General features: G+C 46.0%; 1 protein-coding gene across 1 annotated transcript; it reads right to left on the reverse strand.

The window, feature by feature from the left end:
• Positions 1–820: 820 nt before the first annotated feature.
• Positions 821–27,980, reverse strand: GDF10 (growth differentiation factor 10). The gene is made up of 3 exons (XM_034777502.1): positions 27,406–27,980; positions 14,836–15,743; positions 821–1,552 (listed from the first exon to the last, which is right to left on the reverse strand). The coding sequence occupies exons 1-3, from the start codon at positions 27,698–27,700 to the stop codon at positions 1,361–1,363; spliced, it is 1,395 nt and encodes a 464-aa protein (XP_034633393.1). The 5' UTR covers positions 27,701–27,980; the 3' UTR covers positions 821–1,360.
• Between the last annotated feature and the right edge of the window lie 44,109 nt (positions 27,981–72,089).

Here is a 72,089-nt window from a genome sequence, read left to right on the forward strand (position 1 = left end):
TACTCTGAAACCTGTACCTACATGGAAGAAACTTCTAATAATAGACATCTTATATCTAGGAGAAAAAGGCATAAGAGCCAGTGATTTGAAGCTGGACAAATTCAGACTAGAAATGAGGCACAGTTTTAACGGGGGGGAGGAGGGGGGAAATAACAATTGGAACAATTTACCTAGGGAGAGGATAGATTCTTCATCATTTGAAGGCTTTAAATCAAGATTAGATATCTTTCAAAGACCCGCTCTAGCTCCAAACAGAAGTTATGGGTTTGATGCAGAAATTACTGGGTCAGGTTCTCTGGCCTGCATTATGAAGGAGGCCAGAAGAGATTATCATAACAGTCCCTTCTAGTTTAAGCTAATAAAAATTATTATGACAAGCATAACTAGGCTTTTCCAAGTAAGATAACTTTGATTTCCTTCCAATTAGCACAATGCAATAATCTATATTTAGAGATATGAAACCTGCATGAGATTTAGAGAACCATTTTAACTAGTTTAGATACTACTGTACCTTTAATTTATTTAGCTTTTGTTAAAAGCATTTAACAATCGATCTAGAGGATATAAAGTATAACTTACAAAAATATAAATCTTGGTTATTTTTAGTATTTAAACATATTACTATATAGTTTGTGTTATTCAGAGAATATATATGTTTAACAATCTGAAATTAACCAGCAAACAAGTGACTGTGGGAAGGAGTTACATACGTCTTTTGTAAAATATATATTAGGGAAAGGTAACCAAAAGTGGTTATATTAACATACTGTATATATAAAAGCTTATACAGTACACTACATTTGAATCCCAAAGAAAAATGTACATATTAAGCCTTTTATTACAGCATTCTTTTTCAGTATAAATATGTGGATTAAAAGGTATAAGTGAGTGTTTAGGCAAAAAAAAATTACAATTTTTGTACAAAAAATATGATTCTAGAGTAAGCCTGCCTTTGCAGAGTCCATTTTTCACCTTCTTGGTTAGCTGAAGAGATAAAACAGTCAGGAAAATAGCACATACAAATGTAGCTTAGTCCTCAGTTTATGGCAAACTGTTTAAGTAGAAGTGATTACACTAAATATCAGATTTCTTAGCAGGCCAGGTTTTGTTTGTTTGTTTTTTAAAGTGGGCGATTTCTGGCTGATGAATCCCTGTTAATTTGCAAGACACACGGTGACATTAAGGGAGATCTTTTGAGGGGAGCTTGTGTATTACTTTAGAGTCTCTTCATTCTTTCTGTGGATGGAGTTGTAGACCTGCATTCATTCATAAACACAGGCCAATTGATTTCCCATTCACAACTTTCCCAGTATAGCTGGGCAGAGGGCGCTGGTCTCCTTAAAGGAGCATTGGCATAGACTTATCGGCAGGCACAGGTCTCCACAGACATATTGGGGTACACCTTTAAAACAACATTTTTGTTCTCGTCTAAGAACAGGACGCTGAGGGAGTTCATCTTGTCAGGAACACAGCATGGTTCGGGAATGCCTGGAATGATTCCCACGGCTTTTACAATGCTCTGGATTGTGGCATGATTCGATGGCCGGACAATCTGGAACAGAGAAGGAAATAAATTACCCCTTCATTTATGGGAAGTCACTTTCCCATGGGCTTGGAAAAGAACAGCAGTTTTTTTTTCTTTTTTGAATAAATGAAAATATGAGTCCAGACCATGGCTTCTCCCAGGCCATTGAGTCAGAGGGGTGCAAAGCACAGAGACACCCCCTGCCCGCTTACCTGGACTGGATTCTTACCCAAGAGGCAGCTATTAGTCATACTGCAGTGCTCATACTCCCTTAGCTTATGCATATAGGAGAGCACTGGCAGTACAGCTAGCACTCCATGCCCTAGGATAAGGGGCATGGCTAGGCTACTACAACTTGCAGCTGGAGTGAGGCATTTCCCTTTCCCCGCTATGTAGACAGGTCTCACTGCCTCCAGCCCCTGCCTGCTCACAATAGGTTTTCCCTTTTCCTCCACCTCAGCAGGCCTCTGGCACCCAGAGGCCTAACATGATGTTTGGAGGAAACCATTGGAACAAAAGGAAAAGTGGTCTGAAGTCAACTGGTGCAATAGTGGTGCCTTAAACAATACATAGCTTGTGTTACTTTTACTACTGATTTTCTAATAGCAACAGACCAACGATGTTCAACAATAGGGAGACTTTAAAAAGGTATGACCGAATGGAAATAGTTTAATACAGGATAATAAAATAAGCCAGGAATAAGTTCTCAGTATTTGGATCCAGGTACTGAAAGCACACTTCATCCAGTCCTCGGCAATCCAAAAAACGCAGCGCAGCTCCGGCTTGTTGCTCAGTTACTTTATTAGGCATGTTACAGTTCTTCACCCATGCTGGCCAAGCCCAGCTGCAGGAGGTTTAGGTACAGGGTGGTACCACAATTCCAACTCATGTCATACACTACCCAATTTACATACAACTATCTTGGCTACTAACATCTGTACTTCTTGCATGTAAGGACCAATTGCTTCGCAGATTTAAGGCAAGCTCATCCTCTCAGGGTATTCCTTCCTACTTTGCTTACTATAAACATACCCACAATAGTTAGTTTAGTTAGTTTCTGCCTCCCTTGTTTACTAACAATAGTTAATTGTTTCAGCAATTACTTGTTCAGGCTTGTCTTAACTTGGGGATGCTTATATCTTAGTTAGCACTAAATGTGATAGTCAAACCATGATCTGGCCATATGGGGAAACATTTGCCATGAACAATTGTGTACCAAATCTGTGCACACAGTTTCCGCAAACAGATGCCTGCAGATCTGAAAATCCAGGGTTGCATATGAAGTCCCTTCACCCACTATTGAAATGCAGCAACCTCTAGGATGGAGCATGGCAGCTGTTGAACAGCACACAGAGCACTACACAGCTATTTAGGATAGAAACAATACCTCATGCAGTTGAAACTGTAGGATGATTTAAGAAGGCAGAGATAGATTTTCCCTGCGATAACAAGAACATTGCTGCTTTCACTGAAATGAAATACGTGGCATGCACTTGATTTTTTTTATATACAGGGGAGGGTTTTACGAGAAATAGGTTTGATCCTCCTACTTTCACAATCAGAACATAATATCCTTGCTGCTTTCTAACTACAGCAGCACATCAATACAAACTCAGCCGGCTAAAATTTTCAAATGCTCTCAAACTAAACCAAGGAACTTGGAGCCACTATGAGGATATGCTATGTGCTGGTCCTTCAGAGTCCCTACAACAAGTCTTGTCTAGCGCCTTATCCTTATTCAGGTCAGGCTCAGAATTCTGCCAGTCTTGTAGGAAGCCCGGCCCAAGTTTTGAGCAACCATGGGCTAGCTTTTGCTTTATCTTTGTGCCAATGCATGCTCTTAAGAGAAAGCTTGCAAGACTTGGAGCTGAAGGCACATCAGGGATGGTGCTGAGGCAGTGGTATAGTCATGGTCTACATGTTACATGGTAGTGAGTTTAAGCTACACACAGCAGGCCAAATTCTGTCCTCATTTACTCCTTATCCGGTCCCACTGTAGGAGCAATTTGGTCCTAAGAGTACAGAAGGGTGGGGCTGAAGCAGGAAAAAATACAACCACGAGGTATAAGATAAAGTAGCCACCCCACACCTTTTATCTTACACCTTCAGACCCACCTTTCCTCTTCTACAATCCCACCACATGAGAAGTTATACCTACTTATGCCAATTTCCTGACTCACACCACCCTAAGAATTGGGTGTTATCTCATGGTTTTGACTTCTCCCTCCCCTGGAAAAAAGAAAAACCAGGTTGGGGTTGCAAAACTGTATGGAGGGCCAGGCCACCGCCTGGCCACCGCCTCCTATCCATCCCCTCCCACTTCCTACCCCCTGACTGCCCCCCTCAGAACCCTGACCCATCCAACCCCCCCGCTCCTTGTCCCCTAACCACCCCCTCCCAGGACCTCCCCACCCCAAGCCACCCCCTGAGACCCCACCCCCATCCAACTGCCCCAATCCCTGTCCCGACTGCCCCCCTGACCCATATCCACACACCTGCCCCCTGACAGGCCCCCTGGGATCCCACGCCTATCCAACCCCCCTGTTCCCCATTCCCTCTGCCCACACCCCCAGCCCCTGATAGCCCTCCCCCCCGGGACCCTCACGTTTCTCCAACCCCCACCCTGTTCCCCATCCTCTGACTGCCCCCCCCAAACCTCCGCCCCTTATCCAACCCCCCGGCCCCAGCCCCCTTACCATGCCGCTCAGAGCTGCATGTCTGGCAGCCATGCCACCCGGCCAGAGCCAGACACGCTGCCGCGCTGCTCTGCAGTAGGGTTACCATATGTCCGGATTTCCCCGGACATGTCCGGCTTTTTGGCGCCCAAATCCCCGTCCGGGGGGAATTTCCAAAGAGCCGGACATGTCCGGGGAAATAGGGAGGCATAAGCCAGGGTCCGCCCAGCACGATCCACAGCGCAGCCCAGCTGCCCCAGCTACAATGCTCAGCTGGGGAACGGGGGGGGGCTCGGGCTTCCCTCGCGGGTGGGGACTCCCCCGGCCACTGGGGGACCTTACCTGTGGCCCCGTTGCCCCGCGCAGCTCGGAACCCGGCGCTGTGGGAGCTGTTTCCAGCGGGGACAGACAGGCCAGGGAACGTGCTTGGCGGCAGGAAGGAAGCTGCGGCTGGGGCTGCAGGGACCCGCGCTGCTGAGTGTCTGAAGCCCCCACCAGGCAGAGGCTGCCGGGGGAGCGGGGGAGCTAGGCAGGCGGGGGCATAGAGGCTGCAGGGGCGGGGGGTGCAGGGGCTGCAGGGCGAGTGGGGAGCAGGGGTCTCAGAGGCTGCAGGGGCCGGGGGGTGCAGGGCGAGTGAGGAGCAGGGGTTACAGAGGCTGCAGGGGTAGGGGGGTGCAGGGGCAGGGCAGGCGGGGGCATAGAGGCTTCAGGGGCGGGGGGTGCAGGGGCTGCAGGGCGAGTCCACAGCAGGGGTCACAGAGGCTGCAGGGCGAGTGGGGAGCAGGGAAGCACTTAGCAACCCCCAACCAAGATCAGAGCGGGAGGGAGGAGGGGGAATGCAGGGTGCTCAGAGGAGGGGGCAGAGTTGGGGCAGGGGCTTTGGGGAAGGGGCGGGGTTGGGGCAGGGCCGAGGGTGGGGAAGGGGCGGAGTTGGAGCAGGGCCAGGCCCCCGTGGAGTGTCCTCTTTTTTCAGTGTTGAAATATGGTCACAGAAGCAGCCTGAAGAGAAGACCTGTCCTGGGAGCAGAGCTGTAGCAACCAGAGCCAGAGGGGCCAGAGAAGCAGCCCAGGGAGCTGGAGGCAGAGCAGCAGCAGCAGCCGTGCTGAGGCAGTGTGGAGCTGGAGCTGGGGCTGGGGCTGGGGCTGGGGCTGGGGCTGGGGCTGGAGCAGTCCGGAGCTGAGTGCGGTGAGCAGCTGGGGAGAGTGAGGGGGATCCTGGGCAGTGGGCCCTGCACAGGGAGACGCCTCAGCCAAGAGGCCCTGCAGGCCAGACTTGAGAGGGATCGTAACCCTGACAGGGCAAGGGCGATGCTGGGAAGAAGGGTCCTGCCGCCTAGAGCCTGAGAGCGTGTGGCCACCACCACAAGTGTCCAACCCGCAGCGTCTCTGCAGCACAGCCAGGGCCTGAGAAGGAGCCTGGGACCTACAAGGAACAGACTGTGAACTGCCCTGACATTCCAGAGACACTGTTTGTAATGTTCCCTGCCACAGAGCAGGGTGATGTGTTTTCCTTTAACCTTTCCCATTTTTCCTTATTCTTTTTTTTTAAATTAATTGTTAATTAAACAACTCGTATTTGCTTTAATTTGTATGAAATGATCAGTGGGTCAGGAAGGTGTCCAGTGCAGAGAGAGTACCCCGGAGTGGGGACACCCTAACCCCTGTCTTGGGTGACCACAGCAGGGTTGGGGGTCGAGCCCCCCAGGAATCCTGGGCCCAGCCTTGTCGGGGTTTACGAGGACTCTGCCAGACAGGAGAGTGGAAGGGGAGTCCTCAAGGGCAGGGAGGCCTCTGGATAAAGGAAGTGGGAGCGAGGACTCAGATCCTTTTGCTAGCCCACTTCACCGGGGTAGTGCAGAAGCCAGGAAAGTTCCCCACAATAGCGGGACCATTCCCCCGCTTACATTTGGAAAACTGGAGATGGGACAGAAATTTCTATCTAGAGCCCCAGTTGAGCAGCCACCAATGGAAGAAGAAAAGGCTTTAGAGAAAGATGTCAAAGTCTACATTGATCTAGTTCTGGCAGCAATTTCAGCATCTGCTAGCTGGCTTCAGCAAATTAGAGATGAACAACTAAGGGCTGGTCCACACTTAGTCCGGACTTCGGACTAAGGTACGCAAATTCAGCTACGTTAATAACGTAGCTGAATTCGAAGTACCTTACTCCGGACTTACCGCGGTCCAGACGCGGCCGGAAGTCTCCCCCCGTCGACGCCGCATACTCCTCTCGGCGAGCAGTAACAAAACGTCAGTGTTCAACACATAATAAAAGCACTACCTGAATGGAGACCAGGGAACAAAGTGTGGATCAAAAGCATCCAGACATGTGAAACTTGGCAGAAACTCCTGGATCCTACCTAGAGGAGACTCCAAAAGGACTTCTCCAGAGGTATCGGATTCAACTTCAATATTTCCCAACACAACAAAGAGAGAATCTAGGACCTGCAGGACTCTGATGGAAGTGAGAGCCCTACACAGGGAAACACACACACACACAATTCTCGAGTTGCTGCTTAAAGCACGGCTCTTTGTGTTCATACTCTTGCACTACAGCACTGATTTTTCCACAATGACTCAATGCTAGATAGATGCTCATAGACACAGAGCCAGATCCACAGCTGGTGTAAGTCAGCATAGTTCCACTGAAGTCAATGCTGATGATTTACATCACCAGAAGATCTAGGTAGTTGATATTGACAAGTGTACGGTCCTGGAGATTGTTAGCAATATGTCCTCCCTGACATTAACCATGCCTCTCTGGCGGGAACTGGATGTCTCAGGAGTTGGTAAGTGGCTACAGAGCTGCTCCCCATTAATAAGTGTAGTAGAATCCAGTAGTGACTAAAAGTCATGAGGCTCATTTGTGAAATTCTCACTGATGATGGTGAACACTTATGTGAGTAGTCCTACTGAGAGGTTGCTTGCCAGAATGAGGAAGGGTTCCAGTTGTGTCGGATAAGTCTCATGACTGGAATACTGGTATAGAGGGCTACAGCTGGTGCAGGTGGGATAAAAAAGGAGATATTTGTTGCATTATACTTCAAGAATATATTCACTTGTGCTGAGATCTAAAAGGAGGTGAGAGGAAAATCAGTTGATAGTCTCTGGGTAAAGATAAAAGGGGGGGAAATAGAGGTGATATCATGATAGGGGTCTATGATAGCCCACCAAATCAGGAAGATGAGGTGGATGAGGCTTTTTTAGAACAAATAACAGAAATACTCAAAACACAAGACCTGATAGTAATTGGGGACTTTAACTACCCAGACATCTGTTGGAAAAGTATTATGGCAAAGCACAAAATTTCTAGTAAGTTCTTGGAATGCACTGGGGACAACTTCCTGCCTGCCCTCGCTCCGCACCGCTCCTGGAAGCAGACGGCATGTCCCGGTGGCCCCTGGGGAGGGGGTCGCCACGTGCTGCCCCCGCCTCGAGCGCCATCTCCACAGCTCCCATTGGCTGGGAACTGCGGCCAATGTGAGCTGCGGGGGTGGTGTCTGTGGGCAGCAGAGCACGGAGACCCCCTGGCCCCCCCGCCTAGGACCCGTTGCCAAAGGTGTGTGCCGGTCACTTTTGGTATCCGCCTGAGATAAGCACTGACCCCCTGGCCACCTCCTGCACCCCAACCCCCTGCCCCAGTCTAAAACCCACACCCTCTCCCGCACCCAAACTCTCTCCCAGGGCCCGCATCCCCTCCCACACCCAAACTCCCTCCCAGAGCTCGCACCCCCTCNCCCCCTCCCACACCCAAACTCCCTCCCAGAGCCTTCACTCCATACCCCCCCACACCCAAACTCCCTCCCAGAGCCCAACCCCACATTCTCTCCTGCACCCAAACTCCCTCCCAAAGTCCAACCCCGCACTCCTTCCCACATCCAAACTCCTTCCCAGAGCCCGCACCCCATACCCCCTCCTGCACCCAAACTCCCTCCCAGAGCCTGCACCCCATACCCCCTCCTGCACCCCAACTCCCTGCCCCAGCCTGGTGAAAGACATTAAAGGCACAACTGCAAACTACCCTGATGTGAGGGAAAGATAGGAAGAATAATAAAAAGCAATTATGGCTTCATCAGAAGCTTTTTAATGACCTGAAAATCAAAAAGAAATCCTACAAGAAGTAGAAACATGGACAAATTACCAAGGAGCGCAAAGGAATAGCACAAGAACACAGGGAACAAATCAGAAAGGCTAAGGCAGAAAATGAGTTACACCTAGCAATGGACATAAAAGGCATTAAGGAGAGTTCTTTAAACACATTGGGAGCAAGAGAAAGACAAAAAGTGTAGGTCCTCTGCTTCGGTGGCTCTCAACTTATCCAGACTACTGTACCCCTTTCAGGAGTCTTTGTCTTGCTTACCCCCCAAGTTCCACCTCATTTAAAAACTATTTGCTTACAAAATCAGACATAAAAATACAAGAGTATCACAGAACACTGTTATTGAAAAAGTGCTGACTTTCTCATTTTTACCATATAAATATAAAATCAATCAATTAGAATATAAATATTGTACCTATATTTTAGTGTATAATATTTAGAGCAGTATAAACAAGTCATATGAAATTTTAGATTATACTGACTTTGCTAGTGCTTTTCATTTCACCTGTTGTAAAACTAGGCAAATATCTAGATGAGTTGATGTACCCCCTGGAAGACCTCTGCATCCCCCAGGGATACACATTCCCCTGGCTAAGAACCACTGCTTTCCTTAGTAGGGAAGGAGTGCTCATAACTGATAACATCAAGAAGGCTGAGGTATTTAATGCCTATTTTTCTTCAGTCTTCACTAAAAAGGTCAATGGCGATCAGATACTCAACACAATTAATATTTACCACAAGAGTAAAGGAACACAAGCCAAAACAGGAAAAGAAAAGGTTAAAGACTATTTAGATTAGTTCAATGTATTCAAATTGGAAGGGCCAGATGAAATTCATCCTAGGGTACTTAAGGAACTAGCTGAAGAAATCTCAGAACCATTAGCAATTACCTCCGAGAACTCATGAAGGATGGGGGAGGTCCCAGAGGACAGGAGACGGGTAAACATAGTATCTATCTTTTAAAAGTGGAACAAAAAGAACCCTTGGAATTACTGATCAATCAGCCTAAATTTTTGATACCGGAAAAGATACTGGAACAAATTATTAAGCAATCAAGTTGAAACACCTGGAGGATAATAGGGTTATGAGGAATAGTCTGCATGGATTTGTCAAGAACAAATCATGACAAACCAACCTAATTTCCTTCTTTGACAGGATTACTGGCCTAGTGGATAGGATAGGTGGGAAGCAGTAGCTGTGATATATCTTTGTTTTAGTAAGGCTTTTGACACAGTCCCACATGACATTCTCATAAGCAAACTAGGGAAATGTAGTCTAGATGAATTTATTATAAAGTGAGTGCACAACTGGTTGAAAGACTATACTCAATATAAATTGTTTATTGTCACACTGGGTGGGTATATCTAGTGGGGTCCTTCAGGGTTCAGTCCTGGGTCAGGGTACTATTTAATATTTTCATTAATGACTTGGATAATGGAGTGAAGAGGATGCTTATAAAATTTGCAGATGACACCAAGCTGGGAGTGGCTGCAAGCACTTTGGAGGACAGGATCAGAATTCAAAATGACCTTGACAAATTGGAGAATTAGTCTGAATTGGACACGATGAAATTCAATAAAGATAAATGCAAAGTACTTCACTTAGGAAGGAAAATCAAATGCACAACTAAAAAATGGGGAATAACTGGGTAGGTGGTAGTACTGTTGAAAAGGATCAGGGAGGTTATAGTGGATCATAAATTAAATATGAGTCAACAACGTGATGCCCTTAAGAAAAAGGCTAATATAATTCTGGGGTGTATTAAAAAGAGTGTCATATGTAAGACATGGGAGCTAATTGTCTTGTTCTACTTGGCATCATTGAGGCCTCAGCTGGAGTATTCTGTCCAGTTCTGGTGCACCATATTAGAAAAGATGTGGAGAAAATGGAAAGAGTCCAGAGGACAGTGACAAAAATGATAAAAGCTTTAGGAAACCTGAGCTCTGAGGAAAGATTAAAAAAACTGGGCATGTTTAGTCTTGAGAAAAAAATGAGGGGGGACCTGATAGTCTTCAGATATCTTAAGGGCTGTTACAAAGAGGCTGGTGATCAGTCATTCTCCAGGTCCACTGAAGTTAGGATGAGAAGTAATGGGCTTAATCTGCAGCAAGGGAGATTTAGGTTTGATATTAGGAAAAACCTTCTAACTCTAAGGATAGTCAAACCCTGAAATTGGCTTCCAAGGGAGGTTGTGGAATCCCCGTCACTAGAAATTTTTAAGAACAGGCTGGACAAACATCTCTCTGGGATGATCTAGGTTTACTTTGTTCTGTCTCCACACAGGGGGCTGGACTAGATGGCCTCTCAAGGTCCCTTCCAGACCAACATTTCTCTAAGTGAACTGGTTAGTGGGACTCAATTCCTAGCAGACAGGCGTCCACACTATCAAAACTGGCCACCATCAGAACTGGCACTTGTTTGGCAATCCCAGCAGCCAGGCTAGTGATTGACAGGCCATGGAAATGGGACTTATCCCTTACCTCACAGGTAGCCTCTCTGGGCCAGGGGAGAGGCACTTGGGCAAGGTGTGTCAGCATGCAGTGCTGATACCTGTGTTTTGGACATAGATGGAGGACTTCACTCTCTAGTCAGTTTCTTATTAAAATCCCAGCAGAAAGGAAAACACTTCTCTCCTGATTTGTCAATGCTCAGCATCCCAGATGTATCGCATGGCTCCAGCACTGTATCCCGCAAAGAGAGCACTTTGTTCTTTAGTTACAGCTTATCAATCTCCCATTCCCGTGTTGGCTGGTCTAGGACAAGTTTTCAGAGCATCCTGAACCTGACCTCTAACTTTTATGACATCCAAAATCACACGCCCACATTCTTGACCACTCGTTTTGAGTGACCACATTTTTACATGTCCCAACATTTGTACTTGCCCTTGCAAATAGTATTTCCTCCCCTCACCCACCTCCTAGAGATTAAGTAGTTTGCCTGCTTGGAAGTGGATAGCTGAAGACTGTATCCAATAATTTAGTTTCCCTTCTCTGTGCTCAGATAGTGGGTGCTCAAACTTATCAACGACAGAAAATTTGGCTTTATATCTCAGTATTGTATTTATTTTCTCTGAAATACAAGTTGTGAGCAGCCAGCAAGCAGACTTTCCAGAACAGTGGGACATAACAAGAGACAGGCCCAAACCAAAACCACAGATCTGAACCCACACAGATTTTGGAGCTGCATCTATCAGAATTTCAACTCTGTGGCTCAGATGCATCTACATGCCTAATACTGCTGAAGGCCAAGTAGTGATAGCATGAAAACTGGATTAGTTTTGACACCTGAATACTTAAAGAGACCTACGTCTATAGTTTGCTGTTCCTTACCTTAGAAACAACTTAGCCTATTTATGATATATTTCAGATTTAAGATTTTTTTGTATTCCGACTAAGAATTCTTCACTCACTTTTGGCCCTGTGCAGTGTGGAACAGCAGGTTTAACACAGAAAAACTGACATAATCAATTTGTTCACAAGAACCCAGATTTGTTGGAGCAAAGGGGCTTATGGCTGAAGCACAGGATTGGGAGTCTGATGTGGATTCTATGCCACAGACTTCACAAGTGGCCTTGGGTGACCTCTGTGCCTCAGTTTTCCCATCTGTAAAAAGGGATGACACCTATTTCAGTTTTTGGAGATTCTCTGACATAAAGCATTATCCGTTATTTGTGTGCACGTTGGGTAATTCATAGGCTAAGGCCAGAAGGGTCCACTGTGATCATTTAGTCTGACCCACTGTATAACGCTGGCCATAGGACTTCCCTCAATTAATTCCTATTCGAACTAGAGCAGATCTTTTCAGAAAAATATCTAATCTTGATTTTAAAATTGCCAGTGATGGAGAATTCACCACAACTCTTGGTAATTTTTTTCCCAATGGTTAATTACCCTCCCGGTTAAAATATTGTGCCTTAGTTCTAGTATGAATTTGTCTAGCCTTTGGATCTTGTTTGTTTGCTGGATTGAAGAGCCCTTTATCATCAAATTTTTGTTCCTCATAAAGGTACTTATAGTCTGTGACTAAGTCACCCCTTAACCGTCTCTTTGTAAACTAAGTAGATTGATCTCCTTCAGTCTCTCACTGTAAGGCAGGTTTTCCAATCCTTTAATTATTCTTGTGGCTCTTCTCTGAACCCTCTCAGTGTATCAACATCCTTGTTGAACTGTTGACACCTGAACCAAACACAGTATTGCAGTAGTGGTTGCCAAATACAGAGGTATTACAACCTTCCTATTCAAAAGTCCTCCGTATATGCATTATGCTTTTCTGCTCATCTAAGCAGTTTGCATGTACACATGCATTTTCTATGTAAGAACATAAGAATGGTCATACTGAGTCAGACCAATGGTCCATTTAACCCAGTATCCTGTATTCCCAAGAGTGGCCAATGCCAGGTGCTTCCAGGGGAATGAACAGAAAAGATAATCATTAAGTGATCTAACCCATGTTGACCATTCCCAGCTTCTGGCAAACACAGGCTAAGGACACCATCCCTGTTCATCTTGTCTAATAGCCACTGATGGATCTATCCTCCATGAACTTATCTAGTTCCTTTTTGAACTCTGTTATAGTCTTGGCCTTCACAACATCCTCTGGCAAGGAGTTCCACAGGTTGACTGTATGTTGTGTGAAGAAATACTTCCTTTTGTTTGTTTTAAACCTGCTGCCTATTCATTTCATTTGGTGACCTCTAGTTCTTGTGTTATGAGAAGGAGTAAATAACACTTTCTTATTTACTTTCTCCACACCAGTCATGATTTTTGTTTCCCTTTTCTGTACCTTTTCCAATTCTAATATATCTTTTTGAGATGGGGTGACCAGATCTGCATGCAATATTCAGTATGTTGGCGTACAGTGGATTTATATAGAGGCAATATGATATTTCTTGTCTTATTATCTATCCCTTTCCTAATGATTCTCAACAACATTCTGTTCACTTTTTTGACTGCCGCTGAGTGGATGTTTTCAAAGAACTATCCACAATGACTCCAAGATCTCTTTCTTGAGTGGTAACAGTTAATTTAGACCCCATCATTTTATAAGTATAGCTGGGACTATGTTTTCCAATGTGCATTACTTTGCATTTATCCACATTGAATTTCATCTGCCATTTTGTTGCCCAGTCACCCAGTTTTGTGAGATCCCTTTGTAACTCTTTGCAGTCTTCTTTTGGACTTAACTATCTTGAGTAGTTTTGTATCATCTGCAAATTTTGCCACCTTGCTGTTTACCCCTTTTTCCAGATCACTTATAAATATATTGAATAGGACTGCTCCTAGTACAGAACCCTGGGGGACACCACTATTTACCACTCTCTATTCTGAACACTGGCCATTTATTCCTATCCTTTGTTTCCTATCTTTTAACCAATTACTGATCCAGGAGATGACCTTCCCTCTTATCCCACGACAGCTTACTTTGCTTAAGAGCCTTTGGTGAAGGACCTTGTCAAAGGCATTCTGAAAATCTAAGTACACTATATCCACTGGATCGCCCTTGTCCGCATGCTTGTTGACCCCCTCAAAGAATTCTATTGGATTGGGGAGGCATGATTTCCCTTTACAAAAACCATGTGGACTCTTCCCCCAACAAATGTACATTTGTCAGGTTTCTGAAGTTGTATAAGTTGTGCCCTGCTTTGAAAGTGTGTTGTTTAAAAATCCAAGTCTCTACAAAATTAATTATCTCCATATCTTACAAAAACTCCATAGATTATCCTTTCTAGCATTTTCTGCTATTTCTTATGGTGCCCTGTTGAGGGCACAGATGATATCTACACATTTGAATGTAGAAGGACATCTCCAGTGAGTGTAGAAAACTCATTTGTCTGGTAGTGCTGAATGAGGAGTTAGATATAAGATTGCTTTCACATATGCAGGTTCTAGCAGCGAAGAAAAGCAGGAAATCATAATAACCATAATGTACATCTGGGGTCAAATCTAGAAGGCAAAGCTCCCACAGGACTTCAGCTTGGAACTTTATTAATAAGTTTCATCTAGTTCTATAGAAGGGATTCAAAATACAGCAGTAACACTATTGTATGATGTATTGTTGGGCCCCATTAATGTAGAATCTTCCCTCCCATCCAAAAGCAAGCTGAAGATTTGGTAAGAAAAATTTCTTAATGGCGATATCTGTTAGGCTTCAGAATAGGCTCCGAAATAATTTGGTGGAAACCCTATAGAGGACAGAGCACTGGACTGGAACTCAAAAGACCTGGGTTTGTTTCCTGGCTTCACCACTAGCCAACTGGATGACCTTGGGCAAGTCACATCACCTCTCTGTGCCTTAGTTTCCCCAACTGTAAAATGGATATAGTGATACTGACCTCTTTTTAAAAGGGCTTTGAGATCTGTGGATGAAAAGTACCATTTAAGAGCTAGTTATTTGCATTAAACTAGATTGGACAGAGCCCTTGAGCATTGTGAAGAAGGGAAAAATCCCACAGTAGCAGGAGCAGTTGGATGGACTAAGTAATCTTAAATCAACATATTGCAAATAAAGACAAGTGCATCAGCAGTAGAGACTCATACTACCTTGGGCATTGGAAACTCGCAAGCCCCAGCACAGTAATATGCATCGAATGACTTGGGAGATATGATCCATTCATTCCAGCCAATGTCAGCAAAGTCCACTTTCATGTATCTTCTAGAGCAAATCCTGGGCTCGTTCCATTGTTTTCGTCTGGCTTTCTTCATGGTTTTCTCATCAAAATTTAGCATCTGAGATTTTGAGAGCACCTCTGTGTTTTCTTGACCTTTCCTCCTCCGGTCCTTGCGTGAGGTTTTGGGTTTTAGGGACTTGTAGGCACTTTCCCATATGTCATGTTTGTTGTATTTGTTGTTGTTATATTCCACCTCCGGCAGCTCGTTGTTCTGGATAGAGCTGGAAAGAAATATGTCTCGCCTGACCCGGGTGTCTGTGGAAGCATTGGGGGATAGGCTGGGATCCCCATCACTGGAAGGGAACGGGTCATATCGCTGTAGAGTGACGGCCACACTGTTGGGTTCTGATATGGCCAGGTCATTAGCATAAACCAGTATGTACGGTAAGTGATTGGTTTGCTGTTCGGGGAAGCCCTGGTATTTCTCTCCAGAGTCAAGCTCCACACAGAGGATGAGCTCACCATCCCGTTTAGATTCCTTTATGATGTGGGAGATGTCCTTCATCTGCCAAGCCCCTCGCCTGTGGAGGAACACTGTGACATTGCCTTTCACCAGCCCATAGGCGGAGTTCTGGAGAATGCTTCGGAAAATGAGGCTGAGCCGTGGGATCTGGGGCAAGTGGAGGAGGCGGCAGGACGAGTTCTTGGAGCGTTTGCAGAACACTTCCCGGTGCCGGGGGCGCTTGTCCGAGTAAAAGTGGAATGTGGCAGTGAGGATCAACTCTGAGTCCTGCATGGACGTCAGATTGAAGCAGTACAGGGGCTTCTGGTCCAATAGATCTGCAAGAAAGTGAAGAGAGACCAACAGATCAACACTCAGGGGACAATATATAATTAACCATGAATGCCAAGTGTCACTAAATAGTTGGGCTTACAGACCCAATGCTCTTCTCATGTACCTCACTATAGGCCAAGAGTGACTGGGCTCAATGGAGTTAGATCAGCTTAAAACCAAGCTCAGTGAAAGGAGACTCAAAGCACCTAGAGACCCCAACAAGGTCAGTGCCCCAGTGTGCTAGGCTCTGTGTAAACACACAGGACTCCCTGCTCCCAAAGAGTTTATAGTCTAGGCAGCCAAAAGAAAGATGATCATCCCTGCTATACAGATGGGGAACAGAGGCATAGGGAAATTAAGTGACTTGCCCCAGGTCACACAGGGAGTGTGCGGCAAAGACGAGAACTGAATCCAGACCTTTTGTACTCTGGCCCACTGCCTTAACCAAAAGACCAGCCTTCCTCCCAGTTCCTTCTGCTCCTCCTCATTCCCATTCCTTCCCTACCTCACTCTCTTTCCTACATCCCTCCCACAGGCCCTCTCTCCCATCCTGGGAGATGGAACAGCCTCAACATCCAACAAGCCTAGAGCTCAGGAAGCCAGCACCCAAGGATTTGCTTTCAGCGAACATGCACATATACAGGGGTCGTTCTGCTGCTGTGTCACCATCTTCCCATAGGCTGGGACAAAGCAGCCCCATGACAGTTACCCCTCCCCTTGTGCATTGTGCTGGAGCCAGGCAGGTTCCTCTCAGTCACCAGGGACTCTGATTCTGGCACTGAGAGCAGGGAGACGGTGTTTCCTGTGCTCATGATGCACCCTTTATGAGTGCCCAGCTAGTACGGAGAAGGAGGAACCAACCTGACTGATGGCTGCAAAGTGGCATAGTGCAGAGGTTCTCAAACTGGGGGGCATGTGCCCCCAGCAGGCATGGAATGGATTCTGGAGGTGATGCAAAAAGAATTATGAAAAATATTTACTGTGCACATTCAGAGCTGGGCATCTGGAGAGCAGCGGCTGCTGGCCGGGCACTCAGGTCTGAAGGCAGTGCTGCCGTCAGCAGCAGCAGAGAAGTCAGGGTTCTAATGCCATACCAGAGCTGGGTGCCCAGCTAGCAGCCAAAGCATTCTGCCTTCAAAGCTGGGCGAACAGAGAACGGTGGCTGCGGGCTGGCCAGCCAATGGGGGCATGTAGTGAGGTGATGTGGCTCTCCGCCGCCCTGGAGGGGGAAGAGCCCATCCGGAGGCCGGAGTGGGCAGAGCCAGGGAGCTCTGAGCCCGCCCCTCAGAGGGTCAGGTGGCGACCCAGAAGTATAAAAGCTCGCCCTCACAGCTCAGTCAGTCCCCAGCCGCCAGAGCGACCAGACATCTCCAGCCTAGCTTGTGACTGGGAAGACCCCGCGGCCCAAGGCGGCCGCCAGGACTGGCCGGGCCTGCCCTGCGCCCGCTATCCGCAGGAGCCACCGGGCCTGCCGATCAATCCCTGCCCTGACGAACCCATGGTCCTGGATCCCCCAGAGGCCAACACCAGGACCAAGGTAGGCCCCGAGGAGGCGTGTGGAAGTAGTCCAGGGGCAGCCGACCCCAGTCTGGCTGCATCACTGCCCGAGCCTATGTCAGTGTGTTGCGGCCAGGATCCACTCTGACAGCAGCGGGTCTTCTGCCGCCGCTAGGGCCCTGGGTTGGGACGCAGTGGAGTGGGAGGGCCTGCGTCCCCCCTGCCAGCCAACCCGTGAGTGGCAGTCTCCCCCTCTCCCAGGCCTTTTGAGGCTTGGGGCCTACTAGTGTTGCTCAGCCCTGACTGAGGGCCTGAGCTCTTGACTCAGTGTTTGTTGCACCACCCTGACCTAGGGCCCGGGCTTAATACTTTGTACTCGTTTGTTGCTCAGTCCTGACTGAGGCCTGAGCTCCTGACATAGCATTATTGCCCGCCCTGAGCAGGGCCGGGCTTACTGTGTTCTTACGGTTACAGCAAGAGCTGCCGAGGGAGACCCCATGGCCAGACGAATTTCCCAAGCTCACCGGTGTGTAGTGAGCCGGTGTGGCTCCCCGCCACCCCGGAGAGGGTCGAGCCCCAGCAAACTCTTGTACAGGGCACAAGCTACTACAGACACAAAGAAGAGGGGCATGATCAAATAAGTTTGAGAACCACTGGCATAACCGACAGAGCAGTGGCCTGGGGCTCAGGTGACCTGGGTTCTACTCCTAGCTCTGCCACTGCCCTGCTGGGTGACCATGCACAAGTCACTTTATTTCTCTGTGCCTCAGTTTAACCAGCTGTAAAATGAGGATAAGAATGCTGCTCTGCTTTGCAAAGTGCTTTGAGATCTATGGGTGAAGAGTGCTAAGTAGAGCTCGGTATTAATATAGTGGGGACAGGGCAGACTAACAGGATGGGGCACAAGGAAGGGGAAGTGCAAAGCAGAGACAAGATGGGGTGGCTGCTTCAGGCTCTCCCATCCCTTCCTTTGACCTTCCTCATGCTCTTCTGGTCCCTCCCCAAGTCTGGCCTTGAGGCCCTCTGGTTCCCACTGACTCCCCTCAGCCATCCCTGGCTTTGTCTCCACTGCTTCTGCTAGCTGAGAGGCTCCAGTCTCCTCAGATACTCTTTCCTCTGCTCTGGGCACCCTGAGCAGGGAAGAAGGGACTATTTGTCTCGGGCGAGGAAAGTCCCATGGAGCTGTGAGACTGAGGCAATAGAGAGGCTTCTAACTGGAGATGGGCCAGAATCAGCCCCTGTGAGATTTGGGGATCTTTAGATTGGGAGCCAGTTCCAAGCTTTGGGGCTTGCCCATGGCAACTAGCTGGGTAGTTCATAGGCCATGTGTACCTTAGAGGATCACCAGTTATGTGGCATTAAGGAGAAGCCACCAGAGAGTCAAGCCAACAGGGAGGGAGGCTGGGAAGTGGAGCTAGCCGGGATTTTTGCCCTATGTGAGTTCTAGCAGCTCTGCCTCCCCTTACCAGACAACACATTTGCCTGTCTGCTTCCCCCTCACCCCAATGCCAGTTCCCAACAGGAACCAAATAGAGCCCACCTCAGGAATGTGTGTACAGCTCCGTGGGGGCAGGGCTGTGGCAGCCACAACAGGTGGGGCAGCAGCACAAGGCTACCAGATTCATTGCGGGAGAGGCCTGCCTTCAGCTTCTTTGCAGAGGAGGACCAAGGCAGCGAGAGGGAGTCAGAGGTGAGAGATGCAAGGGGGAAAGAGGCCAATGATAACAGATCGGAGGTGTGTAACCCCAGAACACTCAGTCCTAGGGGTATAAGGATGTGGAGGTTTAACTCCTCCCTCCCTCCCCCCATTCCCATGCTCCCACTTCTGCAGAGAAATTAATCTACTGACCCAGAGCATATGACTGGGAATCAGGAGATATGGGTTCTACTCCGACACAGGATTCAGGCAGGTTTGTACTCAACATGACTAAGCCATGCTTCCCCAGCTACACTATTTATACACATGCTAGCTCTCACTGGGCTACCGCGAGTATGTGTATGTGGGCTGGGGAATCACACTCCTAACTTGTAGTGTAGACGTATCCTAAGTCACTTATTTTCCTTGCCTCAGCTTCCCAATCTCTGTAATAGAGAGTAGTGCTTACCTATTTCCCAGGACTTAATACTTAGCTCTTTGTAGCTCTTCTTATTCACTGATCAGAAGGCACTTTACACAAGTGATTGGTAAAACTACTCCTGTTTGGCAGAGGGGAGAATAGAGGCAGAGAGAAGGGAAGTGAGTTGGTCACAGTCACACAGTAGCTCAAGAGCTGAGACTAGTAGCCAGGTTGTATTCACAGTCCAATTCCATATCTGCTAGACTCTGCTGCAAATGTTTACAAAATGCTTTGCTAGTCATTGGTGCATGCACACACAGAACTTCAGTGCAATATAGTTTCATATCCCTTCTCCCCATCACTCCCTTTCTCCACCCCCCCAACTACTAGGGATATGGACATGAAATCAGGGCTCTGCTAATTCTTCCCCACCAGAAACTAATTCATAATCACACCAATCAAGCACACAACTGATGCTGAAGAGATGTTGGACATCCTTCTGCAGTGGCCAAATAGTAGCAAGACACCCAGGTGAAATGGATTTGGGAGGTAAAGGCCCCTTAACAGCTTTAGCTAGTGTGAAATGAAGCTGCTAGACTTTTAAGCAGGCCATGCTGATCACAGTGCTGGCTGCCAGTTCATTTCCTATTGAAGTTACCTGAGACCCAGTTATTTTCTGAAGCTAACTTTCCCCTTCTGCCCCATCTTAGCAGTTATGGTCCATGGGAAACATCAGCTGCTGATTCCCAAGGGATCTCACCATCAGTGAGTAAGGTGCCATTAGGATAGTGCTTATGTCTGCTTTTCATGTGCAAGGTTCTGGATTTGAGTCCCAGGGGGACCAGCTGATCCAAAGAGCCACCAGTTGCAGTACACAATGGAAGAGACACCTTCATCTAGGCCTTCTTGTAAAAATGCAAATCAACTGGTAATTAATATGACTATTTCCAGGGAATAATCAGATAGGAAATTAAGGAAGATGTGGAATATTGCTGTCTGTTTTGGGAGGGCAATTGACAACAGAAAACACATCTGAGGTTCCCAGGGTACTTTAAATAGGACCTAAGACTAATATTCCTATAAGTCAGGTTAGCATGTTTCCCTATTTTACAAATACATTCTCTCATTTCTATTTCCCTATTTAAGACCAATGTTTTCAAAGTTGGGTGTTTGATTTTCAGAGGTGCTGAGTACCCACAGCTCCTTTTGTCTTCACCTGGGGCAGTGGGAACTCATCATGTCTGTAAATGAGCTTACTTCTACATTTAGGAACCTAAAATCAATGTAAATCCCTAACCTTTGAAGATTTTCACCTATAAAGCTTGTCTGAGGTCACCCAGCAAATCTATGGCACAGTGGGACTTCTAATCCTATACTTTAACCAGTAGACCATGCTTCCTCCCTTTTATGCAGCATTTGGGGGTCTAGTTTAATGCATGGGGGGAAGTCTACTTTGCTTTTGCATATAGGTCCAAGTTCTGGTCCTACTGTAGTCAGTGGCAAGACTCCTATTGCGCAGGATTTGATCCTTAGGATTCAAACCTGACTCTTAAGCTCTAAGCATTTCATTCTGCATGCAAAATGCCCGTGTAATTAGCTCTTGTACAGTGTGCCGTTGTTTCATGAAGCACGTAGCTATTTACACCATCCCCTGAGTTGTCCCATAAGGTACAGATTATTCAAGTTTTAGAGGGCTGTTTAGAAAGAGCTGCATGGATCTGAAAGGTGTAAACACCACAGGGAAAGTCTGTTCTTGGATTCCCATAGCATAGGGTTCCCATTGAAGACAATGGAAACCAAGGACACAGCTGACAACAGAATGTAGCGCGCCAAGGAGGGCAAGAATTAGGATGATCTAGGGCAGTATAAATAAAAGTAGCAGGATGAAAGCAAGCACAGGAAAACTTTGGCTGGTTGTTAATCATTAGATCCGTTAGGCTATGGAATAGCCTCAAGCAATCCAACTTCCACTCTGTCCTCCTGGGAGACATTTAAGAGTGGGCATTACACTGGAGAATGTCTTGTAGGGTATAATGCCATATGTCTTGGGATAGGGTTGATGGAGTAAACTCCCTAATCGGTTTATTTCCATCTAATGTCTCTGGCGCTATGTACAGCAAACTGAATACTTTTACCTGCTAAACCAACTGTTTACTTGCTCCAAGAACACATGGCATCCCCTAAAAATGCCATCATCAGCCTTACAATAGTCTGTGAAGTAGTGGTTCATTGGCACCCTTATCATATTGACATCTACCTTGACATCAGTTGGCCTGGCTGAAAAACAGGCCTTCAACTGATATTGTTGATGTTAGCTAGCCGAAGCATCTCCACTGTTCTTCACACTTCAATATAGGTATCTAATCAGCAGTAGCATCTGGATGCCCAAACCAACATCAGAGCCCCATTGTGGTGGGTGTGGTGCATACACGGTAAGAGACAATCTCTGCCCCAAAGAACTTACAGTTGAAAGAGACCAAGGAAGAATTATTAGCCCTATTGTACAGAAGGGGGGTGGAGACATGGAGAAGCTAAATGACTTGCTTAAGGTTACACAGGAAATCTGTGGCAGAGCCAGGAACCGAACCTGGACCTTCCAAGTTTCAGCCCAGTGCCTTAAAGAAGTCCAAAGACTACAGTGCTTCAAGCAGAGATGACTGGAAAAGGAATTTCCATTTAGCTGGAAATTCCACAATGGTGACACTTCATTTCAAGGCAGAATAAGACACTGACATTTTGGAATTTCCATTGAAATGGGACGATCCAATGACATGGGACAATCCACTTTGGTGTTGGCTTACCAGGTGACATACTTGCAGCCAGCTAGCCTGCCTACCCCGCCCATCTGCCAGGCTGGAAATCAGATTGGCTGTTTTCTCTTGAATCTGTTGACAGAATTGACACATTCCCACAGAACATTTCAATTCCGTCTGTGCCCCTAAGAATCTATCAAAATGCCACCTGGCAAAAGGGTTCACCATTCTGTAACAGTAGCTCCTGACAGGCCTCATGAACTCACTACACCCATCATATTGCTTTTATAGTATTTACACAAAGAAGGTCAAGTGAGGTATCTAGTAAAAGCTTGTGTCCTATTGAGCCTCATAATCGCTGAGAGATGGATGTACTGAGGCTATTTAAGGAGTCATGTATATAGTCTGGAAAGCAGGTTTTAAAGTCTGAGTCAAAGCGGGGTTGACGAACAGGTTTTGACCAGACAAAGGATATATATTCATTCCCCTGCCTTGGTTCACATGTAAAGTAAATAAGCATTGTAAGTCAACACAACAGAAGCCCCTTTGCATACAATGTCAACATGAAGATGTGAAGGCAACATGGAAACAGCTCACCAGGGAATTACCATGGGGTCATCCTGACTCCGGGGACAAAACAATGACTTTGGGGAATGTAAGGGGAAGGCAAAAAGACACCCCCGCATCCTTCGCTGAGGAAGCAAGGACAGTGCTTTCTGCATTTGTGAAAGGGGGACCCCATCCATTTTGGTTGGAGACACTGGGAGATTGCTTTAGGTGAGAGAAACTACTTTAGACAAAGGTTTAGCCCGTTCCAGTTCAGTTTAGACACTAGGGAGTATATTATACTTTTTGTTTGATATGTAACCATTCCTCTTTCCACCACTGTGCTCATTCACTTTCTCTTAAGCCTTAGCTTTTGATAATAAACTTATGATTACCCGTAAATAGAGCTCAGTGCTGTGATGTGATATTGGAGCTGATCCTCAATTGAACCAGACAAGCTGGGGACAGTTTAGCTGGTAATTTCTGAGAGTGTCCAGAAGGGTGGGAGATTTCAGGGGAATGATCCAAGAGGACAAAGCAGTTGGGGTGCACTTACCGTTAATCTGCAAAGCAAAGTAAGGGCTCCCAGAGCCCTGGGGAAATTGTTTGGGTGGCTAACAGACTGATGCTGTCAGGGAGCTGACACCCAGGTGATCATCAGCAAGTCTCTCTCCTAAAGGAGGGGAGGCGGGGGTGTTTACAAGGTGACTCATACTCCTGGGCACCCCAAGAAAGCGTCACACTATTGAATCAGCATTTTGCGACAGAACAGTTTTCCCATTGGAAAATTTTCAGCCAGCTCTAGTCTCAAGGGTTAAGTCTAATCACACAATCACAAGGGGGAGTCTAGTGATGAGCAGCCCTCCAAAGGGTCAGCGTTCAGGTTTGATTTGGGTAGCCCCAGCATATCCAAGCCTCTGGAGACTGGGAAAGTGGGGCTGGACATCTCAACAAGCTTTCCCAGACCACCAACAATGAGCAGAAACAGCCTCTTAGCACTTCCATAATCTGCTGGACACCAGGCGTGGCCACTGCTCCACTCAGGAAAGCGTGGAAAATAAGTATTTCTCCGTGATGACTCAGAGTCCTTGGTTTAGCAATATAGCCGTCCATGGTCCAAATGAAGGAGCCTGGCTGTTCAGCAGACAGTCCACTAGGGGGCTCCAAAGCAGTTGCATGACTTCAGACTAGAGCTAGGCTGCATTTGGGGTAGGATTTCAACATTTCAAAATTTGGTTTTGTTCCAATTCAGAACAAAAAATCAAAATTTTGATGTTTTCCACAAAATGGAATGGGACGCTGGAAGAGCCAGGTGTGCAAAGTGGCAGGAGACCAAGTTGCCTGTGCAGCCTTTATTAGGTTTCAGAGTAACAGCCGTGTTAGTCTGTATCCGCAAAAAGAAGAACAGGAGTACTTGTGGCACCTTAGAGACTAACAAATTTATTAGAGCATAAGCTTTCGTGGACTACAGCCCACTTCTTCGGATGCTCTCTTGTGCATGTGCATTATGATGCAATCTTTAAGTACATGATTGCATTGCTTTCCCCACATCTGCATGACCCCTGTCTCATTAGTGCATAAGATGGAGGTGCTCAGGGAATGAGTCAGGGTTGTGTAGCAAAGGAGGCTGGTGTCTGTTGGAGCACTGCTTTGTTTGTTCACAAAGTTGGGAAGCATGTAGTAATGCAACATGAACAGAAAGGATGGTCTTCCTGGTCCGCCCAGGAGAACTGAATTCTGTCTGCCGCAAAAGTGTAGGTGATTCTCAGCGAGTCACAAGGGGTCATAAATTGTGCGTCTGGCTTTCTGGATGCCCAGTGTGAAACATCTGGGGCCAGATTTGCAGAACTGCTGAGCACTCACGACTGCAACTAGAGCAGATTGGCACTGTGCTTTGAACATATGGAGTTCTGAGTGCTTGGAAACAAAAATCAAGCCTGGGGAGTCTCAGGTTGGGAGCCCGAAGTCAGCGGATACTTTTGCCAATTTGGGCCTTAATATGTTTGCCTCATGTCCCCATTTGTAAAATAGGGTTGGTACCTCCCTATTGTCCGAAACCCCTGTGAGGTAATGCCATTACTCTTTGCAGCACTCTTATTACAGCAAGGAGCACTACGGATGAGCCCACAAGGAAGTTAACTTGGTTTTCAGTGCAAAGTTTAGATGGTGTGTAGCAAATAGGGCACAGGGCTACATTTGAATGAGGAAGATGAGAAATATTGAATCACTACTCAGTCAGTGAGCACCATCCATGTTATGCACTGAATGAGACAGGGATCCTGTGGAGGAAAACATTAGTATGTGATCTTGTCATTAAAGATAGTCTCATAATGCATATGTACCAGGGGACAAATTAAGATTGCATGGGCAACCCTAATTCTGGCATTTCTTAACTTCAGCGTGCTTGATCCAACTGTCTTTTAAATATGTAATATGATATATCCTAATGCAAACAGCCTTATGTTACAGAGGACCATGGGAATCTTAGGAAGGATGTACCCAACTATTTTTTTTTAAACCTAGAGCTATCACTGGAAGAGGGAAACGAACAGATTTTATAGCTGCCACATTGTTTTGCCTATCACAATAAAGGCTTGCCATAGGTATTATCTGTACAGAAATTTCATGTATGTTGCTAAAAGAAAGTGATGCTTCCCTGTCCCCCAAATTCCCCCCTCACCCAAGAACTCTAGGATATCATGAAGGAAAGGAAGGAAAAATCAGATCATTTCTCCCATGCTGGTCTTGGACATTCTTATACAGTAGCTAATCTCAGAAAATGGTGATCCATATTTTGTAAATTACCAAGGACAATAATGAGAAAAGAATGTTATTTCCTTAATAATTTGGCCACAAGGGGCCTGGTGGAGGGGCTTTCCTCTTTCAGGCTGCTGAAGAAAGAAAGGAGATCTAGTAGAGAATACATTGGTTTCAGACCTGGCTTTGCATTTTACGCAGTGTGTGAGTTTGGGCAAGTTACTTCCAATGCTCTGTGCCTCAATTGGACTATCAATAAGATGGATATCAAAATACCCACCTTTGTGAAGTTATGTTGATCTGTGAGACTGTGGGTAAGAAATGCTGCTACTTAAATGCTAAGTACTATTACATTTCAATAAATGGCATGTGTGTATGTTTTAAAATAAACTCAGCCACCCAAGTCTATTCAAGTTACTTTTAAAACAGATTAACCAGAGTATGAGTAAGATTACATCATAGGAAAGAAGGAACTGGTTTACCAGATCAGACCAGTGGTCCAGGACCCTGTCTCAGGCAGTAGCCAGTATTAACTGCTTCACTGGAAAGTGCAAGAAATGCTGTAGTAGTACGATAGGCAATCATCTGCCATTGGGGAAGTTTCTTCCTAGCCCCCGTCATTATTAAGTGGTTGGCTAATGCTCTGATACAGGAGGGTTTGCTCCCTTCCAAATATCTGGGATTTTTAATAAAACTCTAGATGTGCACATTAACCTTACATGCATTCAGCTGAGCATAAACTCCATGCAGAAAATGTTGTTCATTTTAAACTACATTTTACATATACTTACAATACTGAAAAGTAAGTTAACGTGCATTGTTATAGCAATGACTTACTAATAACTGCTTACTATAAAATATTACATACTGTGTTGCACTTCACAGAATGCAAGTGTTTTTAAAAAACCTATGCAATCCTGACACTGATTCAAGTTTTTAATATGCTTATCTAAAACATCCTGAATGCACTAACGAAGTGGGCATTCACCCACGAAAGCTTTTGCTCCAATACATCTGTTAGTCTTAAAGGTGCCACAGAACCCTCTGTTGCTTTTTACAGATCCAGACTAACATGGCTACCCCTCTGATACTAAACTAAAAAGCCTCTTTTGAAGTGAGAAAAACAATACATGTATTGGAATTCCAAAAGGGAGGATTTTTTTTATGTTGCTAATCTTTTCTAATTCGTCTAAACAATATCTTAACCCTGTGCTGAAAAGGGTTTCCCAAAGATGCCATTGGCCCAGGCACTAATGCCAATGCTGTATTTGTTTTTTTGGTTTATTTAACAAAGTGCCAAATAAGCCTCAGTCTAAATATTGAACATCGCTTTTCTTCAGTTAAGTGATGGGCAGTTTCCTAGATTGATTTAACAAACGCATTTCAGAATAAAGTGTTTTGGATGCAGCAGGTCTCCCATTGATGTAAGGCAGCAAAGGAAGACAGATTCCCCCACCCACTCTAGTCTTTTTAAAGCTAATACTAGGTACCACAATACATGGAGAGAGAGAAGTTTTAGAAGGTCCTATAGGTGGCGCTGTTTCTAAGAGGCTTCTGGAATTCTTTGAAAGACTTGGATGCAAAAAAAAATCGATGAAGTTTGCACAGTTGTCATCGTAGTTGGGGACTTTTTAATTATCTTAGGAGCGAGGAGACCCCTCAGAACTAGCCGGAGGCCCTTTGGGAAATCGCTTCTCCTGGCTGATAGTTTTCTGCCACGCCAAGGGCTGCTTTAAAAAAGGCGGACAGTAGTTTTTTGGTAAACAAATGCGTCCTCTGTCGGCTTCTGGGCACGCATGGAGACTGGACGTGGCTCCCAGAGCAAAGGGAACGGGCAGCGGAGGTGTTAGCAGGGAAGCATCCAGCATTGCTCATCTAGGCAAGGAAACCTTCCACCTCCGTCACCGACACTCCGCACAGCTAGGGACAGGTTCGCAGGAGTCCGCCTGCGGCGAGCCTGCACCAGAGGACGGGAGCTGTGCCCACGACCCCGGGGCCCCCCACCCCCGCAGTGCCTCTGACCCCCACCCCCCGCGCGGAGCTCCGCAAGGGCTTACCCAGCCTGGCTTTGAAGCTGCGCACCGTGTTGCCGTCCCCAGGCCGGCTGCCTTCCCGGCTGTACTTCTCGTAGAGTTTAAGCATGTGGACAGCTACCGCGTCCTGAGCGAGGCTGCCCAGCGCCGGGGAAGGCGAAGAGCCCCCCGGGGGGTCCCTGCTGCGGGAGGCGATGGCCAGGGGAGCCGCGGGGGGCCTGGGCTTGTGGCTGGCACTTTCCTCCTCCGCGGGGAGCGTGTGGCAGCCCCCCTGCCCCAGCGCCCAGAGCAGCAGCCAGCACGCCAGGCGGCCGGCCATCGGGGGGATCCTGCTGCACCGAGACCCGCGGGGAGCTGCGGAGCCGCGCGCCGGCTCGGGGATGCTGCAGCCTGGCTAGCGGCGCCCGCTGGCTGGGGCTCCAGGTTCCCCCTGCTGCAGCCGCTCTCCTGGTGCCCCGGGATGCGGGCTGGGGTGGGGAGGTGGGAGCGACCCCTCCGCGCTGCTGATGCCGAGCCCGCTCGGCCAATCCCCTGGCCCGCGAGGTGAGCAGCGCTGGCACCGGGGCTGGGGGAGGTCGGGCTGGGCTGGGGGCACGGGGGGAGGGACACACACACCCGACCATGCGCGGCTCTGAAATTGACTCGCCGGGGGGCGAGGGTTTCCGGGGGCTGGAAAAGTTTGCAGGGAGCGCTACGGTTAGTTCCCTCTGCTTCCAATACAGCGTCTGCATTAATTCGAGCTCAGCCACTGATGGGAGACACATGCCACAGCCGGGGCTGGGGCCCCAACCTGAACAGGGAAGCACCTTGGGTTCCATAAAGCCAGGGGAAGGAAGGAGGAGAGGTTAGGACATGATCATAGGGAGACAGCTAGGAGGAAGTCGCTCTAGTAAGCAAGTAATAGAGAGGGATCAGTAGATAGGAGCAGAAATACTCATAAAGCAAGAGGGATACACTGATAGATGCCGAAAGAAACAGAGGGATTGTTAGATTGGATTAAAGCAAAACCTACCGTGCAATCTCAAAAGGCATTACCCCTCTCTGTTTGCTGCAAGAATGTAGGAGAGGTGAATCAATCAGCTAGCAATTGTTATGTATTCTTGCGAGAGCTAACCTGAGCTGTCCTGCCATGAAACAAGGCTCATTGCTAATTCTGAAGCAGGTATTTAAATTGCAAGGGTTAAAGGGGGAGGAAAGGCTTGGAGTTTGAGCATTGGAAGCATTTCTGAGTGTGATCTGAAGCGGGAAGAGGCAGGAGGGATTTCTGAAGGGTTTACTTGGGCTGGGAATTGAGTTAGGTGTATGTTGCATCATGGCCAAGTCGTCATGTGATGCAGGTTTTTCTGAACTACAGGTCATAGCTGCCCAGTGGATATAAATGTAGTTACAGTGAACAGCAGTTTTCAAGTTGATCTGTGAGGGAGAGGTGTGTATTTGAACTGAATTAGTTCATTCTGCCTCTCTTTTTAAAGTTGTTCCTCCCAAAGCCAAGACAAGTTACTTTTCTTGGAGAGTACACAATGCAATAATTGAAAAAAATGTTGGAAAAAGCTCCTGTTGCTGTGTATAACACAACCTTTTTGTGATTTTCTAACCTTGGAGTGTCAGATTGGAGCAGATACTATTGAAAGCCTCTGAACTACAAGTTTGTCGTTTTTGGACGGGGCAAAGAAAGGTTTGATTCATTTTTAAAATTAGCACCAGGCTACAGTTGCTCTGGTCCTCTTCCATGTCTGAAACGAACAATTTGCAAATACAAATTTGCCCAAAGTAAGTTGCTAAAGTATCAAACCTCCCATTAATTAATCGTTGCTTATAAATAATCCAGACCATCCTTTGATGCTTTTTCTGTTTCTCCATGGTAGCATGCTCATGACCTCCACTGGGGGCATGAGCAAACCTTTTGTTGTTTGTGGTTTTTGTCTGTAGTGTTTCTATACAATCAAGGTCCTGTGAAAAGGAGGAAGAGGCAGCAGGAGGTAGGAACAAGCTGGGCTATTTTGGACCAATGTCCTATTAAAATGTTCTCTCTCCCCTTAACTCACTCCAAACTCCTATTCAAGCCTACACTTTGTATCAGTCTTTAACCTGCACTAAAACCTGTAGGACACTGATACTTTGACATTGTTGGGAAAGAATTAAAGAATCAACCAGGGATGGCTAATATTTCTTGCCTTATTTTATTGCAGAACAGCAGGAATTCAAAGTCTTTACAGCTCTGGTACTTTGACTCTTTTATGCAGCTGAGATGATGAAATAAAAATGTGTTTGGTAAAGGAATTCAAATTAGCACTGGGTCACATAATTCCCCTGTTCTGAATATGGCCAATCAATGGCATCTCTAAGGCATCTACAGGCAAGAGCTATGCAATTTCTGCTCATGCAGAATAATATTCCTAGCGTGGAAATTTCTGCTAATTAAAGCCTTTGCCAAGTAAAGAGCCTTTTTTTAAATAGCTCAAGTCACAGCTTTGTGAGCAAGGACTTGGGGAAATCTCACTATAGTTAGAACACACATTCAAGCTTTTAAATTGCAGATCGCTTCCTGCGACAACCAACATTCTGTAAATAATGTTGCACACCATTTAATAACATTCATATATGAAACAGCAAACAATGTTTCTTATGGAGCCAGAGACACCTGTACAAAGGAACTGTTTTGACCTGGACATGTGCTTTGTCACAGTAATAAATGCAGGAAATATAGGGTGAATCTCCTTTTTTTGGTTCTGAAATAAAGCAGCATATTAAAGTCTTTTTTGTTTTTAAGAGTCTAAAATCTTTTTGAAATGTTCTTTCTTTCTTTCTTTCTTTCTTTCTTTCTTTCTTTCTTTCTTTCTTTCTTTCTTTCTATAATAATGCCAGTAGCCAGGATAATGAAGGTTAAAACTCCAGGGAAGCTGTTAAAACATGAATTATTACCAAGTTTGGACTTTGGCCCAAATTTCTGGTTATGACTTAGCATAGGTCATTCATTTCTCACATGCAAAAATATCATGCTCTGTGTAATGCTGCATTATTATCCAGGATTACCCAAGACCATTCCTTACATCCATAATCATTCAGCACAATCAATGCATGTGTCCTCTCTTAGAGCACTCCCAGGAAACCAGCCATCCTAAAATAATAACCAGATCCCCCTCTGCTAGACAGAATCAATGGGCCTTGTAGCATTCACCCGGCACCTGACTGAGTGAGGTGCCGAGCACCTTCAACTCCCATCAGTTTCAATGGAGAGGAGGGCACTTGGCACCATTCATCTCAGTGTCTTGTAGGACTGGGCTCCAAATATGGCCTCCATCAGCTCAATGTAATGTCAAAAGTATAGCCCAGATCATGGGAGGGGAGGGGGTTCCTCTGAAGGAAATGTCCACCAAGATCTCATTGTAGAGCTTTTCCACATTGTCTCACTGGGGGGCCAGAGTTTGCTCCTCCTCACAAGAAAGGCCAAAGGGTCTGCCTCAAACGTGGATGGCCTGGATCTGTGTGTCTTCACTGTGGTGCTCTCTTTATGCACAGAATTGGTACAGCATAGGCAGTGACTCCCTCATGCCGCCACCACCCACAAGCCTCCATCTTCTTCTGGTGGAACTTATCCATGGGTTTGGTCACCGGCTTCTCAGCTATGCTCTCTAGCAGGGATCCCAATCAGTGCCAGCTGTAGTGGTTATGTGATTGGACAACTCTTTGCTGGGAGCTGGACTGAGATGCAAACTCAGTTCACTTAGGACAACAAATAGCCATAAGATTGCAACAGTCATGTCACCACCAGCTAGAGCCCGTTGAAAACTATTATTGTGCTCTGTGGAAAATTTTGACTTTTTTTTCCCCAGTGGAAATTCAAATACTGAAAAATGTTGGCCAAACGCCAAAATATTGTGCTATGGAAATGCTGCCATAGTCCTCTTGGTGGGAACTGTAGTTTGGGTGCCACCTGGTTCCATTCTCTGCAGGCCATTTCCCTACTGGGAGACAGGAGGTGGTGCATCATAGAAGTCCCTGGCCATGGTGCATGATGGGGGATGTAGTCCAGCTCAGGAGCTCAGTCCATAGAGGAGAATGGGGACATGAGGCAACTGAACTATTGTATTTTTGGCTGAAATATTTTGGTTTTCAGACATTTGGGTATTTTGGTGAAAAATCAACCTGGAAAACACGCATTTTTTTAAAAAAACATTGTTTAGCTGAAGACCCAGTTTTCTGTTGAAAAACAGCTTTGATGAAAAGATTGCAACAAGTCCTACCACCCAATCTGGCTAGATACCAGCCAGCAATTTGTAGGAGAAAGGCCCTACATCCCATTGCCAGTCCCTTGAGTCAGCTAGTTCTCTAGTCAGCAAAGACTTTATTGAGGTCAGTGTTCAGTGTAAGTTCAGAGCACAGCCTGATGCAGTTAACAGGCAAGATCAATACCTGCTGAGCAACAGTCGCCAATATAAACACTGGTGCTTTTCATGAGAGCAAGCAGGGTTGGGGGGTGAATGCTTTGGGCTGGTCTGAGGCATTATGTACTTAATAGCCAGCTGCAATATGCATCTTTTGACTCCTGCTCTGAAGTGGAATTTCAAGGGGGGGAAATTACAAAGCAGCAGCTGGGAACCACAGTCCCATTGCAGACAGGCCTGGGGTCTCTGCAGCAGTTTGCTGCTTTCTGGTCTGTACCAAAGATGAAAGGGACAAGTTCCACTTGTATAGGCAGGGTGCACTCACTGGTGACTGGAATAGAAAAAGCATATGGGAGCATCTAGAGACATGGTGAGTGCTAAGGCCATTGGTTTCAATGGGAGCTAGGTGCTTAAATACCTTTGAGGATGTGCATGACACTCTTGTCCCTGAGTTAATACTGACCCAATGCTCCATCAGCATGTTTCAGGGCCCCATGCTATGGTTAAGGATGAGGGTTGTGATTCAAATAGATTCCATAGTACCTCCCCCCACCCCCACCCCGAAAGAGCAGCTCTAATATGGAAGCCTGACCAGCCTCCATTCGGGGCTATTCATAGATTTTTAAGGCCAGAAGGAACTATTATGATCATCTATTTGACTTCTTGCCAGAGAACCTCCCCCACTAAATTCTGAATAAAGGCTATAACTTCTGTCTGATCTCTAGCAGATTTCTTAGAAAGCACATCCAGTCTTGGCTCAAAGACTGCAGGGGATGGAGAACCCACCCCATCTCTTTGTAAGTTGTTCCGGGGGGTTAATTATTCTCACTGTTCAGCATTTGCACCTTAATTCTGGTCTGAATTCATCTATTTTCAGTCCAGTTCCATTACTGTCTACATCCCTAAATTCCCCCTGCAGTTTCAGTTCTAGTGTTTTACTTCCTGCCCTACACTGCTGCACAAGATTTCCCTGCAGTATTAAGCTGCTGTTTGTGTTCTATCCAGAGGTGACCGCATCATAGCAGGGACTGAAGGGAATGTATATATAAAGGGCCTGATTAAAGTCCCTATTGAAGTCAATGGCAATCTTTCCATTGACTTCAGTGAGTCTGGGATCAAATTAAAAATGTGTAAACTATTATGGGATGAAAGGTGCTATAGTAATGGAAGGGATTACAATCTATTCTTACAAAAAAACAATTTTTACCTTAGGCGGCTTGGATCCATATGGGTATTTTGCTTGTTGCCAAACATTTCTATGGGGACTTGTGAGTTTTCTTTTTTACCATGACTTTTGTGGGCTAAACTAATTCCCCGTCTTACACCACTGATTTTGGTGGAATTACATGTGGGAAAAATCTGGCCCTGTGACTTTACACATTTTTGCTAGATTGATCACAGCCTTTCCCGAAAATAGATCACGCCAGAATGACAACCACAGAAATCATCATTTGAAACTCCGCAATAGTCCTCATTCCCTGCAAATTGAAAAATGAGGCTTTGAACTAGAATGTTTTGTTCTCCAACCTCACACTAACACTTCATTAACATTATATAACTCTCAGGCTATTAAGAAGGGCCTATTACAAGACAGAGTGGGCAGAATTATTTGACTAGAGAAAACCAGAGCATCACACTAAATGAAGGACCAAATTGATAGCTGTCGTCTTCTCCTGGTACCCATTGTCTGCCACTGAAGCCTTGGTTAATAAATTTCAGCAATCACTTATTTTAAACTCAGCTTCACCTTTAGCCCTACACAAACCTGCTGTTTATCACACGCCTGTTGAAGATTGGGAAAGGCAGTTCCTCCATAAGAATGACACTCAAACATTGACACACACAAAAAACATTGGTACCCCAATCCCCTACCCCCAACCAACTCTGGAACCAATCAACCTTAAAAAACAAAACCAAACAACCCCCAACACAATACAATAAAATTTAGAAATAAACAAAAATCCCCTATCCTATGCAGAATGTTTAGCCCCAAAAGGGAGATTCCCTGAAGCTCACTAGAGCTTTCACAATTACTATTGATTTTTATGTGGAAGGCAGTCCGATATGCTGATGAGTGATAGTATAACCCTAAGAGTATAGGGGGCAGAAATGCAGAATCATGAAACTGAGGTTATAGGTGCTAAAGAATTGAATCCCATGTGATTTAAAATGAGCATCTACTCTGAAAAATCCCTTTACTACGGCTCCTCTTAGACCATAGAAACAAAACAATGGATAAAAGGGAACCGGTATTATTGGAACCATCTGAACTGGCCGCTGTTAGAGACAGGATACTGGATTAAATGTGCCACTTGTGTGGCAATTACTCTGTTCTCTCAAAATGGCATTGTGTGGTGCAACGTTTATTGTGGGACAAAGATTTCCAGATCAAACGTTTTCTCTTTGTGATGGTTTTATTTAGCTCCCGACTCTGAAAACTCACCCTGGGATCTGAGAATCAAGCTGGGCTGTTTCCTCCTTGTGCATCAGCACCAGTAATAGAAGTTCTGCAGGCTGCTCTGGGCCCTTGGGGAAAACCTGTGCCACCCCATTGCCATCTGTGGGTTTCACAGGCGTCTCTGATTGCTCTTACAATTGGAACCTGGTAAACAATTGTATTGACTCCTTAGCAGGGACAGAGTCCAACTTGCTCTCTTGGCTCTTCGGGACGAACAGGAGACAAAGCGGGACATGCTTATTTTTGTTACTAAAGTCAGAAGATAGTAAAGGCAGGGAACAAGGGCCTGATCCAAAATTCCCTGCTTTCAATGGAAAGACCCCTGTTGACTTCAGTGAGCATTGGACCAGGTCAGAAGAAAACACCATTTTAAAATAGCCACTTATCAAACTAGAGGTCCACTCTGAAGCCTTTTTTCCTGCATTAATAATTTTCTCTTTCCTTCATTTTGATTTTGTTTTGAGGCTGAGCCTGGGACTAGGATTAGCTGCAGCACTGGGGAAGAGCATCTCAAACTGGCCATGTGATAAATACTTAGAAATGAACCCCATCTGCACTTGTAGGCAAAGTGAAATTCAGTGATAAGAATCAACTTGGGCAGTGTGTCCTTTGGTTCTTATTAAAATGATCCCACCATCCTGTTTTACTCAATAAAATGGGCATTCGTCAACATATGCCAGCAGACTCTTTTCAAGGTTGTACTTTATTCAATAATTGTTCATGTGAGTTAAAAGCAGTGTCACAAAGATGGTGGGAATTCACCCTTTTTTTGCTTCATGTTATTCCAGTTCCATGCTGTATTAGCATGTGAAGACTGTGTTGAGTGTGAGGACTAAGTGTGATATGATACAATATGGCCCAGCAGGCTTCCCCTGAGCTGTAGGTAAGCAAGGCTTCTGCTACTGTAAACTCTGATCACCCATTTCTTTTGCAAAACTGTTGCTTTTCTGGGTCAACAGTGGCCTGGAAAGTCGCATAGAACAAGTGGAATGCTGGGCATCCAGCATCATGGTGCCAATTCCCATCTGGCTCCTTCCCCTCCCTCTTCTGTCTGTGATCTGAGCTCTCGCTGGGCAGCCGGCAACTTGGGATGATTTATTTGCTGCTTTGGGGGTAAACTGAGGGATTCTGAAGATCTGAGCCAGATTCTGGCTTGTATTGGGTGAGGGGTTCTCAAAACTACTAACATTGTGGACACTTCTTTTCCCTTGTGATGTTTTCAAGGACACCTACCTCCCACCTTCCCATCACCAACCAGCCCATGATTACATGGAACAGTATAGAGCAGAGAAGGTAAAAATAAATTCTTTAATTAATAGAATGCAGTCCTTTGCTCCCTCCCCCTTCAGTATTTGTGCTCTTTATTTCTCCTCCCTGACTGCAGGACTCAACACTTGGTAAGACCAAACTTCCCCTGGTTGCCTGTAGCCCATGCTGCTGTTGTCCTTTGGGATCACTTTGCATTTTGGTTTGGGTGGTCTTTGCATTTGCTGCCCCTTCCATTTTGGTGGCATCTGCAAATCTGATTATGGTTCTGTTCATACCCCAGGAAGGCCTGAAGCAGCCACTAAGTGTATGCCAGAGAGTTGCTTGTTTATTTGAGTTTAGTTAGCCCTGAGCACACAGAAGTGGCCATTGTTCTGAATGAGATGCACAGCCACAGTGCTGCTTGATCCTTCTAAACCAGCAGCCAGTGATTCTTAAAAGAAAAGCCATGTGGGCACAGACAATTGAGCAGCCAGTTTGGGTTTGCTAAAATCGATCATGGTGACTGACTGGTCCTCATAAGAAGCTGTTTGCTAGAACCACCCCTAGACTCTTCTAGTTTGGCAGAAATAAGACAAAGCTCTCAGTGAGAGAAGTGTAACAGGCAACTTTCTGAGGATGCCCTGAGTAGCGCTGGCTGGAAATTTTCCATTGGAATGACTTTCTAACAGAAAATGCTGTTTCTCCAAAATCAACATTTTCTGTGAGGAAAATTTAAACTATGCCAAAAAAATTATTTTTTCCATTGGGAAAAATCAGAATAAAATATTTCATTTTAAGGCAATTTGACCAGAATAAAATATTTCACTTTTTTAAGAGACCCAGAATGTTGTTTTGAATCAATTTAACAAAACATCAAACTGCATTTCTCTCAGTGCATTGCCTTATGGGTATTCAGGCCCCCTTCTCTTCTATGGGTCAGGCTCCCTGGCCGATTACCTCTCCTTTAATGCAATGCGTATAGCTCTCTGACTGAGCTGTGTGGTGCATCGTGGAAGTCATACAATCATAGAAATGTAGGTCTAAAAGGGCCCTCGAGAGATCATCAAGTCCAGCCCCCTGTGCTGAGGCAGGACCAAGTAAACCCAGACTATCCCTGGCACGTGGTTGTCTAATGTGTTCTTAAAACTCTCCAGTGACGGGGATTCTACAACGTCGCTTGGAAGCCTGTTCCAGAGCTTAACTACCCTTAGAGTTAGAAAGTTTTTTCTAATAACTAACCTAAATCTCCCTTGCTGCAGATTAAGCCCATTACATGTCCTACCTCCAGTGGACATGGAGAACAATTGATCACCGTCCCCTTTATAAATAACCTTTAACATATTTGAAGATTATCATCAAGTCTCCCCTCAGTCATCTTTTCTCAAGACTAAATATGCCCAGGTTTTTTTAACCTTTCCTCATAGGTCAGGTTTTCTAAACCCTTTATCAGTTTAGTTGCTCTCCTCTGAGCTCTCTCCTATTTGTCCACATCTTTCCTAAAGCGTGGTGCCCAGAAGTGAACACAATATTCCAGCTAAGGCCACACCAGTGCCAAGTCAAGTAGGACTGTTACCTCCCTTGTCTTACATAAAACACTCCTGTTAATACACCCCTTTGCAACTGCATCACATCGTTGACTCATATTTAATTTATGAGCCAATGTGAGTCAACAAATGTGATTCAGTCACATGACTTTGGGTGCATTATGGGAAATGAAATCTAGTCAGGGAGCATGGCCCATATACCATGGAGGCTTGAACTATAACTCCCATAAGACAGGGCCCCACTATAGCAAAATGCAGTTTCATATTGAACTGGCTCAAAATGAAGTGTTTAGAGAAAATCCAATAAACCGAAACAAAATATTTTTATTTTGGGCATGTAGAAATGGTTTGTTTCCATTAAATATATCAAAATGTTTAGGTATTTCATAATAAAGCATTTTCAGAATTTTTGGTCTCCACAAATACTTGTAATATAAACTTATGTCCCAATTTGGGACAAATTTGAAATGATGGTAATTCTTAATTTCACTCGGCTATAGCCATGAGATGAATATTCTCTCGAGTGCTGGCTCTGAGATTTTCGAGACCTGGAGGGAGAAATCCCCTTACAGTTGGAATGTGCTCCTGATTCCTTATCTCTGGAGTCGTCTGTTCAGAACTCTAAACTACTGTTTCTAAAAGGTGCCTTTACATACACAATGCAACAGAGATTACATGTCTATAGCTTCCTTCACACAAGTTCTGCCCCTCTTAGAAGAGCAGTAGTTCCTAAAAGTGAGCCTTACCCCCTCCTACAATACCAGCAGCTCTTTGGGCTATAGGTGGATCTAAGGACAGTAATAATTCCATAGGGGACACCTTGCCCCTTATAGGATAGCAACAGCTTGTTGGCCTTTGTGGACACCACCATGCATTGTAGAAACCTGGGTTACAAAGCCTAGCTAAGGTATTTACATAACGCCAATACCAGACTATCTTTTATTGTATTTATCCTCACACCATCCTGTAAGGTAGGGCAGTGCTATTATCTTCATTTTAGAGTGGGAACTAAGATACAGAGAAGCTAAGTGATTTTCCCAAGGTAAGCAGGAAAAATATGGCAGAGCAGAGAACTGAACCCTGTTCCAAGTTAGTGTCCTCACCAATGGGCCCTTCAGCTTCTCCTCCAGGGCCTGTTTGCAATGGTTCTTTGGTGGAAGGATAGGAGATATTGATGTGAATCCAATAAAAAAATGATAGAGAGAGCCATGCGTAACAAGCGCGGCTCTAAGACCTTGCCATTATATCCTACCTTTCATGCTGAAGCTCTTTGCAAACTATGCAGAGGGATCGCTTCACCCAGCTGTTTAGCAACACACAGCAACTCTGCCCGTCGGGTAAGAACAGGAAGTGAAGAGGAACACTCCATCCAAATAAAACCGCAGAGGGCTTAAGAAGGCAGAATATAAATTAGCTGAGTTGGAATTTGTGTAGCACACTAACGCTAATACCCCTAGTATGCAAAGTCACCTGGGAAACTTACTGACCACAAGTGAGTAGGACTAGAGCAGATGGGAGAAACCATTTCTATTGGAACACATGGTCCAGTTAAAACTGAAATGCTTCACAGATCAATTTTGCTTGGGAAGAAAACTAAGGAAAAATGTTCCAATCAGGCTGAAACATCTTGGTTTGACATTTTTACAATGAAATGTTTTTATTTTATTTTTTTGTTTTGACTTTTTAAAAACTGTGTCTTTTACTTTATCATACAAAATAAGAATGGTTTTGACCGGCCTGAACAGACATTTTTGTTCAGAATTTTCTTTTGCCGAGATCTTTGAAGTTTTCGTTCTGATACAGCTCTAGTGATGACTGTAATTTTACATCATATTCAGCACATGGCTTCTCCAGCCGCTCAGTTCTGTACACACCATGCTGGGAGCAGTCTCAGAGGGAAGAGTGCCAACTCCTCCATTACCAATCTTGCCAGATGTAGGTGTCCTTCAGAGGCCTCTCAGCCAACTTGCGTCCAGCCCATCTTGACGTGACTAGTTAGATCTGAGAAGTCTGTGGCCAATGGCCACAGGGCCATCTGCAGAGGTTCTCCACACACACCAGGTTTTTGTAGCCTGCACCTCAATAACCCCCAGTATCCTGCTAGAGAAGCAAGCCTGTCCTAGTAAAATGGTCCAAGTGAGCTGGACAAAGGCCATCTACCTTCTAGTGCTCCGGCTCCTGTGAAGCCTGTATCCCCGGCGGTTCTGCTGAGGGAGGTGGCAGCAGGGGGCGTGAAACAACATGTTCTGCAATTGGGAAGGGCTGCAGAGCTCTGCAGCAAACAGTAAAACATTCAATCAAACAAAGCTCCAAAGCTTTTCCTCTTTGTGTCCTTCAGCGGGCAGGCTCCTTCTCCGGGAGCCGAAAGCAGTCGTGGTGCCACCGTGTCCTGGAGTCAACGAGCTAGTAAAGCGGCCCGGAGAGGCCGTGTGAGCGCAAAAGCAACTTCCAGCCGCCCTGTCGTTAGCGAGCAGTGTTGGGTTTTTATGGGCATCGTTATGTTTTTATGGTTTAATGGGTTTGACTATTAAAGCAGAACAAAGCACGTTAAAATCTTGCCATGGCTCATTTCCGCACTCGGTAGCAGCGCTTTGCTATGTGCAGTGTGAGTCCCTAGAAAATACTAAAGAACAAAGGCCAGCTCCGTACGGTGCTTCTCATATTTTCCCTGTCAACTTTTCTCCTTTTGGGCTCTTTGTTTTAAAAATAATCTCAGGCTGAGTTACTTGGCTTCAAAGCTCTTGGAACAAGCTGGTTTGGAATTCACACCCCCTCGTTAACTCCTTCAGGGAGTGAGATGGTCCCTCTGGATAAATGCTGCAGAAAAGGAGGGAGATCAGTGGGACATGTTTGAAAGACATGGTATATAATAGACCAAGTGGCACTGGTTCTGGGCCGTAGGATTGAGAGCCTCAGGCCAGGGAGTCAAGCGAGGAGCAGTGGTTCTGATCAGCAGCACCAGGAAGGTCAGGGAGACAGGGAATAAAGGGTTGGGTCTAGAGAGCTGCCCTGGGATCTTCAGTCATAAGTACATGCTGCTGGATCCAGGCAGCAGCCCAAGGGAACTTGAGAGTGATAGGAATTCAGAATTCATTCTGGCTCAGGGCCTTGAGGTCCTCAGGTCACTAGGGAAGTGGGGTTGGACAGCAGCCCCAAGGCAACGGAAGAGTGGATGTGGGTCTGATCATTGTCACTGGGTGATAGAGTTGTGGCACTGGGGCTCTGAGGGAATGGATAATGTGGTGTTGGGCCTGGATAGTGGTAGGTCTAAGACAGCACTCGCTCCTGGACTCCAGCGTGCCTGGGAGAGTGCCCTGAAGGCCTGTTTACAATGGCTTTTTGGTGGGAGGATATAAGCTATTGAAGTTATCATAAGTTGGTCCAATAAAAGATATTTCCTCATGCACCTTGTCTCTCTAATATCCTGGGACCAACACGGCTAAAACAACACTGCATACTATTCGGGCATGGTCATCTTACACATCCTCCTTGTCCTAGGCCTGATCTGCACTCGGAAATTAGGATGATGTAACTGCATTTCTAGTCAACTCGACAGCACTAGGTCAATGAGTGAATTCTCCTGTCGATGCAGCTACCACCCCATGGGGAAGTGGAGAATCTACGCTAACGGGAGAACCCCGTCCTGTTGGTGTAGGTAGCATCTTCATGGAAGCACTACAGTGGTGCCACTGTAACAGTTTATGTGTAGACAAGCCCTCAGTCTTCTCATCTAATCCATCTGTCTAGCTAGCTATTCTCTGGGGCACAGATCCCCAAAGGTAGTTAAGCTTCCATTGTGGAAATTAGGAGCCTAAATGCTTTTGAGGATCTGGCCCTAGATACTAAATACAGATATGGGCTCTCAACCTGAGCTGCAACTTTGCCAAGATGTTTTAGGGGATGAACCATGTTGCCTGGGACTGAGTCTCTTTACTAACTGTGATTTTATTAGATAGTGTGGGAAGAGCATAAGGTTAGCCCTACAACTCCCACCACCAGAGCATGGGGACTGAGTGAGGGGAGGGTAGACGATGAGGAGAGACTTGATCTGTCAGTGAAAGCAGGCTAAAGAAGTGGGGAAGGAGGGGAAGGCATAGAAAAGCGTGGAAGAAGGATGGGGATGGCATGGGGGTGGAGGGCTGAAGGATCTTTAAGGGGATGGTGATTTAGTGAAAGGCAGTGCAGCAGTCATGTGATGGGAGTTCGTTGGAAGTCCATGTGGTAATTCAGTGAGGTAAGTAAGTCAAATGACCAGTCAGGGGATGGGAGTGGGAGCCTGTTGTGATGTCCCAAATAAGCAAGAGGGGAGAAATGGGGATGATTTCCCAGTAGTATGAAGCTGTGGCAGTCCTGGGTGTGGCCACTGGCAGCTGCATTTCTAGTCGGCGCTCAGCAGCATGCTCTTCTCCAGAAGCTTCTCATCTTCTCTTCCAGGGAAAAGGCCTGGGTTGTCCTAGAGGAATCAGTCTGCTCTTAGTTCGATGCAGCCCCCTGAAGAGTCCATTCCAGATTTTTCACAAACTGTGGTGCCTTCTGGGGGCCTTGCAGAGGAGATGTTGGGACTTCCATTAGTGTCAGGTACGGGACTGGTCTGCCAGAGAGATCTAATGCTCCTGCTTATATCTAAAACAGACTCTTTGCATCTTTCCCCTTGGCTCCCCCAGCCCATGCAGAGTTCTCCAGGGGCTTTTCAGTTCAGCTTTCAATGACTCATGCCATGGGACTTGGGTAACTTTCTTTAGGAGGCTGTTTTATCCTGTCTCATCCTGCTTCCTCCCAGGCTGATCTTGTCTGATCACTCTAGCAGTGCTTGGCTGGCTCCAGACTTGGACGGGAGGTTTCTCATGTGCTGCAGGAACGGATGCTACCGATTTGGAAAGAGTTGCTCTTCTCTGGAGGCTGTATTGTGAAATTGTGGCCCAGGCAAGATGTTGCCTTTAAAGGGGTACTTTATTACACTTTCTATAAGACCTAGTGGTCCTGGCTAGATTCCAATATGGGTTATTTTATTCTGCTTATCTAAATTCCCTCTATCCTTAGAACTGAATGAGAGAGTCTTCACTTCCTGTCCTAAATTGTTGTTTAGTGGTGTTACATTTCACTGTAGAGGCGGCACCTCTGCAGCAGTTGGTCAAGTGATTCTTATGTATGATCGATTAGTAAAGTAATTAGAGAACCATGTGACTGCAAGGTGCTTTATAAATGCAAGAACGTTCTCATCAGTAGACCTCACTAGTAGGAATATTGTCCTGATCCCCAGCCTAAATTCTCCTTTGCTCAGTTTTATCACATTATAACTAGGTTCACTCCAGAAAGTTCTTCTTTCTCTCTCTCTCTCTCTCTCTGTCTTGAGTGTTTACAGCCTTGAAATACCTGGACATTGTTAGCCTAGTTCAGGGGAGATGATAACTTAAGTTGCACAGGTGCACACTGATCTGATCAGCATGGTGACTGGAGAATGTAGGCAGCCACAGGGACTGGCTGAGTTCATTTTGGCTATACTGATTGAGGAACTGTTATGCTCATTTGATCATCACAATTTTTCTTATCTGAGAAATCCGCTGAAATGTGCCTGCAGTGTGGAAACATATGGCTCTGCAAGCTTTGCGTGCTACTCATGTATACCCAGCCAGGGGTGGGTACAGTCTGTCTTAGACTGAATTACAGAGATTCCTTGATGCGCTGTTCCTTTTAAAATCATACCCATAATACTCTCTCTCCTCCTAGAGTTCTCTTCCTGCTGTTTAATCATCAGCAGGGTCTTCCTTTTGTCTTTCTGCGTCTTAGTTTATCTCCTTAATCAAATGCAAAAGAGGTTGAAGTCCTAAAAATGTTAGAACCCTCACGTTTAAAATAAAGTGAAAGAAAAAGCATGATGGGTAAAACTTTCAAAGGCTCCTAAGACCCATTTTCAAAAGTGACTTGGACACTTAAAGGGCTCATTGAAAGCCAAGGGACATAGACTCCCAAGGGCCAGATTTGTAAAGGTTTTGAAATGAATGGGAGTTAGGCACTTTTAAAAATTCCACTAGGCACCAATCTGCATCTTTATGAGCCTAAAGACCTCTACAAACCTGGGCCTTAGTGCTTAAGTCACTTTTGAAAATAGGGCATAGGCTCCCAAGTCACTTAGGGTAACATTTCAGAAGTGCCTAAGTGCTGAGAGCTCTGCCCAGTAAAGGTCTCTGCTTTCTCCGCAGGACATGAGTAGCACGGGCAGCATAGACCTGATGACCAGAGTTTTGTGTCAGTTCTAGGCTTGGGCCAGGACTTTGAAATTCACAGAGGATTCTGTATCTCAACTCCTGATAGGAGAGAAATATTTGCCCTTTGTACACACTAGCTCCAGATGGATTGCAATCATTCTTTGGGGGAACCTATTTATTATAACCCACCCCTGCAAAGTTGTTTAGGTGTTCTGACCTGTTCTCCCCAGGAAAGATTCCCAAAGAGTAAATGGCGCTCTCCAAAGCAGAGACAATGGCTTCCCAGGGAAAAGAGATGGAGGGGGTTCAGATTTGAAGGAGTAGTCAACTTCTCGTCACAAATACAGATCAGCCTAGGCTAGTGCTACAACAATGCCAACAATCAATGGCAGCTTACAAGCAACCCCCCAGGGCTGTGACGCAGTCTGCAGGATATTTGTGGATGTCATGGTACTGAGAGATGTGATGGCTTTCACCACCTCAACAGACTGGCCAAATCAATGTGCCATTCTGTAGAGTAGTTCAGGAAGAATTCAGTCCCATTACATAAAATAAGAACATAAGAACAGCCATACTGGGTCAGACCAAAGGTCCATCTAGCCCAATTTCCTGCCTTCCGACAGTGGCCAATTTCAGGTACCTCAGAGGGAATGAACAGAACAGGTAATCATCAAGTGATCCATCCCTGTTGCCCATTCCCAGCTTCTGGCAAACAGAGGCTGAGGATACCATCCCTGCCCAAACTGGCTAATAGCCATTGATGGACCTATCCTCCATGAATTTATCTAGTTCTTTTTTGAACCCTATTATAGTCTTGGCCTTCACAACATCCTCTGGAAAAGAGTTCCACAGGCTGACTGTGTGTTGTGTGAAGAAATACTTCCTTTTGTTTATTTTAAACCTGCCGCCTATTAATTTCATTTGGTGACCTCTAGCTCTTGTGTTCTGAGAAGGAGTAAATAACACTTCCTGATTTACTTTCTCCACACGAGTCATGATTTTATAGACCTTTATCATATCCTCCCTTAGTCATCTCTTTTCCAAGCTGAAAAGTCCCTGTCTTTTTAATCTCTCCTCATAAGGAAGCTGTTCCATACTGTTCTGTACCCTTTGCCTGCTTTTTCATGATTTCTTACAAAACACATGAGGTTTGTTCTTTTAGAGTCTCTCCTGGGAATACCTGTGCATCTCCCCTTGAGGTGCATGTAATGGGGAGCTGAAGAATTATTTAAATGGGCCATGTTTCATTTTATATCAATGATAATGTATTTATTATTGGTCTGATCCAATGCCCACTGAAGACAATGAGTCTTTTGGCTGACTTCAGTGAGCATTGGATCAGGGCCAATATTTCCTTTTTATATTAATTTTAATCTGTTTATTGACCAGGAAGCCATCAGTGATATGGAGACAACTTAAATTACACTGGTCTACAATTTTTGAGAAGTCGTCTGCTTCAGAGATAAAATGTGCTATTTATTATGTATTTTGATGTGCTGAATTCAAATATGACAATTAAAACAACTGATTGGCTACTGTTTCTAAGATATTTAAGTTTTTACATTTTATTTCTATGTATATTGTGTAAATAGTAGAGTTTTAATCATAAATTGTAAACCTAGGTCTTTTCATGTGTTTATGGTTGCTTTACATGATAATATTTCACCTGTCCTGTTTATGTAACACTTTAAAAATCAACAAAAGGGTTATATAAATAAAATTTATTATGAAACAAAAGGCAAAAAACGAGTATGTACATACTTTAGTCCTATTCAGTGTCTACTCGGCGCTTCTTGGCTTGTCTCTTGTATTCATTACTTGGAGCATCTCTCGTGACTGTCCAGCAATAGTCTGCAAGCATTGATGGGCTCCATTTGCCCTGATAGCGTTTCTCCATTGTTGCAATGTCCTGGTGAAATCGCTCGCCGTGCTCGTCGCTCACTGCTCCGCAGTTCGGTGGAAAAAAATCTAGATGAGAGTGCAAAAAATGTATCTTTAGTGACATGTTGCAACCAAGGCTTTTGTATGCCTTGTGGAGGTTTTCCACCAACAACCTCTAGTAGTCTGCCTTGTTGTTTCCGAGAACATTTATTGCCACTAACTGGAAGGCTTTCCATGCCGTCTTTTCCTTGCCACTCAGGGCATGGTCAAATACATCATCTCGAAGAAGTTCACGAATCTGAGGACCAACAAAGACACCTTCCTTTATCTTAGCTTCACTTAACCTTGGAAATTTTCCATGGAGATATTTGAAAGCTGCTTGTGTTTTGTCAATGGCCTTGACAAAGTTCTTCATCAGACCCAGCTTGATGTGTAAGGGTGGTAACAAAATCTTCCTTGATTCAACAAGTGGTGGATGCTGAACACTTTTCCTCCCAGGCTCCAATGACTGTCGGAGTGGCCAATCTTTCTTGATGTAGTGGGAATCTCTTGCACGACTATCCCATTCGCAGAGAAAACAGCAGTACTTTGTGTATCCAGTCTGCAGACCAAGCAAGAGAGCAACAACCTTCAAATTGCCACAAAGCTACCACTGATGTTGGTCATAGTTTATGCACCTTAAAAGTTGTTTCATATTGTCAGAGCGTTTCCTTCATATGGACTGCATGACCAACTGGAATTGATGGCAAAACATTGCCATTATGCAGTAAAACAGCTTTAAGACTCATCTTCGATGAATCAGTGAACAGTCTCCACTCATCTGGATCATGAACAATGTTGAGGGCTGCCATCACACCATTGATGTTGTTGCAGGCTACAAGATCACCTTCCATGAAGAAGAATGGGACAAGATCCTTTTGACGGTCACAGAACATGGAAACCCTAACATCACCTGCCAGGAGATTCCACTGCTGTAGTCTGGAGCCCAACAGCTCTGCCTTACTCTTGGGTAGTTCCAAATCCCTGACAAGGTCATTCAGTTCACCTTGTGTTATGAGGTGTGGTTCAGAGGAGGAGGATGGGAGAAAATGTGGGTCCTGTGACATTGATGGTTCAGGACCAGAAGTTTCATCCTCTTCTTCTTCCTCGTCTGACTCAAGTGAGAATGATTCTGGTGCATCAGGAACCAGCAGTCCTTCTCCGTGAGGTACTGGGCATATAGCTGATGGAATGTTTGGATAATGCACAGTCCACTTTTTCTTCTTTGACACACCTTTCCCAACTGGAGGCACCATGCAGAAGTAACACTTGCTGGTATGATCTGTTGGCTCTCTCCAAATCATTGGCACTGCAAAAGGCACAGATTTCCTTTTCCTGTTCAACCACTGGCGAAGATTTGTTGCAAAAGTGTTGCAGCATATGTGTGGGGCCCATCTATTGTCCTGATCTCCAATTTTGCAGCCAAAATAAAGGTGATAGGCTTTCTTAACCATCGTGGTTATACTGCACTTTTGTGATGCAAAAGTCACTTCACCACAAACATAGCAGAAGTTATCTGCACTGTTCACATAAGTATGAGGCATCTCTGCTCACTTTGGCTAAACAGAAATGTGTCCCTTTGCAAAATCAAACACTGACAAATAAGAGAGCACAGCACTGTATGATTTCTAGAGCTTATATAGGGCAATTTGTTCAGCAGAGTGATGTAAGCTTCGTTATGATTGCATCATCCATGACTTCTAGGAATAACATGATGCAATTCATATCATGTATGACGCAATACCAGCTTCAGATTGCATCATTCATTGTTTTGCCTAAAAAGCAAGTACTGTCCAAACCCAGTCATAGATTTATTCATAGATCCAGTCAAAGATGTATTTTAGTCATTTCTGGTTTAAATTGAGATCCCTTCCCTTTAAAACTCACTTATCCTCCCCCATTCCCAAGTCAAGGGTAGTATATACTGACCCAATCGCATATCTTGAAAAATAGAGCCAATCAACAATTTTAAGCATCATTTTCCTTCTCAGTGACCCAGAATTAGTAAAGTTTGACTACATTTATTTCAGAAGCATTTTGGCTGTAGAGCAGTGTTATTAACAAGTCTGCCATTTTGGAGGACTATTTGGATTCAACCCCTGAATTTTTTCAACAGATTCCAAGGCCAGAATGGATCACTCTGATCATCTAGTCTGACCTAATTTCTGCAGAGCTTCATTGCTTCTTGTAACCTAAGTGGGAATTATAAAGGTGATCAGCTGCCCATTCAGATGTTTTCAGGAGAGAACAATCAGATATTGAGTTCTGTTAGCAGGAACATCTAGATTTCAGGCAGGGTGGTCCAGTGCTTTCATGGTTAGAACACTGGACTAAGACTCAGAAGACCTGGGTTCTAGTCCCAGCTTTGCCACTGGGCTGCTGGGTAACCTTGGACAATTCCTTGCCTCTCCTGGTGCCTCAGTTTCCCCATATCTAACATGGGGATGTTTATACTGATCTTCATATAGTGCTTTGAGATCTGGTTGAAAGCATGATCGAAGAGCTAGATATTAATTATTTTTATCATTAATATTGACTTGTGAGGAAAATATCTTGATCCATATTTACCTCAAGGATTAACACAGCTTGATGTTTACCCAAAACATTAAGTTAACACACTCTCTATATTGAATACCTAAGGCTACAAATCGGTCACAGATTTTACATGCTCTCCACCGATTTTACATGCTCTCCATGATTTTACATGCTCCCGTGATTTTACATGCTCTCCATGATTTCAACCCCGGGTGGCGGGGCTCATTCTTTCATGATATATTCTTTATTGCCCACGTCCTGTCCGTGATTTTTACTAAAAATACCCATGACAAAATTTTAGCCTTATGAATACCATACCTTTATCTGGCCGGCTCCCCATCATGACCATGAATTTTACAAGCAAAACAGTTTTTCCTTTAAACTTTCCAGAGAGGAGTTAGAGGCAGAAGTCCTGGGAACAAAATTAATATTGACCCCTGGTAAACCAATCTGGTAGCAGAGATTTTCATATGTGATGTGACTGTCTCTTGAATTAATTCGGTGAAAACTGTTACTGACTTGGCCAATCATTATACAGATATTTGGATATACAATCTAATAGGCTACCTTTGTTCAGTATCATTGATCTTTGTTGAGGCCAACAATAGAAACACATTGCCTCATCAGCATATCTGTTTTCAACCAATGGTAGGACAACAGGATTTACTTGTGCATAACAAGCAAAGAGCTAAGTGTGTGGGGGGAGGGATGCTTTCAGTGGGTTGTGAGATGAATTCCTTAAGAACTGGGGCGGACCAATACTCTGAGTTGGAATCCTCTGTTTAGATTCCTGGCTGGTGAGTCTTGCTCATGTGCACAGGATTAGACTGAAGGCAAGATTTGGGGTTGAGAAGGAATTTCCCCCAGGTCAGATTGGCAGGGACATTGGAGGTTCTTCTGCAGCATGGGGTTTGGATCGCTGGCTAGCATCACCTAGGTATTTCTCACTTAATCAGTTCCCTGCCATCACAGAAGCCTTGAGCATTGAGGACACCTCAGTCTCTCATGTTCCTTGCCTGCGGCACACAACAGTTTAGTTTTCTGAGGACTGACATGCTTTAGTTTAACTGAAGTCATTGGGCTCAACATAGGAGTGGGGTGAAATTCATGGCCTGTGATATTCAGGAGGACAGACTTGATGATTTAATGGTCCCTTCTGGCCTTAAACTCTATGAAACTATAATTTGGATACAGTGGGTGGTGACTGCATAGATGTTGGGCTGCATACTGAGTCCAGGCAGTCCTTTATTCGCATGAAGTGTTTTGTAGACGGTTAGCACATTAATATAACTCTCTAGCTACTGGTGCTTTATAAAGCTATGGTTTCCCTGCAACAACATCTTAAATGCAGCCAGGCTTTGGACATCCCAAGAAGCCCAGCAGTAAGGACCTTGTCTGAATTTTTTTTTCCGAAGGTGAGAGTGTTTCCATATGTTGAGGCAGACAGTTTGCAATGTATGCTAAAAAGTGAGACTGTGGACTATGACCAAGTGGTGGAAAGAGCCCAATGGTGGAAGGGGTCCCATTGAATCTTTTATTTATTTTGCAGTTCCGATTCGTATTTTTCTTTTTGCTACACAAAATGCAACATAGTTTCTCAAAGATTTCAATTACCTATTGTGTTAATGACCACCCATCTTCCACTTTCACAATGTAAATGGCAACACTGAAAATGGAATAGAGACAGCATTTGCTGAATATCATGCACTACCTACAAAATCAATAGAAATTCCATCACCTGTTTTATGTGCATCATAAGCTCTAATACACAAGCTCAATCACCTTTCCCCCAAGAGCTTACAGTCTAGATCAGGCAAATACAACCTAAGAGAGACTGGTTTCAGAGTAGCAGCCGTGTTAGTCTATATCCGCAAAAAGAAGAACAGGAGTACATGTGGCACCTTAGAGACTAACAAATTTATTAGAGCATAAGCTTTCGTGGACTACAGCCCACTTCTTCGGATGCATAGAGAGACTGCCTCTTACCATAACTTTGTACAGCCCCAGCACAATGGGGCCCTCACATTGGTTGGGGCTCCAAAGTGATGCTGTCTATGAACAATAATAAGTGATTTCCTAAAAATATTAAGTCTAACAGATACATTATATATAAAAGAATTCATGTAAATTATTTACACTGACTATTCCCATCTTGCAGTCAGGGAGTGCCACTCACATAACTTTCACATATAGAAAGTGATTTGCCATTTTTGCTGGGTAAAAGCTCTCTTTCAAAACAGAAAGTAACCCCAGATACACAAAAATACTTTCATACCTGGATCATGCATTTAACATAGCAATGTTTATAGGGGGGGAAAAAGATTCTGTATGTGTTTCTTTTCATATTCATTTTAAAATGAAATGGAAAAAGCTGCATTTGCAAGGAATTTTTATTGGCGAAGCATATCATTTACTTTGGCTCCATAAATCAAAGTGCAGTCATGCTGCAAAATATGGGTAGCCCCTTCAGAAATATTCCATCAGGAGGTATAGAGGTGCAGTATATTATACTTGCTGTTTCAAATAAATAGCTTTCTCGATTCCTGTTCATCTGTATATAATATCTTTTATTGCAATGTGGTGCTTTCCATCAGCTTGGTTAATTTTGTTCCTGGGATTTAAGATGTATCTGATCGCTACAGTCCTTGCTCTTGGGACAGGGTATCTTTTTATCTGGCATGTCATTTTAACTTTTCACCCACTCTTTTTATATTCTTTTCCTATTAAATATACCAGACCATACTACAAGGAGTCCAAACAGCCATGTGCCCAGTTTTGTATTTTACAGTTCCTTTCTTTTCCATTTTATTCTCTCATCATTGTATATATTCTCTGCTCTTGATTACACACATCCCTAGATTCAGCAGTTGCAAAAAGGAGCAAAATGTCTTGGGGGCCTGTTCAGTGGAAAGACCTCCATTGATTTCAGAGGGCTTTCAATCAGGTCCTAAGGCCCCAATTTGCAAGGTGACTAAGCATGTGCTTAAGTGAGCACTCATGTGCTTTTAGACACATTCTTTGATACTGTGTTGAACTGGGATCTAGATGCATAAAACTTGTGCATTGCAATGGCGGGTTGTGCTCCTGCTTTGCTAAGCCATTTGCAGCCCAGTGAGTGGTAAGGCCATGTGACTGATGAAGAGCAGGTGGAGCGAAGGAGGTACACACCCATGCCTGTTATGCACCTATGTAATCCATTACAAGCCCCCGATTGCTATTGCTTCCGGATTAGATGTGGGCCGCTGAGCCAGAATTGATCTCCTGAGTGTTGAACTTCTGGCTTTCAAAGGGTTTGTCCTTGATGGACAGGTGTCCCCATAAGAACACACCACCTCCTATCATGCCAGTCTGCAACTGGGCTGGCTTGGGTACTGTTGTACGTTCACTTAAGGCCCCTGTCCTGAGCCCAGCACTGTCTCTGAATAACTGGGCTGGCTGCTGGGAGGTGGAGAGGAGGCTTTGTTCCAGCCATGTGACTATGGAGCTGCTCTGTCTACCCCTGTCATCCTGAGTCTCAGCAGTCCTTCTCCTTCTGTGATGGGAGGACAATCCACATATCAGCAAATCGTCCAGCCCTGCCATAGACCTGTCCTCTCTGCCCCCTTCTGCCAGCGCTCAGGGAGTTGCTTCATGCTGTGCAGGGCTCACCCAGCTCTGATTCCCCTCAATTCCTGCCTGGTCAGAAGAGCGGCCCAAGTCCTCATACCAAGGGGCCCTTTGCATCCCCAGAGAAAGGTGGATAATTTGCCCCAAAAGACCCACAAAACTATTTTTTTATCCGCCTTCAAATCCTTCCTTAAAACGCTCCTTTGCCATGATGTCTGCACAAAACTTGACAGTGGTTAGTCCACTGGTGTGCAGAGACCACTGCCTGTCATGCTGACCCATTACTGTCCCATTGTTTTCTTGTGCCTCCTTGTCAGTCTCTCTATATCCACCTGCTGTCTATTGTCTTATGCTGAGATTGTCAGCTCACTGCGGCAGGGGCTGAGTTTGTGTTTGCATAGCGCCTAGGGTCCTGGTCTAAGACTAGGTCTCCTGGGCATGACAGCAATACAGATAAGTACATGCTACTAATAATTGACTCCCTTGTAGAGAGACCAAAGACTGACTGGACCAAGGAGACTGAATTCTCCCCTGTAGCTTAGTGATGGGGCATGGTAGGAATGAGGGACACTTGCTTGGCTCGTGATCTGCTATGGAAAAGACTCCAGCACTAGCCATCCAGCTGAGAGCCGGCAGAATATTTTCAAAGTTTTCATTTGTTTATTTTGATGAAAATTTTCATTGACATTTCAAATTTTAATGAAAAAAAATGAGGTGAAAATTGACAATGTTTTGCTATTTTTTTCCTCCCCAGTTTTTTGAGCAGATGATTGAAATGTTTAATAGTTGGATGATTTGTCAACATCTCAATTAAATTAAAAAGGGAGCAGGATATGTGGGCACCTGTCAAAAACTGCCTGCATTTTGTTTACGGGGCTCACCCAGCCTCTTTCAACTGGACTAAACTCACACCATTTTTTTTAAAAAGAGAATATAATATAAGGCAGATAATGATAATACTTAGTTTTAATGCTAGGATCAAATAAATAACTTGATACTGGATGAAGGGTAGAGAAAAAAGTTACATTAACTGGGTTGTGGGGGATTTATGTCCCCCAAATGTATTCAGGAACCAAGAACAATTCTTTAACGTTTAGGAGGGAAAACATTATTTAACTAGCAGATTGAAAGAATTAGCAAGAGTCTCATGCAGTGTGAGCCTATATGCAATTTTCACACATCAGCATCAGTGTGGAGTGGTCAGCGCATAAAAATTCACTGCATTCTTCACATGGTTTGCAGCTCTTTTGGTCAGCTGGCCTTGGGCAAATGTGGCAGCGTCCACTGCCAAGTTTGCTAGGTGCGCCTGTGTTTTTTCAAGGGTAGCCAAGGGATGAGAGTGCTCTTTGGTGGGCATGGTGAGATGACGGGTGTCAAGGATTCCTCTCAGTATATGTACATCTAGGAATCATTGTTCTAGATTGACAAGGAACAAGCAACTTCTTTATCTAGATCAAGTACATAGAACTACACCTCTACCCCGATATAACACTGTCCTTGGGAGCCAAAAAATCTTACCACGTTATAGGTGAAACTGCGTTATATTGAACTTGCTTTGATCCACCGGAGTGCGCAGCCCCGCCCCCCCACCCCCAGAGCGCTGCTTTACCGCGTTATATCTGAATTTGTGTTATATCGGGTTGCATTATATTGGGGTAGAGGTGTACTAAAAATACAGGATAACTCTACAACACTTTTGGGGTACAATTTGTACCTCAGATACTTTTTGAACACAGGAAAAATGTCTTGCAAAAAAAAATTTTTTGGTGCTGAATTGTGTACATGTACCTAAGTGACAATGTCCTAAAACAGCCAATAGTTCATGAATTATCACAACATATATGCTTGCGGGGTACAATGTTACCGTGTGAATGTGGCTGAGGGTTAAAAACCTGAATTAATTTACCCTCTCAAGCTCCATATGAAGTAGGTAAGTATCATTATTACAGCTAAATGAATGATGAGGGGGGAAAAATTCTGCAAAGACCCATTTGAATTTGAAAGCAAAATTGAATCCAGACCTGTTCACAACACTTTTGTATTTGCATTCTGCTGGCGTCCTAGCCGTTGAGTTTCATTTTCAAGAGTAGACATGAAAAACAAATGTTTACTTTGCATAGTCATGGGAAGTGAGGGTTGGAATATATATTTAACACATTTCTGGCTGAACTGGTTAGGAACATGAACCATAAGGTATTGTTTCTGTTACCTGATTGCGTCTATAACTAACCAACACAGCAAGAATTACCAATGACAAAGCTTTAGTAACAAGTCAGTGTCATAGTTCCAGGGTAAACTGCGCCCATATCCCCCTTCCCTGGTCCACGCCAGGAGCGCCTAGTTAGGTCTCAGGTCTCCAGGTGTCTCTGGGCAGGGATCTCTGTCCTATTCCCATCTGACCAGGGCTGCACAGCTCCCTGCCTTAAACTGGTATCCACAGCAAGCGAGTCTGCATACTGCCTGGCACCTGTGCTTTGCTCTCTGTCTCTGAGGCCTAAAAACAATGCATTGCCAACAGTTACAAGTTACCACCTAGCTCTTCCTAAGCAAGTGCATGTATTGTTAAGATAAAAGCATTGCAGAAAAAACACAATAAAAGCAATAAACAGATTTAAACACACGTTAAGGAGTCACCCATCAGTCTTACAGGGTCCTAATAAGCCAAACTCTTTCTAACCCTTTTGCAAGGGTTGGGGGGTCCCTTTGGACAGAAAGTCTTGGATCAGACAGAAGGCCTTAAGTCACATTAAAACTCAGCCTTTTTATGCCAAAAGCCCTTTCTTTGTCAGTTGATCTCTGCAAAAACCCAGTTTGAATAGTATGTTCAAGTCTTCCTAGTGGGTGGTACCCCCCCGGGTATAACCTGAATGATTCACCTTAATTCCGTGTCCACCCCGCACCTGCCCCCACTGCTTTTAGTTCCAACCATTCATTAACATCATACAATATGTTTCCCCAAAGATCCTGCATGTGGTTGCAATATCTGTCACAAACAGAACTATTGTAATTAATCAGTGGGCATTTCATAAATCTAGGGCAGAGGATGAATGGTTAACACTGCTAGTTCAGATGGTGCATAAAGTAAAATGGCCCATTATGGAGTCATATGAGACTCAAGAGGGTTTGAGCAGTAGTGTATGAGAAGACAAAGCGGCTACAAAGCCTTCCCGAGTAAACAGGAGTAATTTCCCCAGTAGATCAGCTGGAATATTTCTTTAGATGGCACTGGCATGGCCCAGCCAGGAACCCTCTCCCAACTGAACCCCATACTTACTGAGCATTGACGCTGTGCTGCCAGTTATAATGTATTGGTCAGCGTGCATGAGTCACTGCCCTGCCCTGGGCCGGATGGGTGAGCAGAGCCATTCCCTGAAAGAGGCATACTCCCATCCCCTGGGATGGTGAGTGCAAGTGGGCATCCAGGCCTAGCCTGACACTCCTTGTCTTGCACACTCAAAACACCACTTGATTTGAGTGCAAGTTTTGGGTGTTCAAGGCACGTAGGACTGAACTGTGGTGTGTGTGTGTATTCTGTACAAAAATTGTGGGCCTGAGCCAACATTGGGAGCTTTTGCTTTTATTTCAGTGAGTGTTGGATATTAAAAGCTCTTTGATTGCATGGCTCAGCACTCCAAAGTCAGGAATGGCCATTGGGAAGGTTGGCCCCTTGTGTGTGTCCATTGTCAGGTAATGACACCTGCACATCCTTCAGCATCATCTCTTACCCCCAGGGAGTTACACTCCTGATCAAGTGGTGAGTCCCGGACTTTTACACTCGATGAGGTAGGTCTTTTCTCTTTACTGCTCCAGGTGTTTTGCTGGTGCATAGTGACCCTGACCGTTGTGTCCCCAGAGATCCAGCATGGGGGTTTTGCTTTCTCTAATGCCCTGAGACCTCATATTCCCATCGAACATCACAGGGCATGCATCTAAACAGACTCAGTATTGCTTGCACTCCTTTCCCCTACAGCTCTGTGAGCATCCAGCACCACATGGCATCATTTCCGTAGGAGCCAGCCAGAATCACGCTGACATTAGCCGCAGCAAACCTACCCTCTTGCTGGGCCAGTAGCATAATACTTGATTGTCTAATAAAACAAGTCACAAATAATTCCTTACTATTCTCTGCCCAGCACTAGTTCATAAGCATTTTCTGCAGGTTGATTATGCCATCTCTGGGCTGGGACATTGCTTGTCACCCTCTCCACTGAGTCATTCTTCTTCTGAGCTTGTACTGGATCTTTTACTGATTCACTCCAAAAGTAGAGGAGCTCTGTTAGCCCTGCTAGGCATCATCTGAAAATCCCTCCAGGCATTATATGAATTTTGGGCCTGCTCCCTCAGTCATGAGCAGGTAAGGATCGAAAGCAGGTCGCTCTATTGTTAGAAGGGATCCTACAGACATGAGTCTTTTTCACTACACCGCCCAGATTCATTCACTGAGTACTGTCCAGTCTGTGCACTGAATGAGGCAGGGGCTCTGTGGAAAAAATAGAATGTGATGATGTAATTAAAGATTGTCTCATAATGCATAGGCACAAGAGGGCTGAATTAAGGTTGCACAGACATCCTTAATACTGGTATTTCCTAATCTTTGAGTGCTTGACTTTGCAACAATGTTACACTCACAGAAACCTATAGTAAAGTATTATATACATACCGTGCAATAAGTATCAGCCACAGCCACACACTCAGAAGTGTGGACACATATTCAAAGGCTCATGCAGAGACATTGATGCACCCATGCAGAGAGACACATCGACAAACCTCCACACGCAGGCCCCAACGCGCACACACAGGCAGAAAGTACACAGCCGTACATACTCTTATGCATATAATACACATCCACCAGCACACAGACTGAGGCAAAAAGCCACACAACCATGCACACGTACTCACCTACACACCCACATCCAGAGCTGGACACACAGAGACAGACATCAGTGATTGAGCATGTCACTCGCTCCTCCTGAAAAAGCACTTGGAGGAAAAGCATGTCCAGGAGGACAAAACAGTGAAGTCAATCCATCAAGCAGCTGGAACTAAAAATAATGCCAGAGACTGTTCACCCCAGCCAGAAGCGTTCCCAGCAGCCGAGTCGGTCACACAGCAAGAGCAGTCATCCACACATCCATACACTGCAAGAAAAATATCCACCACCTGCCAACTGGCTACTAGAAACCATGACCTGTGTGTGTGGGAGGGGTGGGGGGTGGTCAGTGTGTTGGCACCAGCATTCGGAGAGGACTGGAAAGCAAGAGAACAGCAAGAGGAAATCAGAAACAACGGAGGTGAAATGGAATCCGTGCTCCCAGTGCAATAGAATGCAAACTGAAGTCTGGAATGGTTAATGCAACCAGAAGTGTTACACAGTGAAAGGTCCCGGTCATGTGTGACGCTGCAGCCATTCCCCAGTAGCAGGAGGTGGGATTACATGTGTACCTCACTGCTCCACTTAGCACGCATCGAATGCCTTGAAAACATTAGACAATGAAACAGGTGGCTAATTGGCTTCTGTCCTTTCAATCCTGACAAGAGGAGTTTGGTCTAGTGGGTCGAGCGGAGGCATGGATGTGAGGCATTGCCGCTGACTTGCTGTGAGATCTTGGGTGACTCAGTCTTTCTGTGTCTAAGTCTGCCCATGTGTAAAATGGGAATAATAATGCTACCCTGCTTCGGGGTCGGGGGGCAGGGAGCCTGAATGAATGGATTGAAAGTGCTTTGAGATCCTTGCATGAAAAGTGCCAAGTACAGACAGGGCTGAGCAGCTACATTCAAACCTAAACTTCTCCAAAGTCTAGGTTTAGATTCAGGCTTTTGGTCTGGCCCATTGTAGCCACAGAGTTTAGAAGAATTCAGATTCCGTGTTTAGGTTTGATTCAGACTCATTATTCGGTTTGATTATGATGAGTAGAGGAAGTGATGTGACAAATGACTTTCAGCATCAGCGCCTTGCTGTCAGGGCCGGCTTTAGGAAGTGCGGGGCCCAATTCGAACAGTTTCGACGGGGCCCCGACAGGGATGACTAAAAAAAAAACCACATAAAAAAAACACACGGGGCTTGTACTAACCCGGCCGCGCTCCTAGTCTTTGGCGGTGGGTCCTTCACTCACTCCGGGTCTTCGGCGGCAGTGAAGGACCCGCCGCCAAAGTGCCGCCAAAGACCCGGAGTGCCTCCAGGTGAGTAAAAATTAAAAAGGTGCCTCTAGCCAGGGAAGGGATTCTCTGCCACTTGCCCCCCACTCTGGGCAGCCCTGCCACTGGGCGCGGGGCCCTCTTAGGTGCGGGGCCCGATTTGGGGGAATTGGTGGAATTGGCCTAAAGCCGGCCCTGCTTGCTGTGTTTGGTGTTGACATGACGCTGCCACACAAAATTCTTAATTTTAAAAGTAGCAAATCTGGCCTTTCAATTTTACTGCATCAAATGGTTTCAGACTTGCCTGGAGTATCAGCCATTTCTCTCTCTGTGTGTGTATGTGTGTGTGTGTGTGTTTAAAATTGGCTTTTTGGCAAAATAGAAATTTTTGTGAGGAAAATATCTGTTTTTGGCTAAACTTTTGGGGTTTTCGTTGAACGTTTGAAAATTTTCAATGTTTGACCATGTGAGGGTTTACACCCCTCTTTACAGGGCAGCACGGCCTAATGGCCAGAATCCATATAACCGTCCCTGGTTGCAGGGCAGCACAGCCTAGTGGCCAGAGTCCATATAACCGCCCCTGGTTGCAGGGCAGCACGGCCTAGTGGCCAGAGTCCATATAACCGCCCCTGGTTGCAGGGCAGCACAGCCTAGTGGCCAGAGTCCATATAACCGCCCCTGGTTGCAGGGCAGCACAGCCTAGTTCTGCTTGGGCATCCTCCACTGAACAGGGCCCGTCACTGGGGTGATTCGTGGGGGTCTTCTCTGATGTGGAGATCCCCTCGCCGGGGTCACTCCTTGGTCTGCATCCGAGCAGTCCCGTTCTAGACGCCTTAGTCCTGTCTGGTTGGGGTTCGGGTGGCTGGTACTTCAGGAGGACCTCCCCGAAGCTCGGCCAATCCCGTCCCAGCACCACCGGGTAGGCCAGCCTGGGGGCCACCCCTACCCGGAGGCCTTCCTCTCATCCGTCTACTTCTATTTTCACCCACGCTGTGGGGTACGGGCGGATGTCCCCATGTACACACTGTAGGCGGATCGGGGGGCCCAAGAGATTAAGGTCTGGGACCAGCCCCTCCTGTATGAGGGTTTGACTGCACCCCGAGTCCACGAGGGCGTTTGTGGGGATCCCCTCGACCCAGACGGGGACCACTAGCTTGCCTATCCCTCTCCTCCGTGCCCTTCATCCGGCCACCCAGGCTTGCCCGTAGCTGCGATCCATGAAAGGGCAATCCCATCGAAAATGCCCTTCTTGTCCACTCCCCCAACACCTCTCTCGGGTCTCGGTAGGCCCTGGGCCTTCCCCAAGGGGGCCCGCTCGGTCTCGGGGCCGTTGCTCCCTCCGTGTCGTCGTCTGGGGTGTCTTGTGTCTGGACTCGGGGATAGGAAGCCTCGGAAGAGTGGACCGGGTGCCTGTCGACGATTCCGGGTGTCCCCTTTTCTGTCCCGCCCTTGCGACCCAGGTTCCCTGCCACTCGGGTTGGCACCTCGGCCCCTTCGGCGGATAAGTAGTCTTCCATCAAGGCCACCGCCGCTGACAAGGTCACCGATCGCTGTCGTCGTACCCAGGCCCTTCTTCCCGGGAGCAGTATCTGGGTGAACTGTTCCAGGGCCACCATCTCTGCCACCTGGGGTCCCGTCAAATCCTCCGGGTTCAACCACTTCCAACACTGGTCTTGTATACGTTGGGCCACTGCGTGTGGTCGGGCCCCCGGGGGGTACTGTTCCTTGTGGAGGCGCTGGCGGGTAGGTTTCCGGGCTGATGCCAGTGTGATCCAAAATGGCTGCAGTAGGCGGCCTGGGCCTGTCCCGTCAAATAGGGGGCTAGCAAGGTGGCCCAATGGTCTGGAGGCCACCTGGCAGCGGTGGCTACCCATTCAAATGTCACCAAGAATGCTTCTGGGTCGTCTTCGGACCCCATCTTAGTGAGGCATATTGGCAGTTCCCCCAACATATCCCTAAGTTCGGTCCCCATGGGTGTGGCAGGTGTGGCTCCCGCCAGGCGTAGTAGCGCGGCCATCTGTTGCACCAGGCGTTCCTGCTGCGCCTGCTGCTGGACAGCCAACTCCCGGAGGAGCTACTGCTGGTGCTCTTGGTGCTGAGTCATCAGCAGCTGTTGTTGGCTAGTCATCTGTTGCAGCATCTGCACCTGCTGCTGTTGCTGTTGGGCTGACTGCTCCTGTTGCTTTTCCAGCATCCACTTCAGGAGCTTCTCCGCCTCCATCTTGGGGGTTAGCGGGGCACTCCCGGTTTAACCCCCACACTCTGGACCCTTTAACAGGTCCGGATCGCTGCCCGCATTCTCCACCACATGTGAGGGTTTACGCCCCTCTTTACAGGGCAGCACGGCCTAGTGGCCAGAGTCCATATAACCGCCCCTGGTCGCAGGGCAGCACGGCCTAGTGGCCAAAATCCATATAACCACCCCTGGTTGCAGGGCAGTGCGGCCTAATGGCCAGAGTCCAGGGAATTAGTCCTTGGCTATAGGGCAACATGGCCTAGTGGCCAGAGTCCATAGAATGAGCCTGTGACGGTATACGCCCATCATCACAGGGCAGCACAGCCTAATGGCCAGAGTCCAGGGAATTAGCCCTTGGCTACAGGGCAACACGGCCTAGTGGCCAAAGTCCATAGAACAAGCCCTTGGTTACAGGGCAGCAGGACCTTACTGCTGGCTTGGCAGGGGTGGTCCTACCGAAACATGCTGAGGCTTACCAGGGGCAAGGTACCAATCTGTCACCCCCCCGGGTCGGTTCCTACCGGTTTGGGAGTTGGGGTCGCCCACGAATCCCAGGGTCCTACGCGGGTCTCTGGGGCCGTCACCTCCTCTGGTTCCAGTATGGGCGGGGCAGGACTTCCGCTGACAGAGCTATCTATCTGTCACTTCTGGGGCTAGTGCGGGGCAGAGCTGCCGTGTCACAGACCATCAAAAAAAATGTTGGTTTGGGGTTACTGAAAACAATCATTTTTTGTTGTCTGGGTTACTGGTTTTTTAACAAAATTCCACAGTTTTTAAAATTTGATTTGATTGGTTTTGGAAATGGAAAACCTTTTGAAAATTTTCATGGACAATAAAATATATAAAATACATGTTTCAACCAGCTGTGTCCACTGATTTCACCCATCCCTAATGTCTGCTGTTCTCCAATATGTGTTTCTTGGTTGATAGAGTTGAGTTGCCTCAGTATCTCACAGGAGTCACCCCCCAGTTTGGGGTTTTAAATGACAGCAAAGGGATATGAAAAAGAGGCTTTCAGGTGTGAAGTGAGAGGGGCAGTTGACGAGGCAGGGGACACAGGGAGTTTATTCCTGATGGCAGGTGCTGCAGAGGAGCATGTTCTTGACCCATCTGTGGTGAGGCTGTGCGATGAGGGAGAGCCGAGGCTGGAGAAGCAGAGAGGGCAGCAGAGTTGGAGAGGGCTAATGCAGCCATACTGTGAAAGGTTTTAAGTACACGGAGGGGGATTTTGACCTGGCTGCAGGAATGAACAAGGAGCAAGTGGAGGTGTCTGAGGATGGGGGGTGACCTGGCTCCAGCAGGAACCTGCTCTCCAGATTCCTGCTGGAGCCTGGAGAGCAGAGGCTCAGCAGGCCAAAGGGAAGGGAATTATGAGTTGAGGCATTTCTTCTTCTCTTTCTCTTTGTGCTTCAAATAAACCAAGCAAACACCTTCTGGTTCAATGAGAGATATGTCTGCTGCAAAGGGGGTTGGGGGAATGTGGGATGTGGTTGGCAGCAGGGTGACCACCGGGACCTCCCTGTTCCATTTGCTTGATCCCTCTGTGGAGGTGCAGATAGCCATGGGCATTTCTGCCGTTCTCCCCTACAACTGGCTGGGTCCTCCGCTGCTGGCGGCAGTGGCCGCATGCCAGAGAAATCACACCCAGTGCCAAAGAGTTAAACTCTGCAAGGAGCGAGCCCAACCTCCCTTTTCCAGCTCCTCTTTCTTTGTTTTCCAAAAACCAGCCAGCCAGGTGGACACTTACCCACACACACAGAAAAGGACACACACGTTCCCACACACAGACACTCACACAAATGCCAGCATATGGGATCAAGCTGTATTTATGCTGGTAGCCCACTCCGGTAAGCAAACACATGCAAACGGGCTGCAGCATGTCTCTGTGCACCAACGACTTGGATGGACACAGACTTCTCAGAACTGGAGACAGGCTCTGACAGTCAGATCTCCCCCTCACTGGGGGTGTATTTATTGAGGCTGGTGCTTTCTAAGGGGCTTCTGGGGTTTAGGCACTCAAATCCCATTGAATTTAAATGTGAGTTGGGAGCCCAATTCCTTAGATTACTTTGCAAATCCCAACCCTTGCTTTTCAGATGACTGTACTAGCTCTATTCACTATTATACTAAGTGTATTCCAGGGACATCTGCAGCCTGAACTCCCGTACACTGAAACCACCGTTGGCTTTCCTTGCCACTGTACTCAGTGTGTGCCAACAGCTGAAAGCCGCTGACTTAGAGATAGAGAACAGATCTCACTTTCTCCCGCTGTAACACAGCCTGGCATAGATGGTAATAACCCCCCAAGACGAATGGACCCTCCATTACAACACTTCTGGCTTCTCAGATGGTGGCAGTGGCTGGAAATCTGACTGCACCAAACAGCCATAGAGTTCAAGGCCAGAAGGATCCACCGGATCATCTGGCCCGACCTGTATAGCGTAGGCCACTAAATCCCACCTTGTTACTTTTGAATTGAGCCCAATAACCTGGATTAGACTGAAGTGTTGCAGCTCTCAGGAGTCTGAGCTATTGCCCCAGAGTTGGGCAGACGGATTAGGAAAATGTGCTTGCTGCTGATGAGAGAAATAACAGGCATAGTAAGAATGTCACTGGCTGCATTCTTTTCAAAGGAAAATTCCAGTGTTTCTCTATCAGCCATTGTACAGATGGATCCGGTAGACACTATTACAATTGTGGGTTGAGATTTTTAAAGGATTCAGACTACAACTGGTCAGAAAAGGTGGCCCCACCATCATGGAAAATGCAAGTTTTTCAATGCGAAATCGAAACCTGAAATATTTTTAATTTGACATGCCATTGCGGTGCATCATGGGAGTTGTAGTTCAGGGGTCTCATGCTCCTGTTCTCCTCTTCAGACTCATAGACTTTAAGGCCAGGAGGAACCATTGTGATAATCTAAACTGAACTCCTGCACATCGCAGGCCACAGAACTTCACGCACCCACTGCTGTAATAGATCCCTAATCTCTGGCTGAGTTACTGATGTCTTCAAATCATGGTTTAAAGACTTCAAGGTACAGAGAATCCACCATCTAGTTTAACCCTGCAAGCAAAGCAAACCGTGCTCCATGGCAGGGGTTTTGCTCCAAGGCAAAACCCCTCCTGGGGTCTCTGACAATCTGACCCGGGGGAAAATTCCTTCCTGACCCCAAATATGGTGATCAGTTAGACCCTGAGCATGTGGGCAAGACCCACCAGCCAGCCACCTGGGAAAGAATTCCCAGGTTGGGCTCCCTGGTCATATCACATCTCCCATGATGTACCATGGTCTCTCCTCTTGGTCAGGGGAGGCCTTACATCATGGCCATGGTGCATCATGGGAAACAGAGTCCAACTGGGGAGAGAAGTTCTAAATTCTCTGCTCAGTCAAATTGCTTTGTCACTTTCCATCCCTCCTCCTACCTATGTATATTGCCTGTTTACACTTTCTGTCTACACAGGAAGCTCTTTGCAGATATAACCTTCTCTCCATACCTGAGATCATAAGAATGTCCATATTGGGTCCATCTAGATCAGCATCCTGTCTTCCAGCAGTGGCCAGTGCCAGGTGCTTCAGAGGGAATGAACAGACCAGGGCAATTATCATGTGATCCATTCCTGTCATCCACTCCCAGTTTCTGACAATCAGAGCTTTGGGACAATCAGAGCATGGGGTGGCATCCCTGACCGTCTTGGCTAATAGCCATTGATGGATGTATCCTCCATGAATTTATCCAATTCTTTTTTGAATCCAGTTATACTTTTGACCTTCACAATGTCCCCTGGCGACAAGTTCAACAGGCTGACTGTGCTTTGTATGCAGAAGTGCTTCCTTATGTTTGTGTTAAACCTGCCACCTATTAATTTTATTGGGTGACCCCTCGTTCTTATGTTATATGAAGGAATAAATAACACTTTCTTATTCACTTTCTCCGCACTGTTCATGATTTGATAAACCTCTAGAATATCCCCCCTTATCTGTCTCTTTTCTAAACTGAACAGTCCCAGTGTTTTTAATCTCTCCTCATATGGAAGCTGTTCCATACTCCTATTCATTTTTGTTGCTCTTCTCTGTACTTTTTCCAATTCTAATATATCTTTTTTGTGATGAGGTGACCAGAACTGCATGCAGTATTCAAGGTGTGGGTGTACCATGGATTTTGTATAGTGGGACTATAATATTTTCTGTTTTATCATCTATCTCCATCCTAATGGTTTCTAACATTTTGTGTTAGACTTTTTTGACTGCCGATGTTTTTGGAGAACTATCCACTATCTCTTTCTTGAGTGGTAACAGCTAATTTAAACCCCATCATTTTATATGTATAATTGGGATTATGTTTTCCAATGTGCATTACTTCGCATTTATCAACATTGAATTTCATCTGCCATTTTGTTGCCCAGTCACCCAGTTTTGTGAGATGCCTTTGTAAGTCTTCATAGTCTGTTTTGTACTTTACTATCTTGACTATCTTGACCCCTCTATTCACTTCTCTCCACTGTGAAAACTGACCATTTATTCCTACTCTTTGGTTCCTATCTTTTTTTAACCGGTTACTGAGAGGGCCTTCACTCTTATCCTAGGACTGCTTACTTAGCTTAAGAGCCCTTGGTGAGGGACCTCATCAAAGGCTTTCTGAAAGTCCAAGTATCCTATATCCACTGGATCACCCTTGATCACATGTTTGTTGACCCCCTCAAAGAATTCTAATAGATTGGTGAAGCATGCTTTCCCTTTACAAAAGCCGTGTTGACTCTTCCCCAACATATTGTGCTCATCTATGTGTCTGATAATTCTGTTCAGTACCAGGCAAATTGATTGAAATGATAGTAAAGAAGTTAGGCTTACTGGTCTGTAAATGCCCGGATCGCCTCTGGAACCTTTTTAACAAATAAACGTTACACTAGCTATCCTCCAGTCATCTGGAGACTGATTTAAGCAATAGGTTATATACCACAGTTAGTAATTCTGCAATTTCATATCTGAGTTCCTTCACAACTGTTAATGTGTGTTAGCAAGGTCCACATGGACAGTTAGTCCACGGCAGAGTAGATTCACACCCCAGCTTGCCACAAACTAACAGGGCCTGTCTACACTAACAAAGATGGTAAACACAAATCTGTCAGTAAAGTATCTAAATTACTGGTGGCTCTTTGCAAATAAATACAAACACTAGAATTAGTGATTTGTTGATTTTATTTTTATTTTTATTGATTTTTTTAAAACAAAAAATGTCTTTTCTACCAAACTGAAAAATTTAATAGAAATAATTCATTTCAGCTGAAATTTTTTAGTTTTTCAGTGAAAAACCAGAAATCAAACCCAAGATTTTTATAGTAATATTTTTGTTTTTTGGTAAAAGTTTTTGGTAAAAATTTTTGATTTTTGAGACTGAATTTTTTTAAAATGAAAAATGGGTTTTGAAATCTGTACATTTCAGTTTTGGGGTTTGGCTTTTCACCAAATAACAAAACGAAAAATTATGGAATTTAAAATAAAAAGAATTTTTTAAAAAACTCCCACAAAAGTAATCAGCATTTTTGACCATCTCTAATAAATAATATTATTTCAGGTACCCAAACACCCACCTATGAAAATCTTGGAGAAATGACAAACTGTAGTGAGCTGATCAGTTTTAGACTCTTGGTCCATTTACAGTCCTTGCCAAATTCAGGGGTGCTGTGTAACAAGGATCTAGTTACATGTTGGTAAGTAGCTGTGAGTAAGAAAGAAAATCCAAGGAATTCTAAGTGAGTAAAGGAGTCTAAGCTGTTGTAATATACGTGTCACAGGAGCTGTAGGAAGGTATAAGTTCTACTAAGCACCAATCTTGCAATGATCTTTGCATAGTTTGGCACCTGCCCCTGTGTGGAAGCCGATTCACAGAGTTTTAGGCCAGTAGGGACCATGTAGTCTGACCTCCTGTGTAACATGGGCCATGGAATCTCACCCAGTTACCCCTGTATTGAGCCCATGTATTGACTTGTGTGTGACCCCATGAAGTCAGTGCCCATGGAGAGCTCATTGCAGGCTCAGGGTCTTAGACGCCCTCTGAACCTAGCCGCTTAGTTTAAAATCTGAGAATGTGATGTGTGTGAAATTGAAGGACAAATAGTACTGGAAAGAGCCAGCCTTAATGAGGCTGTGTCACCCCAGGCTGATGGAAGCTGCAGTGCATTGCCCTGCATAGCTCTACCCTGCCTATGGGGGGCACCATCCAGGCCACCAAGGTGCTGGAGATCTACACAGCCCAGCTGATGGGAGCTGAAGACTCTCCCCTTAGAGAATGATGCTTTCCCAAGGGCTACGGGGGCTGCTCTGACACGTGGTAAAGGCAGTTTCCAATCAAAGCTGCTTTTAGTTCCCCCTTGGCCACAAAGCTGCTTTCTGCTTAGAACGCCAGACATAGTTGCATCTGAGTGGAACTGGTGAGCAGCAAAGGATTTGCCAGTTTCATTTTGAGTGTGAACACAGTCCTGCTTCTCCTGACTTTCAGTCATGGTCATTTCCCAACTGGATACTCTCCTGGCCATCAATTCAATGCTTGTTTATTAGAGGACATTTTACAGGCATAAGCTCAGTGCCCCTTTCCCTCCCAAGGGCCTGATTCTGGCTCCCACCCTGCAAGTGGGAAGAAGGTGCAGGGCTTGTGCAGAATGCCAGTTGGGTCTAGTGTCCTTGCTTTCTTCCAGAGCAGAGCCCTGCTGGCACTAAGTGTCAGGGGTGGGCATGAAGGAGTGGATGAGGTGGTGGGATTGAAGAGGGAAGCATAATTGTACAGCATGTAGCAGAACATGATCCTGGTCCCTGATCGGGGCTCCTTGGCTCTACCACAATAGAAAGAATTGAGAATAGTGGTGCACTGGGTCCCTGGGCATGACCCCCAGTGGAATTCTGTCTGAGTCATCCAGAATCCCGGCTGGGGACTCCAGCTTCGGTGCAGCCCTCTACACCTGCTCCAAAGTGCCCCATGCTGCTTAAGACAGGACCTAGCCCCACCAGCTTTCCCCTCTTAACAGTACACCAGTTCCAGCTCTGGGCTCTCCCACTGCCAAGCTCTGCCTCTTGGCCATTGCACCATCTGCGGGGATGTATGTGAGAGGCACTAGGTTCGCCATGGGAACTAGCAGCCGTGAGGAATGCTAGGGAGGTTTGGAAAGGAATCAGCCATGGAAAGAGAAGATTTGCGAGAATGATTGTGCTTCCCCTGTGGACCTACTGGGAGATGAGCGCCGCCTGTTCAGCTCCCACACACCCACGCTGTGCCTGGTGGGGTAACCAGGAGGGGTGAAATAAGGAATCCTTCCCCCACACTCTGAACCGAATCCCAACGTCAGCAGGTTTCACGTACAAAAAAGTTCAGTTTGTTTCCCTCCCCGATTGGTTCTCTCTTGTGCAGACAAGGCACGAGCAGTCACGGTGGTATCTAACCGCTGTGCCCGTTAAAGCTGACCATGGCCCTTCGTCCTTCTCTGCTAGCATCTGCAAGCTGTGGAAGGTGGTTAATTGAAGTCACTGGGATTACTCACATGTTTAAAGTTAGGCGTGGGCTTATGTAGCTTGCTGTATCAGGGCATTGGAAGGGGCTCTAGGAGCTATCGCTAGAGAACAAGAACATGGGAAAACACCCAAAGCCGGAAGAGTGAAGAGCATTTGCTTTGGTTCAGGCCATCCCAGCCAGGACCAGCTCCAGCTTTTTTGCCGCCCCAAGCGGTGGGGAAAAAAAAAAAAAAAAAAAGCCGCGATCGGTGGTAGCTTTACCGCCGCTGCTTCATTCTTTGGTGGCAATTCAGCAGCAGGTCCTTCCCTCCGAGAGGGACTGAGGGACCCACAGGCGAATTGCCACCAAAGAGCCAGACATGCTGCCCCTTTCCGTTGGCCTGGAGCCGGCCCTGATCCCAGCCTCCTCCCCTGCATCATGGTAGTATATCCCAAGCTGTTCAGATGCCATTTGGTTATTTACAATAGTCCATATGCTATGGCCCAGGGGACTGTGTGGTTGCATAGCTCCTGTGGATTCCAAAAAGACTATGCAATGAACTCTCCTAGTTAGCTCTGCAAGGATTTGCCTCTTCCATGTATTCATTCCCAGCTTACCCATGATCAGTGACCACCCACCTCTATCTGAGTTTTGTAGGGGCATGATTGAATTGATCCTCGCATCACGGCCTTCCTGGCCCAGACCACCCACTCATCCAGGGCAGTGTAAAACAAATAGAAAAGCCTCCCACTTCTTCATTCTCCCCTTCTTCGCTGATATTCTTTTACAATCCCAATCTTATTTAATACTTGACAATTAGTGTTAAGAGCCTTTTTAGCTTCTGCAGCTGTCCAAACCCCATGGCTACTGTGAAGGCATGAAGAATATTAGGTAACCATGCAGTAGGCTATATTTTGTGTCAACTAAGAAAAATCTCTCTGTGATGTAACTGATGTAGCTTTGGTTCCAGTTACTGATCAAATTCGCCTTGGAAATCTCAAATGATCTCGGCCCCAGAAGCATTTTACAACGGCGCCATAGCAGGCGGCTTCCTAAGGAGAAAAGAGGTTTGTTTGCATTGGGTCTTTCCTTTTAAAGAGGATACAGAGAGGACAGAGGAACCTATGGCCCAGCCCTTCCTAAAAATGTGGCACTTAGCATTGACTTTACTGTGGTATTTGTCACATGCCAATACTCAGAATGTGAGATGCAGTCTAGAGGCTGCAGTCAAGAGGCTGCAAAGACTATGGTCGTTGTCTGGATTTTAATCCAACATACAACCGCCAAATCAAACATAATACACTAACGGTCCTGTCCACATATCCATTACTTGTGCAGCTGTGTTCTCACAACCCAGTGAGGAGGAGGCGTGGTCCGGTCATTGGAGAGGGACTCAGGTGACCGTGGAACCAAACTGGATTGAATAACTAGATGTATGGCAAGGCTTTTCCTGAGTGCAGTAAATGGGTCTGTGCTTGGTTATAGACCAATTTGTGGGTGAATCTCAACACGGCCAAAGTTCAGATCGGCATTCCAAAATTTCTAATCTGCACTATGCTCTCCTAGGCTGGGTTTCTGATGGAGAAGGGACATGGCCTCAATCTGGGCAATTTTCAGCTACTCAGATCTGGAACCCCAGAATTGTATCATGTGACTTCATGCCTGTAGTCACGTGACTGTCACCTGTTGCCATGTCAAGGCACCAACCCTGATTGGTCAGTCAAGAATTAAAACCAGCCAATCCGAGACCATTTGGTGGGAGGACACCAGACTGAATCTGAGAAAGAGGCACATGAGAAACAAATGGATTTGTCGTATCCTAAGGTTCTGTGCCTACCCGAGAGGTTCTGCCATTCATCTGATGCGGACAAGAGGACAGCTTTCCCAAATACAGCAGAGAGACTGAATGGCTACATTTGGATTGCTTATATGTAAAGCAGATTCTGGTGTCCTCCTTAAGTAACATTGTACATTTATGTATCACCCATTGCATGAGGAGTTCAAAGCGTTGTACAGACATTAAGCTTGTGCTGCCTGCTACCCTGTGCCATGAAATCACAGGGATTGATATGTTATAAAGAGTACGTCTTAGCAGATGGGTAAATCAAGGAACATATGGTGCATCTTGTCCAGCCCAGCATGATTTGTGTCCCCCTCCACCAATCTAAGAGCTGCCTTAACTGGTACCCAGCCACTCAAGGCTTCTGCACAGGATCTCCCTGGCCACACTCCCTCTTGCTTTTGGCTTGGCAAAGCACAGAATGCCCCATCCATCCAGGCTCCTGCAGAGAAGACCCTTTGTGCCAGGATATTCCCTGCAGGGTTATATGGCTTCCTTGTGGTCACCGCATGGGCAGGGCCTAGAGTTGCCAGTTTTGTTTGGACGTATTCCTGGAGGTTTCATCACATGATGTCAATCTTTAATTAAAGATGAACCTTTAATTCCTGGAGACTCCAGGGCAATCCTGGAAGGTTGGCAACCCTAGCATGGCTGCCACAAAGTGTCTGCAGGCAGCCATGAATTGAGACCAGAAAGGTTAAGTGACTTGCCGAAGGTCACCCACTGAGTCTGTGGTAGAGCTGAGAAGAAAACCTTGGAGTCCTAACCGCCTATCCTTTCCTTTAGCCCCTAGTCTCCCCTTCTCCCCATGCATTTCAGATGAAAAGCAGACTGCTCTTGGTTAGATTTCACAATAGCCTTCAATTAGAAAAACCTGTTTTCTGGGAGCATAAAGAGAGCGGTAGGTCTGAAAGTTGGTTTGAAATGTCAGATTTCTGGGAGTTAGAGAGTTTGGTACTGAATCAGCCATCTTTCGGGAAGCCTCCCTCCTGTTCTGACCCTGGAAGCTCTCACTTCAGTGCCACGGTGGTGCCAGCGGGGTGCAGGCGCATGTGTGTGTGTTTGTGGTGGGGAGCAGCAAACTGACAGCACACGGGCAGGATTCAGCTTTTGAAAAATTATTTTCCTTTAATGAAAAGCTTCTTAGGAAGTGATGTCTCTTGCGGCCAATGTAAATACTCCCCTAACAGCCAGCCATGAAAAAAAACCTTTCCAGGACAAACATGGTGCTGAAACATGTGTCAAGAGCGTGGCTTGCAGTGGAAGCACGAAGGGCATGGAGGTTAGCCACGATCAAAAGGTTACTGATGGAACTGCAAAAGCATAGAGAAACTTCTTACCTGCAGCCTATTTGACTATCTCTGTCGTTTATTGCAATAGGACCTGGCGGTCCTGCTGAATTCAGCACTCCACTACGCAAGGGGCTGTACAAACTCATAGTTAGAAACAGCCCCTGCCCTGAAGAGCTTGTGATCTAAATAGACAACACAGACAAAAACGGGTCCTGGGTCACACAGCAAGTCAGTGTCAGAATCCAGGGGTGGAATCTTGGCCCCACTGAAGTCAATGAGAGTTTTGCCATGAGCCAAGGAGAGTTTTTCGTCCATGTCAGCTGACCCCAGGTCCAGTCCTCTAATCATAAGATCACACACCCTCGCTAGCAGATTTCCAGCATGCAGAGACATGGAAGAGATTCTCCCTGGGGAAAATGCAATCGCGTCTGAAGAGGCGTGGAAAGCTCAGTGCACTGGAAAGGCGGTACAAATCTTATTGCCGGTTCCTGTGTGTCCTGGGTTGGTACTCATCGCTAGAGCTGCTCAAAGACCTGTGAAATTATCTGGTGAAAAAAGAGCCTCTCTTTTTGCAAATATTTTCATGAAAACTCATCCCATTGTCCAACTGGCTATAGAGCTGGGTGAGAATTTTCCAATCCATATTTTTCAATGGCCAGTGGCTTACATGAGAGTGGTGTTGGTGTTGGTCTTCCATTCCCATAGGTTACTGTTTTAAGTACATAACCCCACCCCGGCTACCCCATGTTAATAGGTCTTTGTTGCACTTCCAGGGCTAGCTGCACTTCTGTCCTCATTCTGGTCTCTCTGAGCACACCCCTTGGGGTGTCAGGCCTTGTGTTACCCCTCTTAGGTGGAATTACGTGATTCTCCTGCTCTGAGACCGAGCCCTGGGGTACAGCACCTTGTGTATCGACAGTGCTTCTGAAAACTCTGACTGAGTTCTGGACATCACTGTTCTTCCCTTTGGGATCAGTAGTGAACAGAGTGACCAGACAGCCTTCTTACACCACAGCCTTTGTTTATTTAACAGTAGGAACAAAGGATTTCTAGAAAAAGGATTTTACAACAACAACCATGTCTTGTGTGTCAGTCTGGTTGTCCTGAACAAGTCCCCCTCTCTAGAGAGAAAGTCCCTGTTTAAACTCTGCTATAGTTCTTCTGAGCTCATGTATTTATGGGAAGGTTGATATTGTGGGCAAAGGACTGGCCAGGCCTACAGAAGCCCTGAGTTCTGTTCCCAGATCGGCCACAGATTGTCTATTACTAGATGCATATACAGGTGATCTCATCTGGGGCCTTATGTTGCTTCTGGAATCAGGGCCACCCGGGGGGCAGAGGGGGGCAAGTGGGGCAATTTGCCCTGGGCCCCGCAGGGGCCCCGCAAGCCCTGGCCTGGCGGCGGTCCGGGCTTCGGCAGCGTTTTGATGGCAGGGGGCCCTTCAGTCACTCCGGGTCTTTGGCGGCATTTCAGCGGCGGGTCCTTCAGTGCTGCCGAAGATGCGGAGCGACTGAAGGGCCCCCCGCCGCCGAAATGCCGCCGAAGACCCGGACCGCCGCCGGGTGAGTACAAGCGCCGCAGCTCCCCAACTTTGCCCCAGGTCCCCTGAATCCTCTGGGTGGCCCTGTCTGGAATATAAATAAAGTACATAGAGCTGTCCTCAACATTTTGAGGTGGATTAGCAAGAAGATTTCTGGGATATGCTTCCAGACTTAACTGAGTCATTATCCTACATTAAAAGTCAGTGTGTGTTTGTTTGTGTGTGTGTATGTATGTGGGTGTGTACCTCCCCAATTTCGCTCAGCTTACTTCTGTGAAA

Source organism: Trachemys scripta, chromosome 7, assembly GCF_013100865.1.
Source record: "Trachemys scripta elegans isolate TJP31775 chromosome 7, CAS_Tse_1.0, whole genome shotgun sequence".
Classification (NCBI taxonomy): Eukaryota; Metazoa; Chordata; order Testudines; family Emydidae; genus Trachemys; species Trachemys scripta.

Bases quoted from the DNA above. Each gene is read 5' to 3' on its own strand.
- GDF10 (XM_034777502.1), bottom strand. From the start codon at position 27,700: ATGGCCGGCCGCCTGGCGTGCTGGCTGCTGCTCTGGGCGCTGGGGCAG. The intron at 15,744-27,405 runs GTAAGCCCTTGC...ACTTTCTTGCAG, and splicing joins CAGCTTCAAAGCCAGGCTGG to ATCTATTGGACCAGAAGCCC. The intron at 1,553-14,835 runs GTAGTATGAGTC...TCTCTGTTCCAG, and splicing joins GCGAGTTTCCAATGCCCAAG to ATTGTCCGGCCATCGAATCA.